The sequence below is a fragment of the Mixophyes fleayi genome, chromosome 9 (genome assembly GCF_038048845.1).
Source record: "Mixophyes fleayi isolate aMixFle1 chromosome 9, aMixFle1.hap1, whole genome shotgun sequence".
Lineage (NCBI taxonomy): Eukaryota > Metazoa > Chordata > Amphibia > Anura > Limnodynastidae > Mixophyes > Mixophyes fleayi.
In genome coordinates, this window is record NC_134410.1 from 22,602,755 (window position 1) to 22,674,843 (window position 72,089).

The 72,089-nt window shown below is 42.0% G+C and overlaps 1 protein-coding gene across 1 annotated transcript; it reads left to right on the top strand.

Moving 5' to 3' along the window:
* The first annotated feature begins 33,831 nt into the window (after positions 1 to 33,831).
* On the top strand, positions 33,832 to 57,215 carry TGFB1 (transforming growth factor beta 1). The gene is made up of 7 exons (XM_075186915.1): positions 33,832 to 34,623; positions 49,657 to 49,829; positions 51,007 to 51,124; positions 51,830 to 51,907; positions 53,339 to 53,492; positions 53,583 to 53,736; positions 54,398 to 57,215. Exons 1-7 carry the CDS (start codon positions 34,308 to 34,310, stop codon positions 54,554 to 54,556), a joined length of 1,152 nt encoding a protein of 383 aa, XP_075043016.1. The 5' UTR covers positions 33,832 to 34,307; the 3' UTR covers positions 54,557 to 57,215.
* The last annotated feature ends 14,874 nt before the right edge of the window (positions 57,216 to 72,089 follow it).

Consider the following 72,089-nt stretch of genomic DNA (forward strand, 5'->3'; position numbering starts at 1 on the left):
ATAGAGTGGCCACACAAGGGCATATTGCACTGTGCCTCAGTCAGTTGTGCATCGTAAATGAAGCCCACAATACAATTACATAGAGCAGTGTGATCATTATCAGTGTAATAGTTCTCAGTATTACTGTACACAGCCGTGTGACCACTATGAATGTATATATATATATATATATATATATATATATATATATATATATATATATATATGATCATTATCCGTTTATGAATACTTAAACTATTATATACACAGTAGTCTAATCATTATCAGAGGTAGATCAGTGATGAGCAACCTGATGCCCTCAGGGGCCGCAGCGGGGGCCCTCTAACCTATAAAAGGGCCGCACATTACGCTTAATCTCAGTAATAAGTTCAAACAATACACTTAATCAAATCGGTAGTATCAACAGGCAGCTTACTGTAAGATAAGCAAGTGTTACATGTAACAAATGGAAACAAATGTGACAATAAAGCAGGAAGAACTGGGGGCCAAACGTGAAGGTTAGGAGGGGTACATGTGGCCTATCAGTGCCGTCTGAGCATTAGTAGTGCACAAGTACATGTTATTATTTTACAACACAGTGTGATTATTATGAATTTCTAGATAGAGCAAATCATAAAGTGCAGACTGATTAAAACATACTTGCCCACTCTGCTGGGATGTCCGGGAGACTCCCGAATTCTGTGTAGGTCTCCCAGACTCCCGGGAGAGCAGGCCATTCTCCTGCCGTTTGCAGCTGTGTGTGTGTGTGTGTGTGGGGCGAAATAACGTAATGGTGTCACTCTTTGCAGCGGCCAGGGACAAAATGACGCGATTCACGGAGCCTCACCCCTCTGCACCTGCAATGCACCTCCCCTCCAGGATCTTCTGGATGGGAAACATTTTGAGTAGGCAAGTGTGGATCATTATCACTTTATACATAACAGTGATGTTTGATCATTATCAGTGTACAGGTACTCGGAATCATTAGATCACTGTGATCATTATCAGTGTACAGGTGCTCGGAATCATTAGATCACTGTGATCATTATCAGTGTACAGGTGCTCGGAATCATTAGATCACTGTGATCATTATCAGTGTACAGGTGCTCGGAATCATTAGATCACTGTGATCATTATCAGTGTACAGGTGCTCGGAATCATTAGATCACTGTGATCATTATCAGTGTACAGGTGCTCGGAATCATTAGATCACTGTGATCATTATTAGTGTACAGGTGCTCGGAATCATTAGATCACTGTGATCATTATCAGTGTACAGGTACTTGGAATCATTAGATCACTGTGATCATTATCAGTATACAGGTGCTCGGATTCATTAGATCACTGTGATCATTATTAGTGTACAGGTGCTCGGAATCATTAGATCACTGTGATCATTATCAGTATACAGGTGCTCGGAATCATTAGATCACTGTGATCATTATCAGTATACAGGTGCTCGGAATCATTAGATCACTGTGTTCATTATTAGTCTACAGGTGCTCGGAATCATTAGATCACTGTGATCATTATCAGTGTACAGGTGCTCGGAATCATTAGATCACTGTGATCATTATCAGTATACAGATACTCTGAATCATTAGATCACTGTGATCACTATCAGTGTACAGGTACTTGGAATCATTAGATCACTGTGATCATTATCAGTGTACAGGTGCTCGAAATCATGTGATCACTGTGATCACTATAAGTGCACAGGTACTCAGAATCATTAGATCACTGTGATCATTATCAGTGTACAGGCACGTGGAATCATTAGACACTGTGATCATTATCAGTGCACCGGTACTTGGAATCATTAGACAGGTCACTGTGATCATTATCAGTGCACTAGTACTCGGAATCATTAGACAGATCACTATGATCATTATCAGTGCACAGGTACTCGGAATCATTAGACAGATCAATGTGATCATTATCAGTGCACCGGTACTTGGAATCATTAGACAGATCACTGTGATCACTATCAGTGCACAGGTGCTCGGAATCATTAGACAGATCACTGTGATCATTATCAGTGTACAGGTGTTCGGAATCATGTGATCACTGTGATCATTATCAGTGTACAGGTACTCAGAATCATTAGATTATTGTGATCATTATCAGTGTACAGGCACTTGGAATCATTAGACACTGTGATCATTATCAGTGCACCGGTACTTGGAATCATTAGACAGGTCACTGTGATCATTATCAGTGCACTAGTACTCGGAATCATTAGACAGATCACTATGATCATTATCAGTGCACAGGTACTCGGAATCATTAGACAGATTACTGTGATCATTATCAGTGCACCGGTACTTGGAATCATTAGACAGATCACTGTGATCACTATCAGTGCACAGGTGCTCGGAATCATTAGACAGATCACTGTGATCATTATCAGTGTACAGGTGCTCGGAATCATGTGATCACTGTGATCATTATCAGTGTACAGGTACTCAGAATCATTAGATTATTGTGATCATTATCAGTGTACAGGCACTTGGAATCATTAGACACTGTGATCATTATCAGTGCACCGGTACTTGGAATCATTAGACAGGTCACTGTGATCATTATCAGTGCACTAGTACTCGGAATCATTAGACAGATCACTATGATCATTATCAGTGCACAGGTACTCGGAATCATTAGACAGATTACTGTGATCATTATCAGTGCACCGGTACTTGGAATCATTAGACAGATCACTGTGATCACTATCAGTGCACAGGTGCTCGGAATCATTAGACAGATCACTGTGATCATTATCAGTGCACCGGTACTTGGAATCATTAGACAGATCACTGTGATCACTATCAGTGCACAGGTGCTCGGAATCATTAGACAGATCACTGTGATCATTATCAGTGCACCGGTACTCGGAATCATTAGACAGATCACTATGATCATTATCAGTGCACAGGTACTCGGCATCATTAGACAGATCACTGTGATCATTATCAGTGCACCGGTACTCGGAATCATTAGACAGATCACTGTGATCATTATCAGTGCACAGGTACTCGGAATCATTAGATCACTGTGATCATTATCAGTGTACAGGTACTCGGAATCATTAGACAGATCACTGTGATCATTATCAGTGCACCGGTACTCGGAATCATTAGACAAATTACTGTGATCATTATCAGTGCACCGGTACTTGGAATCATTAGACAGATCACTGTGATCATTATCAGTGTACAGGTACTCGGAATCATTAAACAGGTCACTGTGACCACTATCAGTGTACTTGATACTAATATCCCATAATACAGTGCAGCAGATGGCTATAGCCGAGTATTCATCAGGAACCGTTGAGTCCTGTCTGGCTGGGAAAGGAAGTGTCTGGATCCCTCCTCTGCAGCAGGACAAACATTTCCGTCTGTCTGAGCTACAACCTGTTATTATGTTGTTGCCGCAGTTAATCATTTTTATACTGACCACTTGTCAGACACGGGGTCCGTCCTTCCATCACACGGTTACTCAGGGAGGGGGATTAGTGATAGGAGAGATCCAGTCATATGTGGTCAGTGTAAGGCAGTGCATTCATCCACTCCATATGCTGTGTGTCATTGTTTCATCCACTTGTACTTCTCTATCCCCAGACTTTCAATCATAATTCCTGACAGTCATATAAGTATAGACATAGTAATATTATACTTGTTTAGTAAAAACGAAATCATAATTGCTAACTGTCCCAGACTTCCAGGGTCAGTTCCAGGTTCAAACATTTGTCCCTGAAAATGAATGTCGCTCGAAATGTCCCTATTTTTCTCTCTAAGCTTTTTTGATAAAAATATAACTGCATTTTTACTATTCCCATAACATTTTGTTGAAGTCGTTTAAGGGACTTGGCCACATTTTTGGACAAGCTTGCATTAGTATTATTATCTTTTATTTATAAGGCACCACAAGGGTTATGCAGCACTGTACATAGGGCTTAGAACATACCACGAAATGACAATAAAATAAATACAAAAGTGAAAAAATTAAGTAGAAAGAACAAATATCCATAATGACATAATTACAACCCACAGAATCACATAATTATGTAAAGAAAACACAAGGAGAGAGGTCCCTGCTTGCCTGGTAGGCTTGAATGAAGAGATGAGCTTTAAAGGCATGTGTGAATGCTTGGGGACTGGTGGATAGTCAAATAGAGCGGAGTGGGTTGTAGGGGGTGTGCATGGAAAGGAGGTTGTATATGTAATGGAGAGTGGAGTGTTTGAGGGATTGTAGATGAGAGTAATGAGTTTGAATTACATTCTGAAGCGAGTCAGGCAACAGCGTTGAGGACAGATTGAAGTAGGAAGAGACAGGAGAAAGGAAGGCCAGAGAGAAGAAGGTTATAGTACATACTTCAAGAGATAATGAGTAAGTGGATGATAGTTTTAGTTGCATCAGATGTGAGAACTGGCCTGATCCCTGAGATATTATAAGGGTGGAAGTGGCAGAATTGGGGGAGGCACTGAATGTGTGGGGTTGAAGAAGAAGGAAGAGTCGAGGTAGACACCCAAGCAGCGAACTTGAAGGATGAGGAAAGGGTGGTATTGTCAATAGACAGGAAGAGGGGGGAGGTGAGAGGACCTTGGAGTGGTGGAAAACAATGATTTGTTTCTTAGACATGTTCAGCTTAAAAAAGTGCTGAGGTATTCAAAAGGAGATGTCCGATATACAACTAGAGACATGAGAGAAGAGGGTCAGGGAGAAATCAGTGGATTAGAGGTAGGTTTGAGTGTCATTGGCATAGAGATGATATTGGAGGCCAAAAGAGCTGATCATAGAGGGAATAAGTGTAGAGGGAGGAGAGCAGGAGGCCAAGATCTGACCCTTGGTATACACTGAAAGGAAGAGGCAGAGGAGGGGAGGTAGATGCGGGAGTAGATACAGAGAAGGAGCTGTTGGTGAAGTAGGAGATGAGCCATGGGAGGGTGGTGTTGCGGATGCCGACAGAGTTGAGGGCTTTCAAGAGGAGAAGGTGATCAATGTTGCAGGAAGGACTAGAAGGATGAGTTGGGAGAAATGACCCTTACATTTGGCAATGAGAAGGTCATTAGTGACCTTGGTGAGGAAACGGCTCTTTAACCAGAACACCCTAACCAAAAAGTCTTTATATAATAGAAGTGCAGATAACAGATATTGGCAGCTATAGTCTAATTACCTGTACATTATTATCATCTGCTGGAAAGTGATTCTGATGCATTTCTCAACCTTCCACCCAAGTAGAATGTTTATATCTTACACAACTTACCTCAATGCAGACCATCTTCCTCAGCTTTTCATTTATAGCATTGAGTTGAATATTTAAGATAAGGAAATTTCTGGAGTAAGTGAGAACAGAGTAGAGATGCTCACTGACCCTGTGAACTGGTTTTGGTTTTGGATCTGGATTAGCTTAGTGTTTTGGTTTTGGTTTTGTTTTTTTTAGAAAAAAATCCTAAAATATGCTAAATTCACATAATTTTGCTCTTTTCTTGTTCCTACATTCTTATTAACCTCAATAACACTAATTTGAGGTCATTTGCAGTCATTTTTGACAACCTCACAGGTCACAATATTATTTTCATACACTTTCGGACAAATACTGCAGCGACCTGGCTGGATGCTAAGCGACAGAGCAATGACACAAACACACGGCAGTTCCTAGCACATCTAGGACACATTGGCACACAGCAGTGGCAGAAAAGAAAAATGGGGGTCTGCCCTCCCTCCATTATGTTGGAGCTTAAAAAGGAATCCAAAACTCGCGAGATCTGAGATCCGACGACGTCACAATGACGTTTTGCCTCGCTTTCAAATCCGAAAAAGCGCGAAGGTACCGAGCCGGCTTGGCTCCCCTAAGTTCGGGTATATTCGGTTCTCGGGAAACCGAGCCTGAGCATCTCTAGAACAGAGGGATATGTTATGTTAAAGGGAATGAATTTGAGTCTCCAAATTGAGGATATTTTCCTCTTTTCTAAGGGCTAATGTGATACAATCAACCCCTGATGGTAGCCTTATGGGCATCCTATAACAGTGGTAGTGAGATCGCCTCAGGTGAGAAGAAGATATTCTTTTACGGAGTCAGTAATCTCAGCAGACATTGATGTATTATGAACCAGTGAGTTGTCGAGAAGCCAGGAGTTTCTGGGGGAGATTTGTAAATTCTAGGTGGTTTTTAGTATTTTATTTCAAGTTAATTATAATTTATTTCTCTGTGCTTTTTAGCATTGTATTTTAAGTTACGCCATTTCATTTGAAGGTTAATGACATGTTTGACTTTTTGTTCAAACAGATTAGTTTCAACTTAGCCACGCTGATTATTACACTTTAACAGTGTTTAAAAAATTGTATTTAGTACCAGTTTCTTTTCTTTCTTATATCTACTATTTAATAACATGTTAATTATTTTAATGAAATGAATTGATCTTAACCGTTTACAATTAATTTGAATGTCTCTCTTCTTTCTTAACATATTATTGGTTATTTTGGGCTTAATTACTTAGTTTTATCAAGGTTGATTGATTTGGTCTGTCATCAATCACAGGTTAACCGACAAAGCTGTTTGCGGTGCCAGTAATTTGAGTAGATATTCAATATAAGTACGATCAGAGAGTAATTTCTCTTTTCATATATCTCTCTGATTAAGTTCCTGTATGTAATGAAACGCGTAAGTAAAGATTATTTGCAGCTCACCCTGACTATATAGAAGAAATATTGGCTGTGTAAATATCAGAATGGGACAGTTTACTTCCTCATTGTTTAACATTATGTAGGATAACCTGAGAGAGCTTAACTTGCGAAGGAAACAGTGAATCACATTGAAGCTTGTCAGCTAATTTTCCCACATACACTTGTACTAATCAGCTGAGGCTTGGTCCAGCCGAACACCAGTGGACTTATGCGCTAAAGGATACCTATGGGCATCCCCGCACGTATCTGTACATTCACAGTGTATATCCCACATATATATAACACACATCCATGTACTGTCTTTAGTTGGATGTCCTATGTGTCACACTGTTGAAAATTTGCACTGCAGTTAGCAGGGCTGTGTTTGTTTCATCGGGACATTAGTTCTGGAGTCAGCACTAACAACTGTGAATTGTTGAGAACTCCTCAGTGGTTATAGCTGGATTATTGGATTGTGAGAAGGTTGTTGTTAAGTTTATGACTTGTATTTCAATAAACGTATTTAGAAACCATGACACAGTGGCTTATGCATGCTTCTTTACTGTAGAATTGCAGAAAGCACATTACACAGAGTGATAGAGTCATACACCAAATATACACAACACAAAAACAAGATACAGTGTATCTATCTCCCTCTGCCAGATACATAAAGTAAGATAGTAACTACATATACCACATTCCTCCCAACATACATAAATGCAAACATAAGAAAATGTTAACTCATTCCCTCCGGGACTTGCCCTAACTCCTAGAGTGGACACGACTCAACATTAGGTTCCTCAATGATTTAGACCGATGTGAACGAGTTCTCTGTACAGCACTGTGGAATCAGTGGCGCTATATAAATAAATGGTGATGATGATGATGATGATCTCCCACTCAACTTTTTCAGACAATTGCTGAACTTTAGACGAGACTCAGTGAGGGAATCCTCACCTTGTTTCTACCAATACCTACCAATCTGTCATCTGTATGACACTGTTCTCTGCTCCCACCCTGACATTCACCAATCCTCCTCATGGTAGTCCTATTTTCTACTTTCTACTGCCTCATATTGCACGACCAAAGACCCCCGAAGGACCAACACAAACTTAAATGGGAGGAGGATATGGGAGAGACACTTGGCCCTAAGGACCAGGATAATTTCAAAGTTCACCTCTATAAAACCTCAATTTGTGCTAAGATTACGGAGAACGCTCATAAGATTTACTGCTGCTGGTACCTTGACCCACATAAGCCCACATTCTTATATTTCAGAACTCCTCTCCTCTTTGTTGGTGTTTCTGTGGTGGCTTCGGCACTCTGTATCATATTTGGTGGCACTGCCTGAAATTAGCCCCCCTCTAGAGTGAAATACACCGCTTGATCACCAATATTACTGATGTTATCATTCCCGATTTTTTATCCTATTCCTTACTACCCCGCCATATCCCAGACATCTGTAAACATACACAGAAATTGATCACTCATATTATCAGCACCGTAATATGTCAGATTGCCCTATGCTGGAGGTACCTGGAACCACCTTCCAATCTCTCCATAATTATTCTGCCCTGGCAGGTTTATGGTATGGAATCTATTGCCAGCATCCTTCATCATACTCCTAATAAATTTAATATTACCTGGAGCCCTTGGAGTACTTTCAATACACCTCTCCCCTATATTTCCATTTTTGTTTTCCGAAATTTCTCCTATATTGTAATTTGCTATGTTGAAAACGCTTTTTGTTATACATATATTACGGAGCCGATATGTGCTCTCGTTTGTTCTTTTTTGTTTTCTTCATTCCCCCATATGTCCTCTTTCTTATTTCTCTATCCACTGCTTATTTTCTTTACCTGTTTATAATTCTTTTGAAAACGAAATAAAAAGTTCCTTCAAAAAAAAAAAAGAAAATGTAAAAAAATAAATAAATGTTAACTCCAGACTCAACAGCCTTACTTACCATGGATTGGCGCGGCCAGTTTACTCAAAACAAGATATGTTACCCCAGAAGGCTACAAATGTCTGTTCTCAAGCTTCCGAATAAAACAAGAAATGACAGCTTGGCTATATACGTAGAGCAGTATCTGTGCTGGTGTCATGGAGTGATTGTCTTACAAGTAGGGGCAAGAAGACACAAACCAGGATCACTGATGGCTCCAGCTCTCCCTCATGTCCTCAGACACTCCCTGCCTTCTTACCTCCAGATTGGCTGGTCGGATTTGGGAACAACTCACAAGCAAAAATAATGCAGAGCACAAGAAAAGAAAATATTTTGTGGTTGTGATATTATGAGACTAATAGGGTCATTTAAGGATAACAAGACTTACACAGAGCTGGGCATCTATATATGTTCTATTGCGGCTACTTCTACAGGTCAGCACATACATATGCTCATGGTCTGTCTGCAGCAGCGATTTCCTCTCTTATTGTTGTCATTTATAATGTGGGACTCCGCAGCCATATCTTGCACATCCACTAAACATGACGTACTGTCACATTTTGCCACCACTGCATTCATTGAACTGTTTCAATTATTTTGTTAGTACATAAAGCGAACAGTTTATCAATAGGCCCCTTTCTCCATCGATTAGGCTGTTTCTTATCGCCTCTTATTGCAACAGAAAAAAAATCCATTATCGTTGCAGGTTAGCCAAATAATATCTGGCTGCACTAGGGCAGTCTGTGCAGATATGCGCATGGGTGAGCCGGCACGGGGAGTCTATTACCAATGGTAACGCTTTGTTGTATCTGGCGTAAGAAAGATAAAGCCCTATCTCGGGTGAAAACACCCCAGTTTGCTGGCAATAAGGCTTTTTGCCCTTTGATAAAATCAGCCCAATAATGTCAGAAAGTAAGGGACATCGGGCCTGATTCATTAAGAAAAGTTAAGCAAAAAATTGAGTACGTTTTCTTACTCAAACCTTCTGGACAAAACCATGTTGCAATGCAAGGGGTGCAAATTAGTTTATTACTTTGCACATAAGGTAAATACTGCCTGCTTTTTCATGTAGCACACAAACACTTGATAGCTTATTTGTACACTGAAATTTAAAGTTGATCTAGGACATGCCCTACCCAAAAATAAATCTGCCATCACATTTTAAATTTACCTTCCCCTCCAATGCAATATGGTTTTGCCTTACCTACTTACTTTTGCTTAACTTTCCTTAATGAATCAGGCCCATCATGTCTGTCTTTATATTTCAAGTGACAAGTATTACATACAGATACATTAGTGGATTGCCCCTTACATGAAGCCCACTACAATCTACGTCCGAGGTGGTGGGAAAGAGCCCTCAAATCGAGACTATGTTTGGGAGGTACGCCTTAAATGCCCTGCTGCATATCACAAAATTAGAAAGTCTTTATATGTGCGAAGGCTCCGCCCCTACTCAAGGACATGGCACTAGGGGAGGAAGGAGAGACAAGTTGGGTACCAGGAGGCTAGATAAAACCTCTGCCACCTCTAGGATTGAGGTCAGGTTAGAACAACCCTACTCCTGCCACCATATTGAAATATTTTGTCCTATTTAAACAAACAAAATGTCATTTTTGCATCTCTTGTGCAAAGATAGATGCATAACTGTCCCTATCTTGCAGCAATAATTAACACCAACAATGTATCCAATGTCCTTAACATAACATAATGGGTTCTCTACCCTCCCAGGGTGTAAAGTAAGAGGACACTTAGGTCTGTGTACAGTGTTTGCTTCTCATAGTCACTAGTAAAACAGATGTCTTCACATACTTTGTATGTCTCTTGTGAAGAATCAGGTTAGATTCAACTTGCTAAAACACGCCACCAGAACAAGCTGCATCACATTGCAATAAGTTACTGTAAATATTTACCACTCATAATTGTAACTCTCCCTAATGTTTTACAAGTGCATCACATGTTAATTACTCACCACGTCTAACCGATAATTACTTTCGCTGCCTAATACACCTTACTGCTGGAATTAAACAGATTACTATCATCTAGTTATTGCAGATACAATGTAATGATTCAGATTTAAAGGGGAAACGTACCATAATAAGACCTTGCTACCAAAACGTTGCAGACCGTTGACTCTGTTATTGAATTGCTTTAATGCAGTTATCTGTAGTTTAGTTCATATAATTCAGCCAGACCAGAACCTCCTCACATACTAACAATGACAAGTAGCATATGGGTGGAAATTCCCACTTCTCTCGTTGACATATGTTTCCATGGGTACCCTGGAAGAGAAATAGGTAACTATTTCCTAAACCGTTTAGCCCGTTTTCTTTTCTTTGCTGAGGTGTGTTACTCCAAATCATCCAGTGCAGTGTTTTGACTGTGCTGGGGGCTTGGGACTTTGAACCCTTCCCAAAAGGGAATAGGCCCCATACGTCCGCATCCCCCAGAAGGCCCAGAGAGGAACAAGGGTCTTCAGGCCCACCTTTGCCGAATCTTGGGAGGGCCTCTTGACATCCCCGTACCTCCAGACCCAAAAGGTCCCTTAGGAGGTAAGGGTCTTCAGGCCCACCTCTGCCACAAAGCTAAGTTGGCCCCCTTTCTTCCCCAGGTAGGCCAAAGCTTTCCCTAGGGGAAGTTATTCTTCATAACCCCCCATAAGGAGGGAGCCACCAACTACTGATATAATAACTCCTCCGCCACCTACATCCACACTCCACCCACACTCCACCAAATACTGCTATAATACCTCCCCCACCACCTACATCCACACTCCACCAAATACTGATATAATATCTCCTCCTCCACCTACATCCACACTCCACAAAATACTGATATAATACCTCCACTGCCACCTACATCTACCCTCCACCAACTACTGATATAATACCTCCCCTGCCATCTACATCTACACTCTACCCACACTCCACCAAATACTGATATAATACCTCCCCCACCACCTACATCCACACTCCACCCACACTCCACCAAATACTGCTATAATACCTCCCCCACCACCTACATCCACACTCCACCAAATACTGATATAATATCTCCTCCTCCACCTACATCCACACTCCACAAAATACTGATATAATACCTCCACTGCCACCTACATCTACCCTCCACCAACTACTGATATAATACCTCCCCTGCCACCTACATCTACACTCCACCAACTACTGATATAATACCTCCCCCGCCTCCTACATCCACACTTCACCACCTGCTGAAAAGATATCTCCCATCATCTACATCCACAATCAACCACCTGCTGATATAATACCTCCCTCGCCAAATACATCCACACTCCACCAGCTACTGATATAATACCTCCCCTGCCACCTACATCCACACACCACCACCTGCTGACAAAATACCTCCTCCACCACCTACATCCACACTCCACCACCTGCTGACATAATTCCTCCTCCACCACCTACATCCACACTCCACCACCTGCTTACATAATACTCTCCCGTCACCTAGATCCACACTCCACCACCTGCTGACATAATACCTCTTCCGCCATCTACATCCACACTCCACCAACCACTTATATAATACCTCCCCAGCCACTTACATCCACACTCCACCACCTGCTGACATAAAACCTCTTCCCGCCACCTACATCCATACTCCATCTGCTGAAAAGGTACCTCCTGTCACCTACATTCCTAGCCCCACCAGCTGCTGAAATTTCTTTCCTGTCAACTACATTCCTCACCTTACCACCTGCTGATATAATACCTCTGCTGTCTCTTCACTCCTTATCTCACCTCTGTACCTCACCTCCAGCCCTAAAACCCTCTCTCTACTTATCTAGTTTCATTGAAGTTACTTATGCCACACACCACATGCGAAAACAAAGCACAAGTTCCTCAGGCAGCTCCATGTATTTATATTGATGTTAAAGGTTAGAACCAGACACTATCATAGAACTGTAGAAAGTGTGCCATGTGTATATACCTTGATGGACTGTCATTTTCTCCTTTCAGTGTCAGCAGCAATATGTGGGATAGAGTGCTGAAGAATTGGGTTGGTGAAGAAATACATTTTGGGCTGTATGACATTCAGTGATACAGAAACTCTTAGAGCTTTACCATCAGCTTAGTTATTTACTGGTTATGCTGTCTATTGCTTGAGTGTCCCTGCCTGTACAGGTCAGGAATGGCCAGGTACCAGGTGTTTCTGATAACGAGCACCTCAGGGCGAAGCAAAATATTTTCATGTGACACTGGTTTAAGGGAGATTTGGCATTGCTGGATTATTGAAAGACACCTGGTTACTGTACATGCCAACTTAATTGGCTTCATGAGGGAGGCATTGGTTTGATCCTGTTTCTCAGTTGAATTACCCTGGCTTGAATTAATGGATATCAAAGGATTTTTTTGACATCATTTATAACTAAGCCATCAGAAAATTACTGGAAAATATGTGAGCAAGCCTCTCATGTTAGTTAAGTCATGTTGGTATGTCAGTTGATGACTGAATCCAATCTAATCCAGGTTCCATCATACACATCACTGGATGATGATCCCTGATTTTGGTTGAGTCGCTTCATTTATCGTCTACTGGTCACCCCTAGCTAGTATTCTGAAACAAACAAGTTTTTTTGAACACTTGTCAATAACCCCAAGAACACACCTGAATTTGTTGAATAGGGTCAGGTTCCCAAGGAGTCACAAGGGTGCTACATAACAAAGTCTAACCATATTGGCGTTCACTTACCGGAGGGGCTGTCGCCGATTCCTTGTCTTCCCTCACGTAGTCAGCAGTGCTGCTGGGCTCCAGCAGGTCTGCTTGACAGTGATGTTATACAATAGAGTCCCACTTTTCTGTACAAACGAACATGTCCACCACCAGCATCTAGAGCAACATCCTGATTTAACACTTTCCTGTCTTTTTTCATTAAAATGATGCTCTGGACCCACTGGCACTTCCAGCCAGGCATGGCTGACCACTAGCGGAGGAAGTGTCCCAAAGTGTTGTGCCAGCGGTCACTAGATAGTCTGTGTAATGCCAGTCAGCTGGGTACCCCATTGAACCCAAGTAAAGGTAGCTTTTTTGGTGGCATGTTACATAATACAAAGATGCCTAGTAAACCTACCTGGTAACATTTAAGAACAGTGCATGGTATAACATACAATATATACAACCAATATAGCAATAATAATAAGTATTAATGAGAGGGTATGCCAAACGGACTTACACTTTTTTTCCCCTAGTCTGGCGTCTTGTTATCTCCACTTTATGATTCTCGATGAGAATGTATTTTTCCTGGGTCAGGAACCGTATCCATGACCACCCACCATGAACTATATCTTCTTCAGAACTCGTTTTCATCCTGAGGCTTACAAAGAAGGCAGTATAGCCGGAAAGCTGAGGACCTGGGATTGAACCTTACCACAATAAATTAAATAATCATTACACAGCATATTGTTTAATAATGCACTGAATGCTGTATTGTTGCCTCACAATACTGGTGCCACGGGTTTGAAGGCAATCAGCACTATCTATGTGGAGTTTGTATGTGCTCCCTGTGTTTAGAAGGGCTTCCTGTGTGTTTAGGGTTCCTCCCACAATCCAAAAATATACTGGTACCCTAACTGGGTTTGGACATAATTAACCTTAGTGTGTGCTTGTGTATAGAGAATAGACCGTGAGATAGAGTGGGGGAAAGAAAGTGTTTAGCATTGCTGTCCCGCAGCTGGGGTCATGAGTATAATTCTAGCTAGGGCCCTATCTGTCTGACATTTGTATGCTCTCCCTGTATTTGTGTGGGTTTCCTCTGGGTGCTCTAGTTTCCTTCCACACTCCAAAAATAAATTGGCTGCTGACTAAAATGAACACTAAAGTTTGTGTGTTAGGGAATTTAGACTGATATGAGTGATAAATATTCTCTGTAATGTGCTGCATAATATGGTAGTGCTATATAAACAATAATAAATAATACTTCGGAAGGTGCAGTAATGATTTATTCTGCTCTGTAGCATTACAAACTGACCACTGGGGGCACTGTGTCACATATTTTCTGACACTCCTGCCAGCCTCTTGTCTGTCCAAACAGCTCATGACCCTAGCTCTACCACCTCTCTAAAGCCCAAGTACCTGTGTACTATCATCGTTTACAGTCATAGACAAAAGGGCTCTTTAAATGCCTCAAAAGGTAGTTTACTCTATTAGACCTGCAGTAAAGTAAATATATTTAGAACTAGCAGAAGTACCCGGCGTTGCCCAGGTTTAAATCTTCAGGTTATTAAGTTATCAATAAGCTGGATGTAACTGGCAACAGTTTAAACATAATTAGCAGCTAAGATGTCATCCAAATCCATCCAATGGAAGGCCCAAAACAGGCTCCCTGGGTTAACGTTCTGCCCAATGTACACCAACGGGAGGTCCAAACGGGACCATAACAACCTAAAACCTGGCCAGGATCCAACTGGACCATCTCACATTGGTTTCATCCCAATCAGTGCAGACAACAGACCAATGGTTTTTATGTATAAGGTTGAAAAGCAGCCGTGCTTTTAACTATGAACAATTTAAAGTAAATCCCAATATAAGTAAATTTTCCGACATAAGCACACCATGATAAAATTCACTATACTTATACACAAACACACACACACACTGCAAAAACAGAAAAAACAACTTAGACATATGAACTTTGTTTCATATAGAGGTACATGACCCATATGTATTATGCACCATACGTGGAGAACACTGGGGGGTTGTAGTGGCGGCCGATGTTCTGAGTTAGGAGATATAGATTTGAGCACTTCGAGAACTCCTGCTCAGCTCATGTGGTTTTGTGTCTGCTTTTCATTTAATTTATTGAGCAGGACTATATTCATTGAACAAATTCTGTTGAACACATGAAAAACACATCCTTATTGCAGATGTAAAGTTCAAAAGTGAGAGCATATGACATCACTTATATAATGAGTTAGAATTCTCTGCTCTCTCGGTGGTGGGTGTGAGCGGATCCTGGGCTATGTCGGCTTGTGGAGATATTGCAGAGTAAGTGGCCTACTTATGAAAGCTTACATAGCCTTTAAATGTTAATGTTGTGGCTATTTATTAACTGGTCTTCACTAAAGTTTCAATCACTACCAATGTTCCCATAGTTGTCTATGGGGATGGCGAAATGGGGCAATTTAACAAGCTCTGAAAACTTTTTGGAGCTTGTCTCCAATAACTAAATTTGAGGATGACGTTAGCAGCTGTTATCTATGTACAGAGATAGGGGGATATAGAGGGGTCTCTTCTGACCCTTCCCCTTCTTCTTGTCCAGTGTGGACACATATGCTGACCTATGGCTGTGCATGCCCAGTGAATTCCACCGGTACAGAACTCGGAAGCATAGTGTTTGACCACTGCAGTAAAAGATGTCTCATTGCAAATCAGTGTTTGCCGGGACAGCCAGTAATCAATGATATAATATTTTACAGTCAATTTATGCAATTCATTATATTTTCTAAAAAGTAAGGGATCCTCTATTCCTGACACCCCGGGACCATATGGTGCCTTAGGGGAGCCAGAATCTTCAGACACCCCTTTACTGAAAGGCTAAGGGTGGGTCCCTTTTGTTCTGGATTCTGCAGAAGCTTCTCTCAGGGTACGGGAAACTCCCGCCCCCCCAAAGGAGATTCAAGGGGTGAGGTGCAGGACCAGGGCCGTAACTAGGGCAGTGCAAGAGGGGCAGCCGCTCAGGACGCAATACAGAAGAGGGGCGCAGGATAAGAAATATTTTAGGTTGTTTTCATCATAATTTAAGGTTAGGGGGCGTCACTGTTCCTTTCTTGCCCCAGGCGCTAAAATTTCTAGCAACGGTACTGTACAGGTGTCTCCCAAAATCTTGACCTATGCTAAGTTGTAGAAGAATGAATCTTAGAACCCTTGGTCTAGCCTGTGTTTAACTTACATTGCTATAATAATTCTCATGTTAGGAGTAAGGGACTCTTAGGAGCAGAGGTGTAACTAGGGTTGGGAGAACGGGGTAAAAGCAAAGCATACAGGTCCCATCTTCCTCTCTCCAGGAGCGCTACCAAGTCCCGACTGCGACTTCTACAAATACCTTTGGGTACGTCATTGGATCCAGTTGCAGCAATCCTGTCATTATCCACAACAGCCCCCTGCGTCACTTGTGAAGCTGTTGATATACTCACGTCCCCACACTGAGGGCATATCCGCTTGGTACCAATGTCTCTTGACAGCTCCTGAGTACTGTAAATTTCAAGTGGAATGGGAAACTGATCTTGGTCAGCCCCTGACAGATGAGGACTGGGACCATGTTTTCAAAAATGGTTACTCCATGTCGAAATGTATCAATCACCCGGAAATTATTATTAAAATGATCCACAGATTTTACTACATCCCTGTTAAATTACATAAAATTTGGCCCTCGGTTTCTCAGCTCTGTTGGAGAGATTGCGGGGAAGTTGGATCCCTCTTTCATATTTTCAGGTCCTGCCCCAAAATTAGAGCTCTATGGGCCGAAGCTTTTGGATTAATACGACAAGTAACTTCATTGTCTATTACCCCGCATCCATCTCTGGCCCTTCTCTAACTTTACCCGTCAGACTTCCCGGCTCACCACCGTTATATGTCATGGGACACATATTAATTGCTGCTAGAGCGGCCATCGCTCAAGATTGGATGAGCCCGGCTCTCCCGTCAGTCTCCACAATTATAGCAAAAACTCAGCATAACTATGTGATGGAAACTATAGGGTTAAAATGTTCCACTTCAGCCTCTTCCCCACTGATGAATTGGTTCACTTGGTCTGATTACTATGCTGCCAATAGGACTGCACTCTCGTCTTCTAGGTCCAAGCTAGGGTCATACTATCTTTTCTTGACCCCCTTCTGTAGGGGCCTATTGCATACCCCATCTGACTACCTACTTATAGCATCTCCAGGAGTTGACTCCATCCCTTATACCCCGCCCCCACACCCTCCCCACTTTTATCCTTTAGCTTGTACTATACCCCTGTCTCTGTTCTTCTGGTTTGATATGTTTTAGTATGTGTTAACCCTACCTGATGCTTTTAAATGCCACTTGACCTTTTATTGTTCATACATAGGTATATTTACTCTGTCATACCTCATTTGTGTTATTTTTTGTGCTTTTTCTTTGGAAAATCTAATAGAAAACCTTTTTGAGTTAAAAAAAAGAAGCAAAGGATACAGAGAAGACAAGTTAGAAAGAGCGTCTGCAGTATCACATTGGGTAAAAAAAAAATAGGGCAGGGGGCATAATTAAAAAATAAATAAATATATAATTAAAAATGTAAATGGGGTCTTTGCATTGTTTCTGTGGTTGTAGAATGAAGGTGTTATTCTCAGTATCTGCTTTTGCTGTTCATATGGACAGCTTCCTATCAATATTTATGCAAATTTTAAATCGTACCATGGTTGTCATACCCTTTGGGTTTGTTTTTTTTGAGGTTACGCCCCCTTCTCAACATACTGTTCCGTACCTGGTGAAAGGCGGTCATGGAACAGTGTCGGGAGAAGGGGCATGGCCTAATATTTTGCTAAGGGACGGGGGCGTAAGTTAAAAAAAACTCTGTGCACATGATGTATATAATCTTAGATATACCTCTGTATGGGATAAATCAGCTTGCAGAGACATTATAGGTTTACTCCTGGGATATGCTAATCATTATGCAAAAACATTATAGGGTTAATAATATCTGCTACTATTACATTGTTGGCTCCTGAGATTTTGCAGCCTGAGTAGATATATATTCTCTCATTGTTGTGTGCGAGAGACATGGATGTTTCAGTTGTAGTGGATATTAAGGGATATTAAAGGGTTCGTAATTTATACTATAGCGTTGTTTAGGAGAGACTCAGAATATTGCAGCCTTTAGGTACAGAAATTAATTAACAATGTCTGTTCTGGCGTTGATTATCCCAGACTCCTGGGATATTCCAGCTTGTGGGAACCATAAAGGGTTAATATTGTTTGTTCTTTCATTGTAGCTCCAGGGCTATTTCAACCTACAGAGACATTCGAGAGTTAATAATCTTTGCTATTTCCTTGCTGGATGAGAGAAGCTCATTGGCTATTCCAACCGGCAGAGACATTATAGAGTTAACAATCCCTGATCTTTTATTGCTGAGTGTGGCAGGCTCCTGTCACATTCCAATTTTCAGAGACATTACAGGGTTAACAATCTCTGCGCTTTAATTTGCTGGGTGTGAGTGAGGCTCTTGGGATATTCCAGCCTGCGGGGAACTTTTGTATAGTTGTAATAAAATCTGTTATAGACACATGATCTAACATGTGTTGGTTTGTGCCCAGCCCAGGAGAGCTGATCCCGCTTATTTAGAGACCCATCTCTAAAGAGGCCTCTTTGCCCTCTGTGCGAAAGGAACAGGACAACGTGTTGTGCAAGAGACTGGAGGTGTCAGCTCAGACCACATCACTAATTCATTTTTGACAATCTACACCTCATAAGCAGTTTAAATTAGATTGATGGAAAGAGACACTTGGTCATTAAACATGATTACTACACCATCTCAGTTTTTTTCTGCATGTGCAGGCGATACATATTCATTCCTGCAGAATGTATAGTATTACAAGGGCTGCAAAGGACAAATGCCTGAGCATTGGTTGTGACGTAGCTGGAATTAGCTTGGAGTGCAGTTAAAACAATTTACTTATAGTTCATTTAGGCGCAGAATTTGTAGGAATGATCTGTGCAGTACACGTTAGACAATCTAAGCAAGTATCTGATTAGTTGCTATGTTTATATATTGTTAGTAATGAGCCCTGCTGACTTACTGAGAACAATGGTTTCTAATACAATAAACATCACATTGAACAAGCTTCTGAAAATTGTATGCAGTATGGGCACCACTGACCTATAAGTAGTGTCTGATTATCCAATAGGCTGACAAGGCTTTTGGCAGGGCGCAACATTGGCGGTGTGAAAAATTGTGACACATTGTTGGGAAGGGGGGATTAATGTGAAGGAAGCCGTAATTTATATTAAGGCATTGTTTGTGTTTACCTACCGTGTATTAGTCATGCGTGGAAGGTGAAGTGGCGGTACGAGCGTATTAGCCTAGAGTGGATTGAACTCTTAATCGGGCCCTGCCTTTAAGTTTAGGATGTACCACATATAGAACTCGTACTCCACTTTTGAGGGGTTCCTTGTACATAGCTGACTGCTTCCATTTTGTACACTCTGTCCTAGTGATGGTCTTGGAGACCGCAGCAAGAGGTGACTAAGCTTGGGCCGTGTACTACAGAACGGGAAGAATCCATGGAGAGGTCTTCGAAAGCTCCACAAACCAATATTTTGTCTCACAGTAGTAAGTCTTTCTTCCCAACACTTCAAGGGCGCCTCCTCTCCACTGAACCAAACTTCAAGAATCTTGATGAAGTCTGACTTGATTGTGAAGGGGAATGCAGCGGGGGATGACAGATGCTACTTCACGAAGAGCATTGTCTCTGACTTCCCGCAGTTGATCTTTGCCCCTGAAGCTTGGCCAATGTTCTCGCAAGTCTGGAGGAGTGCTGTCAACGAACGCTAGTTAGCGCAGAAGACAGTGACGTTATCTATGTAGAGTGAGCACTTGACCTCTTGTCTGTCTGGACCTGGTACAGTAATGCCTCTTATCTCTGTATTTTGTCTGACGCACATCACAAAGAGCTCTATACAACAAACAAAAAAGGAGAGGTGAAAGAGGGCAGCCTTGTCTGACCCCTGGCATGACAGAAAATGGGTCACTCTTCCAGCCGTTCACCAACACCGAACTGTAAATGTCAAGGTACATCAGGTTAATGTATAAACAAAACATTTCTCCCAAACCAAATCTGTGCAAAGCCCTACGCATAAACTCATGAGAAACATAATTAATGGCCTTCTTCTGATCAAGTCTGACCAGGACCACATGCGCAGAGCGATCTTTGATGTAACGGACCGTGTCACTTAGCAGCACTATCTGCAATCTTGCAAAAAGGAATGCCACAAGTCTGATTCGGATGAACAATTAGCCCGGTGACAACCTTTAGCCTGTTGGCTAGTACCTTGGCGAGGATCTTGTAGTCCACGTTCAGTAGAGGGATGGGACGCCAATTTTGAAGGTCACATCTCTCCCCCTTGCGCTTATACAGGATCGTAATCAGTCCCTCCCTCAGAGTAAGAGGCATTCTGCCCTCCACCACCATCTCCTCGTACAACTCTATCAGGTCCGGGTCAATGAGGTCCTACAGTGCTACATAGTATCCTTGGGAGACCATCACTGCCCGGGGTTCTACCTGGCCAAATGCAGCAGAGAACAGTTCCCTCCAATGGCGTCCATGGCTTCTTTACCTACAGGATAAATAGTATTAGTGATACCTGACAGAAATGAATCAGCCGCTTCAGTGTCAATAGTCTTAGGGGACTTGCCGGTCTCATCTCGCAGCTCAGTCAGAGGTATGTGGCTGGAGTGGAGTTTTTTGAAAAAAGAGTTACATTTCTCACCCTTGGAACAGAAGACAATGCGTCTGGATTCTTCCTTGAAGTGTCTTTTCAGGTCCTCCTTGGTCTCCACCAGATCATCTTTCACATCCCAGCCGCAATATTGGATATCCAGCAGAGACTGCAGGTGTAATCCCTGTTTGCATAGTTGAGTGATGTGGTAGTGTGTCAAGCTGACATATACCTGACGATGCCTGGCTATAGTTTAGTCTCTTTCTTCCATCCCAGGATGTATGGGCCAATGTGGGTAAACTGAGGTCTCCGAATATACAGGTGTGATTGAAAATAAAACACAGATGAGGCAAGTGACATGGTCATCTGCTTGATCAAACAGAGTTTGTATATTTATTTACAGTCTCTACACACAGTCTGTTTACTTCACATTTCACAAGAACCGGAGCTGGAACTTGAGCATAAATCCCTTATTCAATTTGCATTTGGGGCAGGACGGTGGCTCAGTGGTTATTAGTTCTGCCTCACAGCACTGGAGTCATGAGGTCAATTCCTGACCATGGCCTTATCTGTGTGGAGTTTGTTCTCCCCGTGTTTGCGTGGGTTTCCTCTGGGTGCTCCGGTTTCCTCCCACACTCCAAAAACATACTGGTAGGTTAATTGGCTGCTAGAAAAAATGACCCTAGTCTGTATATCTGTCTGTGTGTGTGTGTGTGTGTTAGGGGATTTAGACTGTAAGCTCCAATGGGGCAGGGACTGATGTGAGTGAGTTCTCTGTACAGCGCTGCGGAATTAGTGGCGCTATATAAATAAATGGTGATGATGATGATGATGACTGATGCAGCATAAATTAGGCTGGGTACACACTACAGGTTTTTCACCCGATTATTGTGCCAATCACACGATAAATGACTGTTAGGTCCGATATAGCGATCATGTTTTATCGTTTCAAAGTATATTGTATAATTTCAGTTGATTTTATAACTGGAGTAATAAACTCTATAAACGAAGTTGTGCAGATTCTGCCGTGTGTACGCACTCACGGCCAGCAGTATAGGCAGATCTACATAGAGTTTAGAGAGTCACAATCTTTTCAGCCAATGGTGATGACAGATGAAGAGCACAAATCTGAAGGTAAATCATGTAAAACGTGTATAGTGAATCGGCATGTTGATTGGGACTTTCAGTCGTTGGTGAAATCGCTAACTATATTGTATCAGGAGAAATTTTCTGTAGTGTGTACTCAGCCTAACTCTTTCAAAAGGGGTTCGCTTCGTCACATGAGCTGAAACACACTTGCTACAGGACAGTGACTAACTCTGCTTATCTCTCCATCAAAGTACTTTCTTCCAAACTCTCAACTCAATCCACACACTTGGGACATCCTTTCTCTCTCGCTCTGCAACCAATCTCCTCCCTCTTCCCATGTTTTGTTGTCTATGACAACTATTCAGATAATTTAAAGCAGCTTAGACTGTTACATTTTGTCAGTATAACCACAAAACTAATTCCCATGATAGGCGCAGAGTATGTCAGTAAACACAGCAGCTGTTTTTTGAGCTTGCCAACCTCAAGAGAAAGAAACAAAAATGGAAAAAATATAACAGTGCTTGTTTATTACTGCAAAACGATTCTGCCGAAACTTGTGGATACAAGCAATAAAAATACACTATTAAAATCTACAATCAAGTCCATTTGTTAGATAAAATATACACTTGCACAGTCCCAGGTCACTGGATACTTTAACGTTCGTCGAAATCATTTTGTTGCTTAGACTGTTTCATTTAGCTAACTTGAAAAGTAAAGTAGTGAGTTTAGACGGTCTATTGGATGAGAACTCTTGTGTTAGGGGAATACTTTGTTATAAAGGGAAAGAAAAGTGGAATTAGCCTTGAATGAAAGTCTGGTTGTTATGGCCACCAGTGCGGCATAAACTCATAGAACAGGTAGAAGAGGTCTTCGCCTTTAGCAGCCGTCTTTCCAGTAGAGACTGAATATGCTCACAGGTGCTCAGATGCCCCCAGGTCTTATGCTCAGAGTAGTATGAGTTTATGCTAACACGGCAGCGCACAGGTACAGGAGGTAGCACACAGAGTAGCGGCAGGCGAGAGATCAGCGGACTGGACAGAGCACCAGAGGGGATTTCAGGTACAATCAGAAGGGTCAAGGTCACAGGCACAGGTTCAGGATCCAGGGACAGGCGATAGGTCAGGGTCACTAGCAGAGGTTCAGAATCCAGGTTCAGGCAATAGACCAGGGTCAGAAGCACAGGTTCAGAATCCAGGAACAGGCCAGGGTCATACACGGGTAATCAATCACAGGTTTCAATACCAAAGACAGGAACAGGAGCAGGCAGCAGAACTGTTACAGAACGCTATATCCGGCAGTGAGGCTCAGTCCTCACTGCCTTAAATAGTACAAAGAGCCAATCAGAACAGAGCCCAGCATCCACAGGATTAGCCTAATTGATTAAATTTCTAATGGCCAATGAGGCTAAAGGGTGCCCAGCTAGGAGTAATCAGCCAGATGGCTGCATGATAAATTACTGGCATACAGTCAGTAAACAGTAACAGAGCCCCCTTAATCAGCCACTATTGGCTGAGTTCATATACCTGCTGTGCGCACACGCCTGGCTAGCTGACACCTGGCCAGGCACTGCGAGAGGTAACTACAGGCATCCCGGTTGTTACCTAGGCAATCGGGACAACGGGACCGGAAGTGACGTCCCGGTCGTCATAGCAATGGCCGGGACGCCAGGGACCAGGAGCAGAGAGTCGCGGCGGTGCCGGCGGCCTCCGCGGCTCCTGACACTGGTAAGTGATATTATATACTGCTCTTTCACACCATATGCTATCTTTTGCTAGGGTGGGGTACGACATATCGATGCTGAATACCCCAACAACAGTTACCACGACATGATTTCAAAGGGCTCCTTACCGAAGATCACCGAACAGCGATAATCCCGTCGCCATGGTGAATGACGTCATGAAGGGGAGCCTGCTTTTTACTTCTTCGTGATTGGTTCAAGTCGCTTTCAACAGTAGTCGTCATAGGTGATGACCGTTTTGCTATACTACACTGCATTGTGGTACTATATACTGTAGTTCTGTGGCAACACACTGCTCTGTACTTTTTATATATTAACTATAGTGTCCTGTGCTTCTCTTCTTTTTCTTCTTTTACAGTATTGTGTTGAAATGTTCTCCTAATACCTGATGCTGTTTTCAAGTGTTTCTCTGAGAGGAAAAATATAAATGAAGCAGAGTTTGTTACATGGAACAATGCACCATAGCTAATGTTTAAAACTATCCACACATAGGTAGATCTTCCCATCAGTGATCTGGCTGTTCAGTTCCTCATCACCTCTGGTATTACCAGAGCCTGTTAATGTGGTTGGGAAATGACCGCACACAGGCCGATAACGGTCATCTTCTTAAGCAATATGTCAAATTTTGTTTGGATTACTATCAGCAGTCGTCTTGGAGGCCACACAAGCTGTGATTACCCAATATTGCCTGCACTGTGTAGACAGCATAAGTGGAGAATCTGAGAAAGATCTGTGATTAGTTTGACTGTGATTAGCTTGGGATAGACAAGTGCAACAGTCACTGCAATAAAGTAACCTCCATTTGTATGTAATGATGGGCAATGCAGTCTGCATACTTTTATATTGAGCTGTTCTGTGGCTGTGTTCAATCGGTAACTCCCCTTTAAATCATCATTATTATTTCTTACACGTCTGATGGAAAGCTTCTTTGCAGTAATATGTGTGTGATTGGTCAGGATATCATAGTAAATGGACATATTTGGTAAATGGATATTCTGAGTCTTTGAAATTCAAACTAGTTTTGGCATTAATACAATTTCTTAGAAATATTGCCTGTGTTATAGTAAGAAATGTATTTTCTTACATAAGATAAGGGGTGTGACTTCTGGGCTCTATAGGAACATTTTAAAAGAATCCCCTTTATCTAGATGCTGCCCCCAACATAAAACTTTACTTTCATTGCTTGAATCACTGTGGATACAGCAGCTAGTTAGCGATTCTAGCTGGACAAAGCATACAGTATTTTTTCTTCTGTCCTCAAATTCTGACCCCACACTCCAATAAACAACTCCCGTACTACCATAGGCAAATGCAAGGGGGTTACAGCTGCCTAGAATCCCAGGGGCAAATGCAGGATTTGTAGAGGGGATTTTCCAAACCACTCCGCCAATGGGCGTGACCAGCATGCATAGGGGCATGGCTATAATTTTAGACAGTGCTTGGCTGCTCTCCAACTCTTCCTATCCCCATAATATACATGGGCAATGCTGCGTGCACTACTGTTAGGTGCACGCAGCTCTCAATTTTCAAGCAGAGCTGTGTGAAGCGGGAGCAGGGTCCAGTCACCTCAATTCTACAGTGCCCCAGGCTTGGAGGGGGGGTTCCAGGAACTAGGAACTCCCCCCCCCCTTGATTTGCCTATGAATCCCACCATACTTACTGTTTAGAACAGTAAGGAAAAGTTGCTGCACTGCTCTTTAATCTCTGCAAAACCACTTGCACTGTGTGTAGACTTTCCCAGGAAAGAATATAAATAGGTTTTAGGATATATACAGTTTAGAGTATGCATTTCTATGGAATATGAATATTTTTGTGAAAAGCCAAATTGAAACTCCACCCTCCTGTCAAAATCTTGCTCTTGCCTTTGTTTCAACCACCGCTGAATCACCTCATGAGTTTTAGACATACTTACAAACCTTTAATTTTACCCCTCTGGGATAAATGACAGTACGTAGGGGGGCGGAGCGCCAAGAATCGCATCATTTGACCACTCCCCTGCAACTAAATGAAGCAAACACATCATACCGTTGCCGGGCTGGGCAAATTTGAGACCCCCCCATCTCGCCTCACTTTACTATGAAGCTATGATTGTGTATGTTAGGAAATTTAGACTGTAAGCTCCAATGGGGCAGGGACTGATGTAAGTGAGTTCTTTGTACAGCGCTGCGGAATTAGTGGCGCTCTATAAATGATGATGATGATGATGATGAAGCGGGAAGGATGCAGGAGAATTTCCTACTCTCCCTGGGGGTCCAGGAGACCTACCCTGAATTTCAGAAGTATGGCTGTACATCACTCTCAATATTTTCAATGGCCGAATAGGGACACAAAAGGAATTATAATTAAATGTTTGTAGATTAATTATCCTTAAACGTGGCTTGCTACACAAGGGTCCAAAAAGAACAAAACACTAAAATGTCCAATATTATACAGGGTAGATGCTATTATAAGCTTAGGAGTCAAACACATATCTCACACTATCCCGATTCAGAAGGGACTGTCCCACAATCCCAACAGTTAGGACTTTTGTCCCAACTACTAGAATGTTGGAAGGTATGTCTTTCCCACCAACACTTTACGCAACAGACAATGCAATATTGTTTTTAGGGGAGGGGAAGAGGGTAGTGGCCATATCACACCCCATTTTTGGAGGTGCACATTGTGTTGCCCCACTTCAAACAACTGTAATGCTGGGAGGTATGCAAATATACTTTTTTGAAAACTATTTCATCTATATAGAACTAAACACCAGACCTATAAGATTGACAGTTGATAAAGTAAAGGATTGTGGAGAATTGTGTCGAAAGTACAGGGCTATGCTTTTCATTTCCTAAACACATACAATTATTTTAATACACCTTGTTTCCCTGCCAGTGTGTATGCACGCAGGACCGGCAGTGTCCATAGATCTCTATGGAGTGTGCAGAGTCACAATCTTTTCAGCCAATGGTTATGACAGATGAAGAGCACAGATCTTAAGGTAAATCATGTAAAACGAGTGTGGTGTGTACACATGAATCAGCATGCGGATTGGGAATGTTTTTTTTCTTTCAGTCGTTAGTAAAATCGCTAACGATGTCGCATTGAGAAACAATTTCTGTAGTGTGTACCCAGCCTCAATCACCTATTACATGCACCAAATCCCAAGAGAGTGATTCAATTTTGGGACCTGCAATACTCATCGTGTCAGGAGGTGCAAGCAAAAATGAGCGTAATAGAGCCTCAAATATGGACTTTCCCCCGTAAGTCCTGGAAATTGGGAGGTAAGGAGTAGTGGGGGAAAAAGATCAAAAGATTAAAAAGTTGAAAAATCAAATCCAAGTAAAAGATAAAACAAAGTATCAAACACAAAAGGTAACAGGTATCAAGAGTAAAAAGATCTGTGATCTGATGTACAAACTGTTTTACGTTCACTGGCAAAATCGGTTAAAGTGTCAGGATCAAATGCATGATGGAAAAGTATCTAAAATATAGAGGACAGTAAATATGAGGAGTCTGTAGGTCTGTAGGTCAGCCAGCCTCAAGGTGAGAGCATTAAGCACCCTTCCAGTTCTCCCAATCAGCCTGTAGAAGCTTAAACAACAATACATCCCCTGGGTATGTAGACAGAGCCAAATGGTTGGAATCATTTGAAAAAGTGGAGATGTTGCCGATAGCAACCAATCAGATTCTAGTTATCATTTATTTAGTACATTCTACAAAATGACAGCTAAAATCTGATTGGTTGATATAGGCAACATCTCCACTTTTTCAAACCCGCAGTTTAGTAAATATACCCCAAAATGTATTTACTAAAATAGAATATGATAAAACAGTCAGATATCTGGCCTTCCACTTGTAATAATGAAAAATGCTGAGAGATCATCTTCAGAATGTGGGACAGACGTACAGAAAACTGAGACTGGTTAGGTCATGGATCTCAAAACCACATTGTACCCTGAAACAGCATGGAAACTCAACCTAGTAATTAGTCATATGAATCAAAAGAAAACCATATCTAATTCAAGATTACTCTCTGGTGTCTTAAAACCAAAATATAATCTTCCCAGAAGTAAGAATATCCATTGGTCCAGAATCAGACATCCCAAATATCAGTTTTTAAGTTGGCACAAAATCTGAATATGTTCTGGCAAATTTCAAAGAACAAAGAATGACTACATCTGGAAAAAATAACTTGTTCAAATGACTAGTGACTATTATTTATTTCACTGAGCATAGCGGCATTACCAGGCATTCTCTATTGGCCAAAAAGATATTGCTATAGCGACAGTGAACTCCAGAATATATATGTGGATCAATAAGATATTTCACACAAAATCAAGATGTAAAGACCTTGTGGTGTGTTCTGTGTTCTCTTGGTGATTCAGTACTGTCCAAAAGACTCCCGTAAACAACGTGGAGGAAGCTGAGCTGGATGATAGGTTCAATCACTCATTAGATGAATTGCAGAGTAAGCAATTATATCGCTAAGGTCCTCTACCATGGCATGATGGAAACTTCTAACAGGAGATCGACAAAGAGAGAGGTAATCGGGAACAAACACAAAATTAATCCTGAGAATGCAACCAGGAGAAGGACTGTGCCAAAAGATCTGTACAGAGTTGTTTAGCTTCCTATTTCCCCCTGCTGAGGAACCTATGGTGATCAGTCCTGTAGATCTCAAGAGGGGCTCTCTTACAGAAGAAATCCCAATCTATTGTGAAACTAAGTGTCACCATCAGCCAATGTTTTGTGAAGCCGGAAAACTGGAATGAGAAGCTGGAGTCAGAGAGCCCATGCTAGGAAAGATTCATGTCCAATAAATAGAAATAATTCCTAGAATCTGCTTAGATCTGTGCCCACTGTTCCTCTGGGAAAACCACTAGTCCTCAGTGCCATTGACCAGAGTTTCACGTCTGTTGGTTTGATTAGTCTCTAAGCTGCTCCTCTCACTCTTAGGGCTAGATTTACTAAACTGCGGGTTTGAAAAAGTGGAGATGGTGCCTATAGCAACCAATCAGATTCTAGTTATCATTTATTTAGTGCATTCTACAAAATGACAGCTAGAATCTGATTGGTTGCTATAGGCAACATCTCCACTATTTGAAAGCTGCAGTTTAGTAAATATACCCCTTAGAGTTAGTTTTTTTCATACGGTACAAATGTCATTTTTTGGAATTACTAAAGACTTTAATCATATGTGCTACTTGGTTTGCCCTGGCTTCAGAAACACTCATGGTGGAATTAAATTCAAGACACATCTTTTCTTGTGGTCCTTTTTGCTTCAGTAATTGTCTGGCTAAATATTAATGGCCTATATGTAAAATGCATTTTGAGCAACCCCTACTATTATTTCGGCTGCAAGGTTACAAATGCACCGAAAAAAAGTTTTTAACTGGCTCCAACCTTTATGACTTAGAGCTACTGGAAGATCCCTCAGCTTTGACAACTACTGTTAGTTTTCTCAGAAATGTTTCCATCTTTGTAGCTCAGATCACAGTCTTTACCAAGATAGGTGCAAACTGCAACAACAGGCATTAAGATGCCATATCAGCAATTAAGCTTCAGAAAGCTATTTTCCACTGCTCTAGTCTTGCAACATCCTGACCACACTTGTTCTGTCTTTCTTGAACAGGTTATTTCCTCAGTGGGTATTGGAGCCATCCTTTCACAGCAGGTTAAATTGGTCAACAAACCATCCTTGAAGGTTCTTATCCAAAAGTTTCTGCAGGAGAAAAGAACTATTCAGTTTGTGATCATGGACATCTTGCCATCAACACACAAGAATAGAGACACTTGTTGGATCAGGCATTTAATGCTATCACAATCTATACGAACCACAAAAAATGACTGTACCTTAAGACTGTTCATAGCCTGCTGGGCACACATTTTCTCCTACTTTGACATATATTATTCTTGAATTCAGGCTGCGACTTCCATCTGTTCTTACATTATACCTTTGTCACAGATTGCGTTCAAGGGCCATTGACTTTTAAGTTTCAGAAGTCTGCAGGAGTTCAGAAAGTTATTAAAACAATATGCAGAAGCTTCTGGTGGCCTGGTCTTCTTAAGGATGTAGAGGAATTTGTTTCCCAACAAGTGGTGGACTTTATTCTTCATATTGCCTCTTTTCTGGCCATCTACAATACTATGCAAAAGTTTTAGGCAGATGTTGAAAAAAATGCAGCAAAGTAAGAATGCTTTCAAAAATAGAAGTGTTAATAGTTTTTTTATTTTATCAATTAACAAAATGCAAAGTGAATGAACAGGAGATAAATCTAAATCAAATCAATATTTGGTGTGACCAGCCTTGCCATGGTGTATGACCTGTGACATGAAACTATCTTCCACAACCTCACTTTTGCAGCAGAGTTTGGCTGTTCCTCACCCAGTTTTAAGCCTCCTACACAACTTTTTCTGTTTCAGTTGATGACTATGTTTCAACCTACATATGAAAATGATGATCATTATCACCTGTTTGGTATGATTGGTTAATCCTACAACTGACTATAATCCTACAAAAACCTTGACTTTGTGCAAGTGTACCTAGAAGAATTGATGCTGTTTTGAAGGCAAAGGGTGGTCACACCAAATATTGATTTGATTTCTCCTCTGTTCATTCATTTTGCATTTTGTTAATTGATAAAAATAAACTATTAACACTTCTATTTTTGAAAGCATTTTTACTTTGCAGCATTTTTCCACACCTGCCGAAAACTTTTGCACAGTATTATTTGACGTTTTTAGGTTACATAGCTTCATTGTGGTCTCTTTGATAGGGCATTCGTTCCTGACACTGCGTTTTTGGGGGCCCTATGAAATCCCATCAGATATATACAGGAAAAGGGGGAAATGACACAGACACATGGGAAAATGAGAGGGATGCAGAGACATAGAGACAGTGTCACAGACATATGGTGAAAACAAGAAAGCCAATGACACAGATCATGACTGGTGGGTTGGTCTAATATATGCATTATAGCATACCTATATTATGATTACAACAAGAAGCTATCAATATTTAAGCTGCATTAAAGTTTTAACCAGAATGATCTAACCTGTCATTTTTGCTTTTTTTAAAAAAGGGGGCTGCACCTCTCTAGGGACAGCTCTGTGTAGCTAAATTATGGAACTGTTGTTCAGCATACCATTTACAATCCAATGGACAAACAAAAACAGTCAATCAGATCCTTGAGCAACTGCTAAGAATGTATGTCTAATCACAATGACCGGGTGAGTTTACTCACAGTAGCCACATTCATGACTACACTGACAAAACTCCTTTCCTCATTGTCTATACCCTGTACACTCCTATCCGATATCATCCTCCTTTTCTGGTCTTCGGCAGTGAATGCTGATATTGCACATTTCAAAACGGTTTGGTTTGAAACTCAAACAGCTGTTCAAAAAGCTTATTCCCATCCAAAAAGGCTTCCAAATAAGCACCGTATGGCTTTCCATCAAGAACGTGAAATTGGTGCCTTCCTTAAAACATGACCCTGGGTTCATTGTGCCATATAATATTATTAGCTGAATCAATACAGTTTATTTCTGACTTATCTTGCTTGTTAACCTCCGAAATATATAAAATGTTTTCTATATTTTCCTTTTTAAAACACTATGTGATGGACCAAAGTTTCTACCTCCAACATGCTCCAAAGACTATTCTAGTAGAGGAATTGAAGAAAAAGTGTATTTTGACTCCTAATTTTCTTGTGACAAATATTAATTTAATCGACTTAAATCATCAGAAGGGCCATGATACCAAAAAATGTACCTAAATCCAAGTATCTGATGTTCATGTCCCCATCTGATAAAGGAAGTTCAATTTTGCACATCCTCACAAACCTAGCAAAATGAGTTGGGTGTCTGTTCTTAAGATGGGGGTACCAAACCTTAGCCTCAGACCAATTAAGTAGGTTGTACTCTGAGGTTAATAATGGTGAAAGTGTAGACCTTTAACTCTGGTTAAAAACAACATTAAGGCGCTCTAGTATGACTTCCAGCATAGCTTCAATAAACGCAGGAAATTAGTTAGAGTTACTCAGTCCCTGATCCCTTTTGAAGCCTGTTAAGAGTTTTTTAATAGAGATATAAACCTGGGGAAGAAGAAATACAAAATATAGTTGGAACAATGTTATGAGAAATTATTTAACAACGTCACAATAGTCACCAGTACTCTTCCTCATGGCAAAAATTTGGGCAATCTGAGGAACTGATGGCCATTGTATCAAACGCAGATTATAAAATCCCGGTGAACAAGATAGTGGCACATACGCCAGTCTGTGTAGTGTACCTCGCATGAAATCGCCCAGGGCCCATGCATTTTGTTTCTCCAACCCTTGACCTCAGCTAGTGATCTCAACTATTATTCTCTCTCTCCATGCCTACACTTGGTACAATGTTTTAATAGAACCCTGCAACACATGGAAAGAAAGGTGGCAGCACAGGAGAAAAGAGATTGGGATACGTTCCTGCCCTACCTAATGTTTGCAGAATGGGAGGTACCCCATGCTTCTACAGACTTTAGCTCTTCTGAATCGCTATATGGGAGACAGCCAAGAGGAGTGTTGGAAATAGAGCCCATTGACCTGGTAAACTATAAGTGCCATCATCCTGATAGGAGAAAAGTAGAGCAGATATACCATGTCAATCTCCTAAAACCCTGAAAAGAGAAAACCCAAGTACCGGCAATAGTTGGGACTAGAGTTGGAGAACCTGAGGTTTCTATAGGGTTGGATTTATCCCTAAGTCAAAGAGACTAGGTAGAGAAGATGGTGCCCTGAAACAGACATAAAAATGCAAATGCCCTGTCAACAAAGTATGCGCTCCCTGCAGAGTCCGCATCACCCGACTTGATCCATCTAGGGAGATGGAAGTGTGGCACAGTGAGTAACGAACCACATGTGTCTAGCAGTGGCAGGCTCCAGGGTGTAACAGTGATTAGGCCTTGCAGGCAGGCAAAACACTTCACCTGTCCAGTTTTATCTAGGGGAAGTGGGTGGCGTCAAACTCAGGGAGGGAAATGCATGGGTTTGACATTTGTCTATCAGGATATAGCTGGGAGGATGTTTCCTGTGGGTGGGTAGGGCGATCGATGCTGGCCAAAATAAGATGATCTATGTTAAATTAGTGCTAAAGATCACCAGGGGGAATTTTGAATGTGTATGCGACTGTTGTTTGCCATCCCGATAATAAAAAGAAGAATACTGTTAAACCACAATTGCTTTGTGAGCATCTATTTGTATATTTATATATATATAGATAGATAGATAGATAGATAGATAGATAGATAGATAGATAGATAGATAGATAGATAGGTTCCGGGTGAGGCGGCACTCAAGGAGTTAAGACGAATATTGTAGTTTGTATCAATAGGGTGTATGTAATCCATTCCAACCTTTCAGTACAATACTTTCCTCAGGGACATCACCCTTTTGATACAAACTACAATTTGTCTTAACTCCTTGAGTGCCGCCTCACCTGGAATATATATATATATATATATATATATATATATATATATATATATAATATATAGATATACGAAGTGTGTGTGTGTTCAACAGCAGTTACTGGGTACAGTCTGGCACATATATATATATATATATATATGTATACTTATATATATATATATATACACACACATACACATATATTTTTATAGAGAGAGAGAGACAGAGAAAGAGAGAGAGAGACGCACATATGTTTCTTTCTTTTTTGTTCGTTCTTATATTATAGTCTTTACCGTTAAGATACTTTTTACTCTGGAAAATGCTTCCCTACGTTACAGAATGCAGTGGTTATGCAGAATTGTATATTCCATGTGTGAGCACATTCTGCTGTGGCTGTTTTCTAATAAAACATTATCAGGTTTCAGCTTTAGCCCTCACCACCACCCCCAGGACTTAGCAGCAGTTCCTTAAACTACTCTGTCTGTGTGTCAAACTTATCATATCCTGGGTGGAGCCTTAAGTTACAGAAAAAGCATTAAAAAAAAACCCTGCCAGTTACAGCACACAAGAGGAAGGAGAGAGGGGGGACGGGAGATGCATGTTCTAGCAAGCTGAGAGACAAGGCCATCAAATTGCATAGAGAGAGTGGGAGCAAACTACAAGCAAGGCAGATATTTTATAAATTCTCCAACAGGACGTCTCGCAGACCTTTACCCCACTGTCTCATGAGTATAGGACATCTCTGCTTACAAGCTCTTCTCCTTCCTTAGTCAAGTGTGGTGCTGGTCACTGTTGTTATAAATATTTTGCCTTGTTTTTATCTAGTTATGTTTTCGCAGAACATCATCTCAACTCATGGAGGTGGATTATTGAGATTATTTAGGCAATGATCTCAAGACAGTTGAACCAACCCTAATTTAAGTTGGCCAAAGGGGACCAAGTTGGAGTGACGCGTCTGTAGAAGCGAGGAAATCCTGTAAGTTTGAAGTCAACAAGTCCTTTTTGTTGTATTGTGAAATTTAGACCATGGGAATCCAATGGATGTGGATGATGTTCATGTTAGTGGACCTTCTCCACGTAGCCATGACAATGTCTACATGCAAGGCGGTGGATATGGAAGAGTTGAAGAAGAGGAGGATTGAGGCTATTAGAGGACAAATTCTTAGTAAACTGAGGCTCACCGAACCTCCAAAAGTAGAAAGCGAGATGTCTGTTCCACCAGAGATCTTCTCCATTTACAATAGCACTTTGGACACCATCACTGAAAAAATAGAGAGAGAAAAGCCTACCGTGGAGGAATATTATTCCAAACAGGTGGAAAGGATTACGATGAACGATATAGGTAAGAGAGGACTAACTAATATCTCCTGACAACCCTGGTGGGTGCCAATAACTCATGTCATAGAAAGCAATTCAGTGTGCAATGTTACCAATTCTGATGAATACATCATCATAGTACAAAATTGCATTTTAACATGATATATTTTGTTTCTACAAATAAAATATTTGCAAGGTTTAGCTTCATATTTGAGAATGAATGTTTTAGCTGATATAGCTCAGATCTATTGCTGGTGAGAGATTCCCAAAACTATGTAAAATTAAATTAACATTTAATCTGGCAAAGACCTCAATCCAGCACTTTGGTCTATCATGTATGCTTCTGTCCTTGTGAGTGAATACTCATCCTGTGACGGTCGGTCCTTTTTAGTTCTGCCTTTTGGAACAGAATCAGTGAAGTTAGGATATCACTAAAGACAGAACAGAGGATTTGAAATAAGGATTGTTTTAGAGTCATCAGAAAGAAAGTTGAAACAGTTTTAACCCGAGACATAGTACTTTCATCCAGTTTCACAAAATTCCGATGAAATAAAAGGGTTAATGAAACCATATTGTCACAAAATGCAGATGAAATGAAAGGGTTAATGAAACCACATTGTATCTCTTCCTGTATGTCCTCTTAGCTCTTCCTTATCCAACTTTCCTGCTCCCCTTCCTCTTAGTAAAGTTTGCTTATTATCCCTTCTTTTTCACAGTCCACCCTGACTTCGCATTCTCCTTCTTACTGGGCTACATTACCCCCTTTCTCTTTCCCTTCTCCTTCTCACCAGGCACTGGCACCCATCCTTGTTACCTCACTGTGCATCCTTTTCCTAATTCTCTCTTCATCGTGTGCACCTATCTGCATTTCCCTTCACTCTCTCTCTGTCGTCTCCATTCGTAATCTCTTGTCTACCTTCTTCTTATTTTGGGTGTTGTTACACCCTGTTCTCATTCTCTTTTTACAGACCCCTCTCCTTATTTTAACACTCTCCATTCTCTCATTGCCCCCATTCCTCTAATTCTCTGTCACTGTTCCCCTTCTCCTCATTCTCACTCTCTCACTCTAAAATCTCATTTTATTACTCTGTTCCTTTCACTCCTTCAATGGTCAGTCCCCTTATTTTATATTTGCTGTCCCCTTCTCATTATGCTCTTTGCCACTGTCAACATTCTCCTCATTCACTTACTCTCCGCTCCTGTTACTTATTCTCTCTCTGTGTTACTGCCCCCCTCTCTGTCACTATCCCTCCTGTCCTTATTCTAACTTGTTGCTGTCCCCCACTCCTAGTTCTCTAATTTTCACTGACTCTTCACTCAGTGGAGATGTCTCCCCTTCATTCTCTGTCAATATCCTACTATCCTGATTCTTTGTTGTTGTCCACTGTTTTCATTCCTTCTTTGCCATTGCTCCCTTTCCACATCCCTGGTCTCTCATCATTCCCTCTCTACTCACTCTATCCATGGTACTATGCTCTGTTTTCATTATCTCACAGTTGCCTTGCTACCTTTCCTCATTCCTTCTCTGTTTCCTCTCTTGTTATTTTTCCTTTCTTCATTCTCTCTCATTGTCTTTTGTTGCTTCCCTTCTCTCTTTGTTAATAAACCTCCTCTCCTCTGTCTCTCACAGAACTTCCTCTACTCGCTTTCTGTGTCACTGACCCTCCTGTACACTCTCTCTCTCTCTCTCTTTCTGCCACTCAACCTGCTCTCCTCTCTCTCTCTGTCAGTGCACCTCCTGTACTCTCTCTCTCTCTCTGTCACTGAAGCTCCTGTGCTCTCTCTCTCTTCTGTCACTGAACCTCCTGTACTCTCTCTCTGTCACTGACCCTCCTGTACACTCTCTCTCTCTCTCTCTCTTTCTGCCACTCAACCTGCTCTCCTCTCTCTCTGTGTCACTGAACCTCCTGTACTTCTCTCCTCTCTCTCTCTGTCAGTGCACCTCCTGTACTCTCTCTCTATCTGTCACTGAACCTCCTGTACTCTCTCTCTCTGTTACTGAACCTCCTGTACTCTCTCTCTCTCTGTCAGTGCACCTCCTGTACTCTCTCTCTCTCTCTCTCTCTCTTTCTGCTACTCAACCTGCTCTCCTCTCTCTCTGTGTCACTGAACCTCCTGTACTTCTCTCCTCTCTCTCTCTCTGTCAGTGCACCTCCTGTACTCTCTCTCTCTCTGTCACTGAACCTCCTGTACTCTCTCTCTCTCTGTTACTGAACCTCCTGTACTCTCTCTCTCTCTCTGTCAGTGCACCTCCTGTACTCTCTCTCTCTCTTTCTGCCACTCAACCTGCTCTCCTCTCTCTCTGTGTCACTGAACCTCCTGTACTTCTCTCCTCTCTCTCTCTGTCAGTGCACCTCCTGTACTCTCTCTCTCTCTCTGTCACTGAAGCTCCTGTGCTCTCTCTCTCTCTTCTGTCACTGAACCTCCTGTACTCTCTCTCTCTGTTACTGAACCTCCTGTACTCTCTCTCTCTGTTACTGAACCTCCTGTGCTCTCTCTCTGTCACTGAAGCTCCTGTGTTCTCTCTCACTATCTCTCTCTGTCACTGAACCTCCTGTACTCTTTCTCTGTGAACTTCCTGTACTCTCTCTCTGTCACTAAACCTCCTCTTCTCTCTCTCTCTCTCTCTCTCTCTCTCTGTCACTGAACCTCCTGTACTCTCTCTCTGTCACTGAACTTCCTATACTCTCTCTGTCATTAAATCTCATCTTCTCTCTCTCTCTCTCTCTCTCTGTCACTGAACCTCCTGTACTCTCTCTCTCTGTCACTGAACTTTCTGTACTCTCTCTGTCACTAAACCTCCTCTTCTTTCTCTCTCTGTCACTGAACCTCCTGTACTCTCTCTCTGTCACTGAACCTCCTGTACTCTCTCTCTGTCACTGAACCTCCTGTACTCTCTCTCTGTCACTAAACCTCCTCTTCTCTCTCTCTCTGTCACTGAACCTCCTGTACTCTCTCTCTCTGTCACTGAACCTCCTGTGCTCTCTCTCTGTCACTAAACCTCCTCTTCTCTCTCTCTCTCTCTCTCTGTCACTGAACCTCCTGTACTCTCTCTCTGTCACTGAACCTCCTGTACTCTCTCTCTCGGTCACTGAACCTCCTGTACTCTCTCTGTCACTAAACCTCCTCTTCTCTCTCTCTCCCTCTCTCTCTGTCACTGAACCTCCTGTACTCTCTCTCTCTCTCTCTGTAACTGAACCTCTTGTACTCCCTCTCTGTCACTGAACCTACTCTCCTCTCTCTCTGTCACTGAACATCCTGTACTCTCTCTCTGTCACTGAACCTAATCTCCTCTCTCTTTCTGTCATAGAGCCACACTCTCTTTCTGCCACTCAACCTCCTCTCATCACTCTCTGTGTCACTGAACATCCTCTCCTCACTCTCTGTGTCACTGAAAGTCCTCTCCTCACTCTCTGTGTCACTGAACATCCTCTCCTCACTCTCTGTGTCACTGAACCTCCTCTCCTCACTCTCTGTGTCACTGAACCTCCTCTCCTCTCCTCACTCTCTCTGTCACGGAACCTCCTCTCCTCACTCTCTGTGTCACTGAACCTCCTCTCCTCACTCTCTGTGTCACTGAACCTCCTCTCCTCACTCGCTGTGTCACTGAACCTCCTCTCCTCACTCTCTGTGTCACTAAACCTCCTCTTCTTTCTCTCTCTGTCACTGAACCTCCTGTACTCTCTCTCTGTCACTGAACCTCCTGTACTCTCTCTCTGTCACTGAACCTCCTGTACTCTCTCTCTGTCACTAAACCTCCTCTTCTCTCTCTCTCTGTCACTGAACCTCCTGTACTCTCTCTCTCTGTCACTGAACCTCCTGTGCTCTCTCTCTGTCACTAAACCTCCTCTTCTCTCTCTCTCTCTCTCTCTCTCTCTCTCTCTGTCACTGAACCTCCTGTACTCTCTCTCTGTCACTGAACCTCCTGTACTCTCTCTCTCGGTCACTGAACCTCCTGTACTCTCTCTGTCACTAAACCTCCTCTTCTCTCTCTCTCTCTCTCTCTCTGTCACTGAACCTCCTGTACTCTCACTCTCTCTCTCTCTCTCTCTCTCTCTCTCTCTCTCTGTCACTGAACCTCTTGTACTCCCTCTCTGTCACTGAACCTACTCTCCTCTCTCTCTGTCACTGAACCTCCTGTACTCTCTCTCTGTCACTGAACCTAATCTCCTCTCTCTTTCTGTCATAGAGCCACACTCTCTTTCTGCCACTCAACCTCCTCTCATCACTCTCTGTGTCACTGAACATCCTCTCCTCACTCTCTGTGTCACTGAAAGTCCTCTCCTCACTCTCTGTGTCACTGAACATCCTCTCCTCACTCTCTGTGTCACTGAACCTCCTCTCCTCACTCTCTGTGTCACTGAACCTCCTCTCCTCTCCTCACTCTCTCTGTCACGGAACCTCCTCTCCTCACTCTCTGTGTCACTGAACCTCCTCTCCTCACTCTCTGTGTCACTGAACCTCCTCTCCTCACTCTCTGTGTCACTGAACCTCCTCTCCTCACTCTCTGTGTCACTGAACCTCCTCTCCTCACTCTCTGTGTCACTGAATCTCTGTGTCACTGAACCTCCTCTCCTCACTCTCTGTGTCACTGAACCTCCTCTCCTCACTCTCTGTGTCACTGAACCTCCTCTCCTCACTCTCTGTGTCACTGAACCTCCTCTCCTCACTCTCTGTGTCACTGAACCTACTCTCCTCTCCTCACTCTCTGTGACACTGAACCTCCTCTCCTCACTCTCTATGTCACTGAACCTCCGCTCCTCACTCTCTGTGTCACTGAACCTCCTCTCCTCACTCTCTGTGTCACTGAACCTCCTCTCCTCACTCTCTGTGTCACTGAACCTCCTCTCCTTACTCTCTGTGTCACTGAACCTCCTCTCCTCACTCTCTGTGTCACTGAACCTCCTCTCCTCACTCTCTGTGTCACTGAACCTCCTCTCCTCACTCTCTGTGTCACTGAACCTCCTCTCCTCACTCTCTGTGTCACTGAACCTCCTCTCCTCACTCTCTGTGTCACTGAACCTCCTCTCCTCACTCTCTGTGTCACTGAACCTCCTCTCCTCTCCTCACTCTCTGTGTCACTGAACCTCCTCTCCTCTCCTCACTCTCTGTGACACTGAACCTCCTCTCCTCACTCTCTGTGTCACTGAACCTCCTCTCCTCACTCTCTGTGTCACTGAACCTCCTCTCCTCTCCTCACTCTCTGTGTCACTGAACCTCCTCTCCTCACTCTCTGTGACACTGAACCTCCTCTCCTCACTCTCTGTGTCACTGAACCTCCTCTCCTCACTCTCTGTGTCACTGAACCTCCTCTTACTCTCTGTGTCACTGAACCTCCTCTCCTCACTCTCTATGTCACTGAACCTCCTCTCCTCTCCTCACTCTCTGTGTCACTGAACCTCCTCTCCTCACTCTCTGTGACACTGAACCTCCTCTCCTCACTCTCTGTGTCACTGAACCTCCTCTCCTCACTCTCTGTGTCACTGAACCTCCTCTTACTCTCTGTGTCACTGAACCTCCTCTCCTCACTCTCTGTGTCACTGAACCTCCTCTCCTCTCCTCACTCTCTGTGACACTGAACCTCCTCTCCTCACTCTCTGTGTCACTGAACCTCCTCTCCTCACTCTCTGTGTCACTGAACCTCCTCTCCTCACTCTCTGTGTCACTGAACCTCCTCTCCTCACTCTCTGTGTCACTGAACCTCCTCTCCTCACTCTCTGTGTCACTGAACCTCCTCTCCTCTCCTCACTCGCTGTGACACTGAACCTCCTCTCCTCACTCTCTGTGTCACTGAACCTCCTCTCCTCACTCTCTGTGTCACTGAACCTCCTCTCCTCACTCTCTGTGTCACTGAACCTCCTCTCCTCTCCTCACTCTCTGTGACACTGAACCTCCTCTCCTCACTCTCTGTGTCACTGAACCTCCTCTCCTCTCCTCACTCTCTGTCACTGCACCTCCTCTCCTCACTCTCTGTGACACTGAACCTCCTCTCCTCACTCTCTGTGTCACTGAACCTCCTCTCCTCACTCTCTGTGTCACTGAACCTCCTCTCCTCACTCTGTGCTTTTCGCCACAGTATCTCCTCATTCTCTCGTCCTCTCCATTTATTTTATGACGAGCTGCCAGGACAAATTTCCTAGCAAGCAAATGGCACATGACCAGGAAATGCACAGTTGATGTCCCCGATATTATACAATGTTACATGTTACATCGTGAGTGAGGAATATTACTAGCCCTCAGTCAGACTTTTAATGTGAGTCATAGTGTGATAAACAAGTAATACATTCTGCAATATTTCAATACTCTTCACCTTAGCAACAAAACAACCCATGTTCACAATTAATATTTAAAAACTGAAAGTATCAAAAATTACTTTTCAAACTTATATCACAGATTAATAATATGTACTGTGCCCTTTAAACCATATTGCACCCTCATAGTACCACTCACCCATAGTGACAACCTTAAAGTGCCACTAAGCCTGTTGATGTGTCCTCACAGTACCACTGATCCCTAATTATATCCAATCAGAGCCACTAATGTGTTACTACACCCCCTCATATTTACACAACTGATGTTATAGTTGCACTCTGGCAATATCACCGATCAATATTCACATCCACAAAATACTACTGACCTGTATGTACACCCTCAAGGTATCTTTCACCCATATTTGCACATAACTATTCCACCAAGTCCCATTTCGCTAATTATAGGGCAAGTTTTAAGTACATGCTAGCCAATAATTAGAAGTATACTTTGATTAACTAAGAGAGGTCATAAAGTTATTAAAATAACCTTGTGGTAGAAGGAATGAATATCCTGATTGGCCGTTACCTGAATACTCTGCTTCCCCATCTGGTTGAGAAATCGTTCATTAGCTTCACTTAATTAGCATTAAAGACCTGGGTGCACCTCATTTCAGTGTGGAATTTAAATAAAACAAATAAATGGTATTTCTTATGTAGGTAACACTCAGTGCATTGACATAAAGGTCATGTGTCATTCGATCTGTGCATAGGGGATCACCTTCGACCCCTTTGTCTTATTCACTCTAACCTTACACTGGCTGTCTAATTCTCTGCTTAATACGTTCCTCTCCTTTATATTTCAATACTAACAAGGGGCGATGCCCATGCTTTTTTTATTGCCGCTTAATCGCATCAATAAAATATCTGTTATCGCCTCAATTTATGATTAAAGGAATACAATAAAATAGTAGCTTAGCCTGTCTGACAGATTTATGGTAGTGAATAGAGAAGGTGGGGTTGTGAGATTAGACCAGTCTCATATGAGACATAACTGACGCATGTTGTGTAGCTATATAGATGAAAAATAAAAAGTTCAAGTGATATTTTTCCACCAGAAAGCAGAAGAGGGAATAATATCAAGGAAATACACATCGAGTTATTATGAATCGAGTATAAGTTAAAAATACCGGCGTTCCTTTTTTAAGCCGGTAACGAGGTTCCAGTAGCAGATGGGACATCCCAGGGCATATGCTACAGCAATGAGTCAACTGGTGATGGGATTATTTTTAAACTACTGGTTCTAAGCCAGGGCCCTCTATAATCTGTGAAACCTGATTTAGAGGAAAATCAGTCAGCCAGGCAGTTGGGTAGTTAAGTGCTTTCAATGGCTTACTCAAGGAGGGGAGCTGGGAATAGTAAACTATTTATTTGACTGTCTGTCTGAGCCCCCATGCCCCTGTTTTCCATAGGGCTTCAAACTATGAAGCGATTGTTACAGAGGCTTCCCAACCTGCCCTCACTATAAACACACAGGAGCTGCCGTCTGACCCACACCTACGGCATAGAGCCCATCTGGAGCACATGTGTATAGCAGACCACAATACTGACATTTTTCTGCAGTTTTTAACTTGACGTAGCCCTGGAAAGATCATACACAGCTCGCTGAATGAAAAGCTCTCGCCTGGGTTCTGGGGGAACCACTTTTTTTTGCTTATTGCATAATGCACTAGACATTATTTAACAAAGCTAAAAAAAAAAAATGTAACACTGGACGACCTGGTGACAGGTCCACCTTAAGTACCCAAATCACAGGTACCCTCACAGCCTGCAGTGCATATTTTTGCTAAATGTACCTAGCACACACATATAGGTGAACACTCACCTTCCACTTTTGGGGCATGTCTCCATACAGATGCATTGTACAACCATTTGTTGGATTATGGTCTGAGAGGGAAAAGAGTATGCTGAAAAAAGTTATGTTCAAGTCCTGCTTACTCCTGATCACTTTTGGGCAACCCCCTAATTACAACTTTTTTTTTATATTCTCCTGAAATACTGCTTGTTAGAGCCTCATTTATGCCTTTACATAGTGATGACAGTCCATACCCAGCACGGAATGCCTGATTTGCCCAGTGCCTCCCATCAGAAACAGCTACACTTTGCACGCCAACAAAGTCATGTTGATCTGTTAAATCATGTGCTTACCCGTTTAAACAGCTGCAGTTGTAAGACATACAGAGAACATTGCAATTTACAGTGGAGCCTTGATCACAGCTTTGTAAATGGCCCTTACTGAGGGTGGGTGTTTGGGCAGGGAAGAGAGGGTAATTGCCCCAAGCCCCAAGTCCAGGACCAGATGCCAGCTGGGCTGGTGCCATGATGGGCTGGCTGGAGCTTCACTGCTAACTGGCACTGCCAAAGTCAACCCAGATCTATAGCGGAGCTGATAGCCCAGATGGAATCCAATCGCCTGCTGCTTTAGCCAGTTATGAAAAGGGTTCAAAGGCCAATTGCACAATATGTACAGCCCAGAAAATTAATTATGGAAGAAAGTGGGTCATGTGACTGTCACACATTGATGGAATGAAGCTGCTCAACAGTGTGCACTCAGAAGCCAATCCGTGGTAACTGACCCAAGCCTCGATTTCTCTCTATAGTTCCCATTGTCTGTCCTCCCTACAATGCTATAAAATTACACATATATATATATATATATATATATATATATATATATATATAGCATGAGCTGGTTAGATATGTGCAACTAACATTCGCTATTTTTGATACAAAAAAAGTAGATAGGACAGGATGAATTGTATTACCATATATATATATATATATATATATATATATATATATATATATATATAATTGTTTATTAGAGCTTGTAGCCTGTTGATATGTTATTACAGATAGGGGTTTCTTTCTTTGATTAAATGTGATACTTTAACTTATTACTCAATTAAGGGGAATGTACGGACCTTTAGAAGACATGCTGCCCCTGAAGTGAATAAGTGTATCAGATTGCCTATCACGGCCATAGTGTCTGTAAATACTTTATAATTTACTAATTACCAAATAGGTCTTTATATGATTACCAATTTCCCCTTAATGTTTAGAAATGGTTGATAAGTACCCCTTATGTCTTTTCTTGTTTACCCCATAAACCAATGTCTTTAATTGTGGAAATGCTTTTTGTGTCTTTAAATGATTCCTAAGTACCCCCAACGGTTTATGTTATATGCATTAGACACCCCCTTATCAGAGGCGAACGCAGGATTTAGAAGGGGGGGTTTCCGTCCCCCCGGGGAAAAAAAAAATAGAGCGAGAGAGAGAGAGCTGCTGTGAATCCATTTTCAGCAAGTCTGAATTCTACAGCAGCCGTGGCGCTGTCAAGCAGCATCCGCGGCAGTGCTGTATTATACTACAATACAGCACTGCCGCGGACGCTTCTTTGACAGCGCCGCGGCTACTCTGGAGTACCGTTGGTTCCCGGAGGGGAGGGGTTTTTGGGGAACCAGAAACCCCCCCTGCGTGCGCCACTGCTTATTATGTAAGTAGTTACCAATTCCCCATTAACTCCTTTAAATGTTTACCAAGCACCTATTGTGTAATGCGTGTTGTCCATGAATCTGTCTATGGTAGATGTGGGCCAACTATCACAATATTCGTTATAGGGCTTTTCAACCCTCTGATTTAGGATGGACAGTCCAAATTTGGAACAAAGCAAAACCAAAACAAACTGGCTGCAATAAAGCGGCAACAGACCTTTTTTTGTAGTAAAAATGTTGGACTGTAATTAAGAAGTTTGGTTCAGTTAGAGAGTGTAAGACATAATCTAACAATACCTGGTGCAGAAGCAGCTACTGAGAGGTGTTTGTTTCACTGTTTCCAATTTGCAGTTTTATTTTCAGGAACTTTGACCCTGTCAGGAAATTTTCATGAAACCCCGGTAATTCTAACTTATTTTACTATTTTAAGGGTAATTTAAGTTTTTGGGGTTTTTTTCAAAAACAAGGCCACCGCCGGCCTTTCCAGATTTTTGGTGGTGCATGGGCAGGAGAGGTTTTCCCAAAAGTACAGGATGAGAATGACATAAAGTGAAGTGGTAATGAGCAACGTCCATATGTACAGCATAAAAATTGCAAAAAGAGAAGTGGTACTATGCAGTGTATATATGTATAGTATGGAAATGACATAAAGAGAAGTGGTATTGTGCAGGGTCTACACATTCAGAATGGCAAAACAATGCAGAATTGCATGCAAAACAGAAAGTAGGCAGTAGTGCTGTATTCAGATATGAAAACTAGAATTAGAATAGTAAAATGTACATAAATGTAATCAAATGTTACATTAAAAAAATGAGGCATAAAGTAAGCTGCACATTAATGTCAACACTGCTTTACATAAATCTGACTATCTAACCAAATTAATATTACTGTACAATACTAATGTTAGTCTTCACTCACACAATAAAAACTATTAACATTAGTGTTATATTTACCCAGTGCTGCACACTAGACTGCAGATGATAACAGTTCTACAATCTACTTTCTGTATTTTCTATGTCAGACAAACACTAGAGCACTAGATGCAAAACTGTAAAATAATACACTAGAGACAAAAGCGATAGTGGCCATTTTGTTGAGGCCAGTGTTCATAAAATCATATGTAGATGCTCATGGAAATGTGTCCTAGGCTGCAGACAATGTGTTACTCATTTAACATACCTAATAACTGGGAGGTTCCATGATTAGAGAAAGGGGGGGTTTCTGGGTAACTAACTGTGCTCTGCATGGCACAGGGGAGCGGAGGAGAGAAAGGGGCAGCCTAGCAGTTCAAAAGCATTAGGCATGCCCCTGGGGTGTGGGCACGACCCATCACGATGTGGCCAAGTCTCCCTGTCCAGAAGACACCTACCCAAATATTGGTAGGTTGGTATGCACATGTTCAGTATCAAACTGGTGATATAGAAACCAATATTTATATACTACTGCACCATAGCTATTCTCTTGTTCTGTATTTAGGGTGTAGTTTTTATGTTGGTACCTAAAATAAATCCTGCCCTTTTTGTTTCCTCTGGGAAATTAATAATAATAATGATAATCACTTTCCAGATTAAAGAAATAATATCATCAAGATCAGATGTAGGGAACATATGACTCTCCAGCAATTGTAGAACTAGAAGTCCCAGCAGATAGTTCTGTGACTGGGTAAGCCCAGGGTTGCCAAAGCGTGAACAAGCTACAACGTTAAATGTGTTTTGTTGAATGAAAAATAATAGACACTGCTTTGAAATAATGCTTCTTCTCTATAGTATTCTGGTAAGGCTATGTCTGTAATTCTCTATGGATGCCACTGGCAACGCTCATAGGGGTATATTCAATTAGCCACGGAGTTCCTCCGGAGCGGTCTCGAAGGCACTCCATGGAAATGCTACATTGGGGATTTCTCTTCACCCACAAAGGGGTGCGAATAAAAATCCACGATGTTGATGTACTGGAAAACATGTGCAGCCGCATTGTTCGGAGGAACACGACTAATAAAATGTGCCCCATAGAGCATAAGAGCGCTCATAAGCCAAGAACACGGCATTAACACTGCCTGATATGTGCGTGCAGATAGTATGAGGAAACAATGGATCGCCATGGGACAGATAGCCTGGTTTTGAAACTTGTCCTGGTTTCCACTGATACCCTTGTAGTAAATACAGAGGGTCAAAGTAAAACACTTAATAGCATCAGAAATAATTTAATTAGGAAATGTAATACATAATATATATATATTTCATTAATATTCAATATCAATATATAGCACTCATTAAAATATTCAGATGAAGCTATACTAAAGTGTTCACCTTTCCACAACTTTGTAGATATGAATCCACAGTCTTTTAAAAAGGTGAGGACAAAACGGTTCAGAAATGCCCCTTAACACTACACAAGTTCACCATGTGTACAAGGGCATTGAAAAGTCATGTTTTACTTTGTGACCTCTCTTACTCAAGTCACTGATTTACTCAGCTATTTGCGGCCAGTTAGGTCTGTGGCCACAAATTGCTGCATGTATGGGCACAAAACATACCTCCCAACATTTGGAAATTCTGCGTCAGGAGCGGGGGCACGGTCACATTGATATGGTGGGGGGCGGGCCATGTCACAATGGGGTTGTGCCTATGTGATAGCCTGCCCCGTACTCTTCTCTTATCCCCTCCAAACACCTTCATTGCTGTGCGCACAAGTGGCACAGATCTTTTCCCATTCATTCCAATAGTCCATTCATTTCAATGGGATTTCCAATGTGTGCACTATATGGAGATACTCCATTGAAATGAATGGACCATTGAAATTATTTAAGATGCTCCATAGATTATATAAATAAAATTGGGTAGTGTGTAAATCCCCCCCCTCCCCCATTCCTCAACCAGCCACAGCGTTAGAAAGCCTGGGCTGGTGCCGATAAAATTATTATTGTAGGTACCTCGTGCTATATTGAAACCCGCCTCAAGCTAGACAGCCACTTAACAGGGAAACCCACAGCCTGGTGTCTCCATATCATAGAGTGACAGGAGGCTCTATGGTTGAGAGGGCTCTGGAAGTACAAAAAAAAGCAAGGTCCAGACCACCAGCCCTACTGTGAAGGGTGCCCCTGATAGCCTTATTTAATTACATGTGGTCCTTTTTGCCCAGACTAGCGGGTGGGTATGGGCAAACAATACTAGAGGACCCCCTCCCCCCACCGAATACATGGGTGTTTTAATACAGTCACATATGGACAGAATCTAGTGCAGTGGTGCGGTGCAATGCAAATGAAATTGGATGCAAAGCCATCTCAGTTCCAAAACAAAGGGTAAACTTAATTTCAACTCCCCTTTCCACCAGCACAGAAAAGTGAAATGGTTGCAAGAATATTCACTTTTTTAAACGCCTTCTCCTTCTGCTCAATGCTTCAGCAGATATTAATGTTTTCTCTTTACTCCAACTCACTCCTGCACAGTACTTACAAACTCACAGCATGTTACATACCAGCTGCTCACACAGACTCTTCAATCATTGTTCATCTGACCCGCAGGCATGCAGATGGACAATTATAGATCCTCAAGACCTCATCCCAATCTCCAAGGACTCCTCTGCCATGCAGTCTCCAACCTCCATAGGTTGGAGCCGCACTTCCCAATTAGCAGCGCAGTATGGGAGTCTTTGGGGTACCTATAGAAGAAGTGCTCAGACTCTAACTGCCTTTCACAGTGCCAACCTCTGTCTGCTGTGGTAGTGTTGTTTCTGGGGTACCCCTGAAGGTGGGGATCCCTCTGCCGGTATCTTGTGGTTTCCCTTTACTCTGGCCCATATAACGTCTGGGAGGTATATTTACTAAACTGCGAGTTTGAAAAAGTGGAGATGTTGCCTATAACAACCAATCAGATTCTAGCTGTCATTTATTTAGTACATACTACAAAATGATAATGGCATTTTCTTTCGATATATCAATAAACCCCCAGGCTATGGGGATCCCCCTCTGGTGCCTCCAAGTAATGCAGGGTCTGAACAACTCCTTGATGAGGTCAAAAACAGGCCTTCCACGGCTTCCAAGTGCCAGTAGAACCCGGGACCTCCTCCTCACTTGTCCTGGTTCCCCGGTAATATGGCTGCCCGTGCCTCCGCGTGGAAAGCATGAATCTTTTCCACATCACTGGCCAGCAGCAGTGCTCGGTGCTTTTGCACCACACAGCTGGGCCACGCTCCCTCGCAATGATGTGGATCTCCGCATCATTGCGTCCAGTATCACGTGGCCTCGTCTGCCTCACCGTGGGGCAGGACCTAATTCATATAACGCTATATGCGTTACACCCAACTGATTTTTTTTTAGGCATGCCAGCCCTGTATGTGTGTCCCTGTTATCTTTACTGCATAATGTTAGTGGCTCTAGTCTGCAAATAAGAGCTGAGCGTTCGACAGAAAAATGGCCTCTGCAACAGTAATTACAACAGCTCTTTTTTTGCTTAGAAAGGATATGTATACCTTTGTGAAAATAATCGTATTTTTAATTTTTTTGTCAATTAAAACAAGTACCATGTCATCAGTGAATTACACCGCTCAAATAGATCTGCCAGTACACAAAAGTATCCTTTAAGGCATAATCATCTCCTCAAATACTTATTAGATGTTTTAAAGGAGCCAATGTAGTTCTATGTGGGGTTACCGTGTACATTTTAAGAATTTGGTATCGTGATTTGACTGTGTTTTGTTGTTTGTTTTGTTTTTGTTTTAGAATTACAGCAATTAACATTTTTTTTCTCTATAGAATAAAGTAGGACAGTAACCTGTTTTTCAAATTAAGACATACATGATGCATTTGCGGAATACATTTTCTGATAGGGATAAAATATCTATACATTTGCTGCATGGCAATGCTGACATGTATTAAAATATCACAACATGTAAAATGTTCCATGTTATTATTCTGCGGAATAATCCTTTTATTGCAGAAAACATCCAATGAAAAAGTACATCGCAATATGTGCAGTGGTCTGTGAAAAGGCTATATCAAATTATGTATTGCTTTTCTCCACTAAAAGTATTAAACAAAACGTATGTCACAAGTTGTCAACGAATGTGCTTACAGAACATTCTATAGAAAACAATTGTAAAAAGTAATATTTGGAGGCTAATAAATGGTACTGCTCTCCCTTTAAAAATCAACAATAAAAATTGATGTAATGAAATACATAGCAATGTAAGATTATATTTAAATATGTATGTATTATATACTTTATTAATCTGTAGGCATTGTTATGATTATCCCTCCAGAATCTACAGATGATGCACAAAAAACCAATGAATATGTATTTACATTCAAGGCATCACGTGTGAGGGAGATTGTGGCCAGTGAAGATTTCCTGCACCAAGCTGAACTGCGCATATACCGGAAACAGTTATCTAGTTTAACAAACGACCCAGAGATCAGAGTGGAGCTGTACAGGGTGAGCTGTTGGTGTTAGATGTGGGATTATCAGTACCTCAACAAGAAATCTGTCATTCATACATTTATCAAGATGTCCATCAGTAGCATTGCACAGTTAGCAATCCAGCAGTACATGTGAAATCATCCTGCACATATATACATCCATCTAGATTTGAACACGCATTTGCACACTCATTGTATGTAGGAAAAGACACATGCAAAAAAAATAAAAAAAAACGCACATCACGCGTATAAGTGTACAAATATACGTACCGCAATAATGTAGAGATGTGGCTTAACAGTATCAGTGGTAAATGTTAAGTAACATTACCTTATATGCACACAATATAATAATGTAATGAAGTATCATGAGAGAGAATAGTGTTTTGACAGTTGTTAATAAATTCAGAATTTGCTGCTGGTGTCCATATGATTAGTATCACTCGACCTAAGAGCAGCACTACTCAATCCATTCTCTAGGTGATTGGAGGATTTTGCAGGTAAACAGACCATTGGCAGGTTATCAAGACACTGCTGATTGGATGAGTACCATCGTTCCACTCTTTGTCCAATCAGCAGCATCTTGACAACTTGCACAAACTCATATTCACCAGGTGCAGCAGCCTGAAGACTAGATGGAAGTTGTTCATCCTGAGCTAAGGATGAACAACTTGATAACTATTAGCTACATAAATTCTTTTACTAGTTAAGGGGAGAGCAGTAGTAGCAATAATTGTCAGAAGACAAATCTTTGAGGAAATGGTATAGCTTCAGATAATTTCTAAATGGAACTCTGTTCTCGTTAAGTTACATCAAATGTATTACATGTAGGTCAGGATTGTGGACTAGTTTAATGGCCACATATGCAGCAATATTGGCAAAATAGCCCAAAATTGATGCATGTATTATCCCAAAAATTAATAGTATGCCAAGAGTGAGCCTGAAAACATAATTCCCCTCCAGCAGAGGGGAGAACAGAAGAGGGAGTAGATGAAAGGTTCATAAAAAATGGTGGAAGATATATCAAGAAAAGAAAAGGTTTAAGTTCCCAGGCTGCTAATAAACATATATGGGTATCTCATAAATTGGGAAATAAGTTGAAAGGATTTGTATCGAGTCATCACCATGGAAAGGCTATAAGTGTGATGGATGTTGGATTTTTAACTGAGTAGTCACGTCTTTCATTCTTCACACAGGTAGATAGTAACGTATCCTTACGATATCTGGACAGTATGTTTGTCTGGCCAGCAAGGTCACCAGAGTGGCTGACATTTGACGTGACAGATTCCGTGAAAAGATGGCTGACCGTGGAAGGTAAGAGGGATCTGGCCATTTTAAAATTTGTGAATGAAAGTAGACAGTGGCTGTAAATGTACCTTTAGTATAAGTTCTCAGAGATCTTTTATGCATTATTATCTGCTTTTTAACCCTAAAAAGACACATTCCATTGACTAAATGAGGCAGTTGCTCTCTGTGCTTCTGTTGTGTTTCTACAGAGAACTAAAGACCAAACAATGCTTTTTTATTTTCTATAGTTTTTGCATGATGTCTAATGATTGATCCCAAAATATTTTTAGATTTTAATCCAGCCATGCTGCATCCCATCTATGCACTGGTAGGTTGAGAACATGCAGGTGTGTCACTGGTAAACTAGGAATCATTGATCCCTATTAGAAACAGCACCACCCATGTTATATAGGCATTTTCACATCATCATCATCATCATCAACATTTAATTATATATCGCCAACAAATTCAGTAGCGCTTTACAATTGCACAGTACTGATGTGGATAGATAAAAATAGGACTATGGCATTATGTGAATATGTCCAATGTGTATAGGTAGTGCTGTTTCTCCTAGGGATCAATGAACGCTGGGTCACTGGCATCTTTCTTCCATAAAAGAAAAAGCCTGCAAGCCGCATGGCCAGTTAAAACTGGCTGTGTACCTGAGGCATTAAGCAGTTATGGTGCCTCTAATACTGTATTAACTGCAGACTATGTTTGCTCTGTTCATAGATGAAAATAAGGCCTTCAAGCTGCAACAAGCCTGTTCATGTGGGAGCAACATGGATAATCCGACGCTGAAAATAAGCGGTAAGACAGGAAAGAATGGCTAGATAAATGTCACTTTCTTTTTCAATGGCATCAACTGACATAGATCAAATGTGCATCAGTTCAAATCAATCAAATGTTATTGGAGCAGGAAGTTCGATTGACCTAGGAAGTCCCTGCCATCTCACTACACTGTTCAGACACCTTACTTGTATGAGGACAGTTTCAAAAACTGGTGTTAACATCACTACATTAAACCACATTGTTATATTTTAAAACATTTAAAAATAGAAAGCTGTTATGAACTTTTCTGTCCTCTCTCCAAAGTTACTGTACTCACTGTCTTCCACTCCGGTGTCTAGCCAGTGTCAGGTTGGGGCATGGAAGGCTAATCTGGAAGGACAATGATAGAGGCCGACATGGTTTGCTGTTTGTGGGGGAGCAGCCAGCCCATGCAGGCAGCGCCGGTGCTAGGGTTCTCGGCGCCCTAGGGCAAAATTTCGTAAAAAAATTATGTAAACAATGTAAAATATATATATACAGTATATTTGAAAATCATTTTTTTTTTTATAAATTATTATACTATTAATAGTTGTTAATTTGAGTTATGATGCATTAAAGTTCATTTTTTGTACATGTCCATGTGCGTATAATGCAGTCTGTTATGTGTGTCTACGTAAGGCAAGTGCTGTTTAGACAGAACTTAGCATAAGTTGAATGTTTTTTTTAAGCACGGAACTTACGTTCAAGTTGCATTCGTTCACGAATCAGGCCCTGCGTGTAGTGTGCACTCTACAGGCTCAACGCTCAGATTATCAGCCGTTAGGGGTGGAGGAGGTCCATCATCTCTGCTATTTGTAGGGGAGCAGGGTCTAACAGGCTTGCTGTGGGGCCTGATCAGGAGCGGATCTAGAAAAATGCTGTACCCGGGAAGAGATGGGTGGGGGGGGGCCACGCCCCTTTCTAACATCTTAGGCTGCTGACGGCTGCACACTATGTGCAGGTCCGTCCAGCCGTGACAGGCAGGGACAGTGTGCTGCCCGGCTGCTCTGAACACAGTCAGAGCAGCCGGGCAGCACACCGGTCCTGCCTGTCACGGCTGGACGGACCTGCACATACTGTGCAGCCGTCGGCAGCAAGTGTCTGCTAGGGGGGGCGATCGCCCCGATCGTCCCCCTCCTGGATCCGCCACTGGGCCTGATGGGTATTTCCCCGGTATCCTAGTGAGCCATGCTATCCCTAGCTCCCAACCCTCTCTCCCCCACCATTGATCACGACTTCCCTCTCTCTCCTCCTTTGCCAGCCCTCATAGCTCGCCTCCTTCTTAGTTTCTGCCTCCCATCTCGCTTTATTAGTTACCTTTTCAGACTACAGCTCATGGTTCTCTCCATCACACAGCTCTGTCTTTTCTTTTATCCCTTCAACACCCCAGGATGCGAAAATGCATAGAACTTCTGGTTTTTTTTTTTACAGGGTTTTCACCCAAACGGGGAGACATGAAATATATCAGTAAAGAACCTCATCTCGATCCCTACCTCCTAATTACATACATCCCAAAGGGGCGCATGGAGGAGGAGGGCAGAAGCAAACGCAGCAAGAGAGGGGTGGATGAAGAATTCTGCCGCACGTCAGTATACATTGTACTATTGCCTGTATAGCAATGGAATATGTAGGATGCAATCAAACCACCTCTCATAATAATTTCTATCCTTTACAGGAGTCCTGGAAAAAATTGCTGTGTAAAACCCTTATACATTAACTTCCGTAAAGATCTTGGCTGGAAATGGATTCACGAACCTAAAGGATATGAAGCCAATTATTGTTTGGGGAACTGTCCATTTATCTGGAGCATGGACAAACAGTACAGCAAGGTAAGTCTATGGAGAGACTAACCTACCTCTCCAACTGCAAAGTGGCACAGACAATAAGGAGCTATGAGTATGTCCTCCCCACTGAACGGTGACACAGATAGAAGGAAGTTATGAGACAATTCCATTATTCCTCTCCTGATTCAATTGCCTGACTTTTCTCTATTGCATGGGAGAAAAATAGGTTGTTCGCATTTTAATTTAATTACCTCTGGAGAGGAAGGGGGTGGTGGCAGTGATGTGACAGGGCTGAATGTATAGGACAGGAACAAGTGCAGTGCCTGGCGAGATGGCATTTGCCCTGGATAACAGCCCGGGCCATTCCATCTTGCATAAAACCACTGACATCCAGTAGCTACCCATCTGATGCCATCCTGGCAGGATGGCATCAGATGGGTAGCATCCTGCCAAGGAAACTCGCTACCACCAATGATTTAATACGTACCCTGTGGGATGGTGCCTGCTGGGAGGGTGCCGTCCCACCTGGTATTTGACTGGCCCCAATGAATAAACAAGTGGGCTTTGAGGGTGGCACCGATGACCACTAGGAAGAGAGGCGTTGGCACTTGGCAGGCAGAGAGGAGACACAAGATGCAGACAATCTGTGTGACATGGATAATAATCCTACGCTACTCTTTATATTGATACTGGATATCTGTTTCAGGTCCTGTCCCTCTACAATCAGAACAATCCTGAAGCCTCTATCTCCCCATGCTGTGCACCAGAAGTCTTGGATCCCCTCCCCATTATCTACTATGTTGGTCGAACAGCGAAGGTGGAGAAACTGTCAAACATGGTGGTCCGATCTTGTCAGTGCAGCTGAGTCCTAATTCTGGAGGTCAAAAGCTAAGGAAACAACATGGTACTGGACTCTCTCACCACCAACTTTAGTCAGAGTGACCTTTGTTCAACATTTGCTCTCGCTCCCTTTATTTAAGCCATCCATGTTTAAGGCTTTAGGTCAACAGAAACTTTCCTCTTTTGTGCATTCAGAGCAGGGGTCAAAGGTCAGCAGAGACTATTCCTGCAATGTACACAGTGCTATACACCAATGTTTTCAGAACTGCTGCAATTCCCCACTACCTTCCCCCACAGGAGAGGGAACATTGAACCGTCTCCTGAAAGCCCATCGAAATATAATAACCCCCACGCTCGAAGAACAGACCTAATTGTACTCCCCTGTGTGAGTTAAACTAAGTAGTCTCTTTGGAAGTATTTCTAAAACATTGTAGAGTACATCACTGGGCAGTACAGCTGGTTATACTCTATAAAGATTTGTTAATGAGCAACCACCGATACTTCCCATTAGGAGAGTCTCCAATTGGTCACAACGATGTTAACGTTTCACTGTGCTTACTGTCTTGGTATTGTCTCATCTAAAGACAATTCACTTTCTACTTAAGCTCTGGAATGCTGCTGGCCCTGTAGTGACTACTATATGTACTGTCTCATCCTACCAATATGTCACAGTTACAAAGGTATATAGGTATCACCTTGTACAAATTAAAGCATAGTCTTGAAGTCTGGAAAACATAAGAACAAGGCACTGGATACTTTTATTGCCTGGAACACAGAGGGAAGAGTTGCAGGTCTGGATCTCCTTCCTTTGTTCCCTGAAGCTGGATTTCCTAACTTACCCAACTAAAGAAGTAAATAATCTCTCTCGTCTGTGCTGCCGAGTGAAACCACATTCTTTGATAAAAGTGTGAGTTCTGGTATCCAGTACATGTAGCTACACAATATCATAAGCTTCATATAACACTGACCAGGTCCAATAGCTTTGAAACACGGAGCAGAATCCATCATGCTCCTCTAGCTATGACCATGTCAGACTTCCGCTCCCCTCCCCCCAAAAAAATATCTGGCACTTATAAGGAAGTGTTTTAGTGCAAAATACTGGACACTGAAAATCATATCACCTTTAGTAGGTCTAAGAGTGGAGTCAAGGCCAGAAGAAGCTTCATCATCATCATCATCATCATATATTTATATAGCACCACTAATACCGCAGCGCTGTACAGAGAACTCACTCACATCAGTCCCTGCCCCATTGGAGCTTACAGTCTAAATTCCCTAACATACACACACACAGACAGAGAGACTAGGGTCAATTTGATAGCAGCCAATTAACCTACCAGTATGTTTTAGGAGTGTGGGAGGAAACCGGAGCACCCAGAGGAAATCCACGCAAACACAGGGAGAACATACAAACTCCACACAGATAAGGCCATGGTCAGGAATTGAACTCCTGACCCCAGTGCTGTGAGGCAGAAGTGCTAACCACTTAGCCACCATGTTAGCACTTAGCACTTTGTTCCTCACGGTGACTTAAGAATTATTTTTATCTAATATTACATCTAGTTAATTTATCCCTGGCAGCTTCAATGCAGAGTTGCGCAGAGGACTCCAAACAAGCCTCCTCAATGGCCACTTACATACATATATTAACATATGTATGATGAGAAGGCAGCCTACAATGCAAGATGCCTCCTATAACAGATCTGCTATAACTTTCCGAAATATCTAAACAAAAGTTTCACGAAGGCCAGCAGTATTCCTGCCTGTCCTAATTAGTGTGGATGTTTGCATATGTATTTGAGAATGTTTTGCGATCCCTTTTCATATTGGACCAAGCTGTTTATTAGATGAAACGGTTCTTTAAGAATAAGACTAAGTGACTGAGCAGCTGCGTAGATGAAGATGGGTGATAGACCATGTATGTTCTTGTTCCGTCATTCCGTTTCAAATATGTCTGCATGACTAAAAGAACATGTAATCATAGCGACTGCGTTTACATCTGCTCATGCTCCCCCAAGAACGCAACGGTGTGAGAAGGTGTCTACAAGGACTAAAGTCAGTCTTCTGTTAAAGGGCTATTTTTCGACCAGATAGAGTTATTAATTTTTGATGCTCTAGTATACCACACAAAGCTTCTCCCTACAACTGAATCCAATGCACAGTTCTAAAATAAACACTCCACCTGTATAATATAAATACACTGCTAAAGTTTAAAAAGAAAGCTAATAAGAGTCAAAGAGTAATTAGCCATAACTGAAGTTAGGGGTGGCATGGAGGTTTATATGTTAAAGTCATACAAAAGGTGGAGAATCCTTCCAAGAAACCAGGGCTCGATTCAATTCCACTCAATCTTTTAGGGCTATAAATCTCTCCCAGTAAAAACAACAGTTACAAAAATAGTGCGGCCCTTTTTGTCCCAAGTTTGGATTGAGTGATGGACGGAAAGGAAATGAAAATGGTGTCTACTCAGGGAAAAGAACGAAATGAACACAATACATTTAGAGGTGGACAATTGTCGGGGTGGACTCAAACACCTGTCAGAAGTTTGCATATTGCAATGGAAAGGAAGGCAAATCATTTCTCTTTCTATTGTTGTCTTTTTAAAGTGTTTTTTTATATAGTTTGTCTTTCTTATTTAAAAAAAAAAATATGAAAAGTTCAGAAATAAAAGAGGTACTTAGAAATAGTGTGTGTTTATTTAATATATGTTGCTCTGCTTTTTATTATTTTCATAATTTTTAACACATGAAACAGACGGCACATTTATAGGATACATACAATGATTGAGACACATTAATAAGTTATACTAGCTGTACTTACTATATGCGATACATGATTTTACTACACAGTACTATAGACACTACTACACCATAACATGTACAACTACTTCCCATCTCCAGTACATACACTTCAGTGTAACACATACTTGCCAGCTCTCCCGGAATGTCAGGGAGACTCCCGAAATTCGGGTTGGTCTCACGGACTCCCGGGAGAACTGGCAAATCTCCTGCATCCCGCAATTGCGGGGCTAAAATGACACGATTCGCTGTGAATCGCGTCATTTTGGCCCCGCCCCCCGGACAAACCGTCATATTTTAACACGGGCGCGGGGCCAAAATGCGGCAATTCCCCGTGCCCCACCCCTTCCTGCCCTCTAGACACGCCCCTCTCCGGATACAGCTTGCCAAAGGTAGGCAAGTATGGTGTAACATATACACACACACACAGCCCAGTACAGACACTACTACACCATGACATGTATACACACAGCCCAGTACAGACACTACTACACCATGACATGTACACACACAGCCCAGTACAGACACTACTACACCATGACATGTATACACACAGCCCAGTACAGACACTACTACACCATGACATGTATACACACAGCCCAGTACAGACACTACTACACCATGACATGTATACACACAGCCCAGTACAGACACTACTACAACATGACATGTACACACACAGCCCAGCACAGACACTACTACACCATGACATGTGTACACACAGCCTAGGTCCAGTACAGACACTACTACACCATGACATGTATACACACAGCCCAGTACAGACACTACTACACCATGACATGTATACACACAGCCCAGTACAGACACTACTACACCATGACATGTATACACACAGCCCAGTACAGACACTACTACAACATGACATGTATACACACAGACCAGTACCAGTACAGACACTACTACACCATGACATGTATACACACAGACCAGTACCAGTACAGACACTACTTTACAATAATATGTATGGTATGTACATTCACAGCCCAGTAGTACCACAATATATATTACTATACCAGGTCCAACACCAACACTTCCACACCTTGACATGTGTGATCAGGATCACTGCTGCCATTAAAGTTACCAGAGCACCTTTATTAGGCCTAAAACTAAAGTGAGCATTCGTACAAGGAAAACAGTGGAAAAGTCACCATTTTATCCAAAGCCCCCCCAAAGCCTTGTACAGTAATTTATATTTCTTTTTTTTTGTATGGTTTTCTAAACTTACAATCAGAGCAAAATATTTGTGTTACCAATTCCTGTATGTAATACTAACTTTGTACGTTGATGCTTTATAAATATAGCAATACTATTATTATTTTATTTGAAATTAGCGGTAGGCCACTAGAACACAGTTTGATTGTGGACCCTTATGTTCTAGAACACCACTACTACTGCAGGACAGGCATGAACTGGTAGAGTGCAGCCCTTAGATTAATTATAATCATTTGCTTCCTGCTGGTGACATCATCATTGAGAAAGTCCCAGGTAAAGAATGACTGCACAATGAGGATGTGCACACACACACACTTTATTTAACAATTATGGTGAAATCATTTTGCGTGGGGTATTCAGAATGTGTAAATCCAACCTTATTGCCTGGGATTGAGACTATCATTCTCTCACAAGAGGAGGGCTGGCAAATGGCCTGGGCTTCATTCACTGCTACATCTCACCATAGTGACTGTGAGGCCTCTGCACTTTCTACTAACAACCTGTTATTGTAACTGCATTTTGGTGGTATTGCCAGGGATTAATTTAGAAATTGGAGCACATGTGCAGGCAATTTTGAGGCATTGGTGGCACTGGCTAAATACTACATTAATGGAAGTGACAAACTTATTGCACTACTTGCCCGGGTTCAATACGAAGCGGTAATGCTCTGGGTCAGATCTATAGGGCTCCTCCTCATCTCCTAACATATATTCAACATTAAAAGCCAACGTGTGTTGGGTAATTAGACAATGGCTGGTTTCCTACAAGACAAATTGGTCAATCACTTCTATCCAAAGGTCACAAGGGCCGTGGATCTTACAGTTAAGTAATAGTAATAGTAATAGTAATTCAGCTGGTTGCTAGGCAAATAGTTACAAGCTTCATTCAGCTCTCAGTCTGGCAACCTCAGGTGTGCAATCACCTAACATACTGATGCAGCTAATCATCCTGCAGTTCTGATTGGTGCTGCTGCCTTTATAAACCTCTTCCTGGCAGCATACTAATGCTGTTGATAATTGCTGCTTGACCTAGTGTCTTGTATCTGCACTTCTTCTGCTGTCAGTGTTTGCACTGGATAGTTTATAGGAATTGCTGTCTTTTCCACTCCTGACTCTTGGCTTTATTAAATGGATTTGCTCTTATATCTCTACCTGCCCTGACCCCTGGCTTATTATAGTATTTTGCTGTCTTCTCTACTAATGATCCTTGCCCGTCTGATTCAATTCTGCCAAATACATTCTGGTTGCTTGCTGCCTGTTACCGTGAGCTGTCCATTTCATCAGACACGTGCCAGACTACGCCACATTAACCCTTGCCTGTCTGGTTCAGAGGTCTGCTAATGTATCCTGGTTGCTCATTACCTCCTTCTGTGTTCTGTCCCCTCCACCAGGCAGGTGCTAGATCAACAACTGCTACTACCCGAGCCTAAGTCCTGGGGGCAACCAAGTACTGTGGAACATAGCAAGTGCCTTACAAAGGGGGCTGCTAAAGGTGAACATCTCGCAAAGTGTTTTTAGCAGTTGAGGATCTCACGCTACTCTGCCCTTTACACTTACGTTCCATCTTCTCCTAAGACTCCGTTTTAGCCACTCATTTCCCCAGAATGTAGACTCCAGTCCTGCTGTACCAGAATTATCAGGACTTTATTGACTAGTTTGTGTAACAATGCTATTTTATTTGGCATCCAAAACTTAGTAACTTGTGGCTTTTGTACAATGAGGTCACATGGTATTGGAGCACTATATTTTTCGCCAAAAACCTGGCGAATATCTTTCTCGGCGGGAGATACTGCCAGCGATAGCACGGCGGTAGTCTTTGATACATAGGGAGAAGGGTGTTTTCGCTAGAGATAGAGCTTGTCTCAGTAAATAGAGCTATTGAGTATGTCCTAATCCCCTGCTGGGTGACAGACAGAATGGAGGTATTAGACACTGTAACTGAGACCTGGCAAACTTACAGCTTTGGATATGTCTGTCATTGCAACATTATGACTCATCATGTTCTCCCCGTTGGATGTGCTACAATCCACACATGATGAACAAGAATCGCCAGCTATTCATTTTCCTGGGTTCTGGATTGTTCACATTTCCTGAGTGAACATTACAAAGCGATCCAGCCCTGAGCTCATTCCAGCACGACGCTATACCCCTGCATAGCTGATATATATCGCTCTTCAAAGGACAGTAAAGCAGCTGCATGTTCTAAATATAACCCTAGAAGGGATATGATGGCCTTTATCTGCCCCCGCATTAAGGAGCATCCCGTCCCTCCCTTATCACCCTGCACCATGTTCCCCCTGACAACAGGATTTCATCTGCTGATGCATCCATCATATTCTAATGACCCCACAGTCCATCCCTGTCAGTGTAATTCAGGAAACTGTGCTACTCTGTAGAATACTGATATTCTGACTGCAAACCACATACTGCTCCTCTGCACTTTTATCTGTGTCACCCTGCAGGGGGAGGGACAGACTCCATCAGGTCTATTTATTATTCAGCAGCGGTAACTATCATTATATTTCACTGCAAATTGCAGCCGTACATAATGCGGTACTGCTGCTTTTTACTATGTCGGTGCTACTCTTAGAGCCCCAGTGAATACTCCCCTATACAACAACGTATTTTTACTCTTCACCGGCATCCTAGCGCTGCCGTCGACTGCTGGAAGTGAAATGAGCGGCTAACGTATAACGACCTGACCCGGCAGGGAACCAATGGAAATGTTTCTGGCTTCACTGGACATATGAAGACGTAGCAATGCTTTTCTCTGCTGCAAAAATTACTAACATTGTAGTCCCCATGGTGACTGCAGTAACCAATAAAAAGTAGGTTAATGCCGGAGAAATCTCCGATTTCCCCTGCGTCCCCTTCATAAATTAAGTGAAGTCTGGCGATAGCCATTCTCTGGAGGCAACAGCTCTTTCCTTTGGATTTTAAGATAGTTTGATAAGGAAGGAAAAAGCCCCTGGAAATTATGTTGTTAAAGTGTTGCACTTAAGATTTTAAAAGATTTTACCAACTTTTGGATTAAAATGATCATAATCCTCAGCATTCGATACACAACTATAAACATCTTAAAGCACGTAATACTATACAGGAAATAACAGGCCATTCCCACCAGGACGCAAAAGGAGAACCTTGTATCTGTTGCCCCTGCCTGAGACAAGGTTCTCCCTGTACCTCCCAACTTCACCCACATACCCTTCTGGTTCACCCACCAGTCACTGTGCTCCTAAATCACTGATTGTAGGAGGAAGTCCATATCTCTCAAATGTCTCAATTCTTAGACCCCAGCAGTGGTGTTGCCTATTAGAAAGTGGATGGGGGGGGGATGTGACCGTGGTGTTTTATGGATCCGGGGAGGAGGGAGGCCTATTCTGACCCAATTTTGCTTTATCAAATATTGTGAGGTATGGTGACACTAATCACCTGCACTTACTTACGTTACTGTGTTAATCTGCACTACTAATGCAGAAGGAAGTGTAGGTGATTGCAGGAGGAAGTGCAGTATAACACCATCAGGGATTCATGGACGCAGATGGAGAGGGCATTCTTGTGGAGTAGGATGGCAGTGCTACAAAACGCCAACAAATGTGGCACAGAGATGAGAAACTGTCCTGAGATAGACATTATTCAGCCATCTGAACTTTATCCCTACAGATCTAGGAAAGCAAGATAGCAGAATATGGGTGGATATCAAATATTTAGATAATTTCGGTTATCTCTGTTTTGCATTTTATAAATGTATTTGACTACATGTAGGAAATCCACACATATTCTGCCTGAATTCTAGCACCGTAGCTTATTTTATTGTGGAGAGCATGCCTCCTCCTTACACACTGTCCTATATACACTAGTACACTGTGTAGTGAGATGTTGGATTGGGAGAGGTCAGGCCCTCTGGGTCTGTAGAGAAGAAACAGCTGTTTTTAGCTACAATAACAGAAACATCACATGGTGAACTTCCTGCCGCTGGCTACAGAGTTGCTAGTGGAGTGGAGGAGGTAATGTTACTCTGTGTTACTGAATCTGCACAGAACCTTGGACCTGGTATAGTAATATATATTGTGGTACTACTGGGCTGTGAATGTACATACCATACATATTATTGTAAAGTAGTGTCTGTACTGGTACTGGGCTGTGTGTATACATGTCATGGTGTAGTAGTGTCTGTACTGGGCTGTGTGTGTACATGTCATGGTGTAGTAGTGTCTGTACCGGGCTGTGTGTATACATGTCATGGTGTAGTAGTGTCTGTACTGGGCCTGGGCTGTGTGTATACATGTCATGGTGTAGTAGTGTCTGTACTGGGCTGTGTGTATACATGTCATGGTGTAGTAGTGTCTGTACTGGGCTGTGTGTATACATGTCATGGTGTAGTAGTGTCTGTACTGGGCTGTGTGTATACATGTCATGGTGTAGTAGTGTCTGTACTGGGCTGTGTGTATACATGTCATGGTGTAGTAGTGTCTGTACTGGGCTGTATGTATACATGTCATGGTGTAGTAGTGTCTGTGCTGGGCTGTGTGTATACATGTCATGGTGTAGTAGTGTCTGTGCTGGGCTGTGTATGTACATGTCATGGTGTAGTAGTGTCTATTCTGGACCTGGGCTGTGTGTATACATGTTATGGTGTAGTAGTGTCTGTACTGGGCTGTGTGTGTACATGTCATGGTGTAGTGGTTTTTCACTGTTACTGTGCTGTCATAGTGTAGTAGTTTACTGGGTGGGGGTTGGCACTGTTAAACGCCATCATTCATGACTATGCACTTTCCGTTATAAGGAAAAGTTTTCCTCTAACATCTGTTTTCTATCTGGTAAAGCAGTGAGCTATAATTACAGGAAGGGGCGATGTGACAGGGGGATGTGGGGGAAAGTGAGCTGAGCACCTCGAATGATCACCTTGCGCTTTGCCTCAGTGAGATGAGAATTGAGTAAACTTGTCATGTTCTTGTACAGGGTACTGTGGGTCAGTTACTTTGAATAAAATGATTAACTGCTGACATGTGGTTATAATTTAACAGTCATGAGAGAATTGAACGATGCTGTAAGTTTGGAGTTATTAAAGTACAGACCAGGGAAAACCAAGGGTCTTATCTTCTGCGTTTCCTAAACAAAGGTCTAGGCTGTACCACTGTGAGAAATATTTCAAAGTATTACCCCCACTCCTGTGTTCCAAGCCTTTCCTCTCTCCTACACCCTGGAGATGATGTACCATCCTCTGTGATCACATAGAAACGACTCACCAGTTCCAAAAAGATCTGAGTCACTGACCACCCCAGGAACTCCCAAGTGTACTTTTACTCCAGGGTTAAGTGGATCAATATGCTCCTCAAATGTTCCATTGTCACATATTATTCAACAGCTCCTTTATGACCAGCCATCGCTTATATTATACACACTGTCTCACAACCCAATACACCTCACTCTTCTCCCTTCTGTATCAATCGCTGTGCCTTACCCAATGCTCCTTCCTCCTCTGTACTATACCTTATCCACTGCTCCATTCACCACTGTACTAATAAAAACCCTGCTCCTTGCAATCAATTGCTCCATCAACCACTGTACTATATCTTACCATCAATCAAAAACTCTAATGCAATTTACCCACTGCACTATACCTTCTCCACTTGTCCATCAGTCACTGTACTATACCTTATTCATGACTCCATGAACCACTACTAACCCACAGAGCTGTCTTAAGGCATAGGCACGCTGGTCAGTTGTCCAGGGGCCCCACGAGCATAGGGGGGCCGCATTGGCTTCCCAACTTTTCAGTATATTATTCCGAGAGATTTATTCAGAACCTTCAAACCCTCTTTATTAAAATGTTTAGGTGGACTAATCTCAGTATCAGCTGTTATCTGTACATGCGACCTTGCTGTTGCCAATGCATATCTCGACCTTGATGAAAACAACGTACGCGTACTAATTATACACAAGCAAGACAAAATCAACACACATAATTTTTTGAAGCAATTCTCTAAGGAAATTTTGCAAATTTTTGTGTTGAACACTTGATTTATACTAAATAATGCATAGTAATTTCTTTCTGTGCCATCTCTTCCTGTATGATTTACCAGTACCATTTTTATGTTCAATTTCTTGTTTTTAAACCTCAAGGCTCATGTTATATTGTCCAAACGTTTGTGTGAGTTAATTTCAGCTGTACAGCATCTTTTTTAATGTTTAAACACTGATTTTGTTGGAGGTACCAATAAATATGAGCTTAATTTTTTTGATAATTTACATTTTTATTCCTGTGAGTGGTTGTGTAGGTAGGGCCCCAGTGCACTACTTTGCCCAGGGGACTATAATGCTGTAAGACGGCCCTGCTTACCCATAGCCACTGCTCCCTCACCCATTGTTCTATACCATACTCACTGCCTCATGAACCATATCACCATGCCCTTCCCATTGACCCATCCACCAACATTATACCATACCCACTGCTTGATCGGCACAAGGAACAACACAAAGAAAAGGGCAGGGCTTCTGCAGGTGCTATAAATAGTGCAATCAGAAGAGTGGTCACTGTAAACACAACCTGTCTTTTCTTATAAAAGCAGTCACAGGGCAGAGTTTCCTGCAAGACATCACTGGATATAGTCATAACTATTATTGCTGTGAAAAGGACGTGGCAGCTAGCTTATACGTTGCTACCTCTGCTCTCTTGCACAGTGCACTCTGCTAATATAAACACGCTGCTGACCACCGCTTGTCACACGCACCTACAGTTGCCAGGGTTCCGTGTATGCATTGCCAATCTCTTAACAATATTTTAATATCCCTAATGGTAGTTTTATCTACATGCTGGCAGAATCTTGCTAGGATGCATGCCAGCTGGCCGTAGGATGGTCTATAGTTACATTTTGCGGGTGCCACAAATTACAAGATGATCATTCAATCCGAGTATTTTTTATTTTTTTAATCAAATTTTGAAAGAATTAGACTGTATATCCAAATACAGTTAGATTTACTGGGTCAAACCTAGTGATAATCCAGTTGTTTTCATTTGCGGGAAATTGTTCAATGGAAAGGATCATAATGGATCTAAATTGAATGATGTGTATTGTAATTGTACTGAAAATTACCTTCTAGTCTGTTAAGTCAAAACTGTAATGTGTGTGAAGCAATCGCTGGATTTTTGATTACAAATATCTCTGATTGTAATCTAGACGTTTGTATGTGTAGGTATTACTCATTAACTTTCTAACTTTGTATCAAAAGCACAACTTGCCTTTTTTATATTTGAAATATCATTTTGACCTGTAATATATGTCTGCTGTTACAAATAAAAGGGTTAAAAAAAATCTGATTCTCTTAACTTGTCTTCCTGATTGGTATATTGATGTGATTGCACAGAGAGGCTATGACTCTTCTGAAACCGGAAAATCTGATACATGTGAGGCCAGGTTTACACACAAAGCATTTGTAACTTTACTTATTTACTGTTCCCCCCTTTGCACACAAGCTATTTTGAAACTCATAGGCATGTTCCTTTCAAACACCGCTGCCTTTTATCCAGGGAAATAAACCCACATAAAGGGAAGGACACCTGTGATAGTTAGGGGTCCTAGACGTTGTTTGATCACAGAAAAAAAGACTTCAAAAGGGGTCTAAATTACGTGACGTACTGTCAGACCCCCAGCAGTTTTGTCTGCATCTGTGTGTAATTATCAAACAGAATGAGGAACAGAGCAGCTCCATATGTAACCATGGAAACAGGGATAACAGCATTGGTTCATTTAGTACGATCCTACATGTCAGATTTTGGAGAGCATGCTCAGTACCACCTCGTCGTACCGTTATTCTATTCATACAGAAGAAGGATGGAGGATATCAGAGCATGCTCACTATGTTGGGCTGAATCCATACTCAGCCATTAATAATCTGTGAAGTCACTGTGGACTTTTGTTTCAGTTCTCTAACATGATTGTATCATATTTATTAGTATTATTAGTATTTCCTGTATACAATGGCCACAAAAGCTTGCTATGCTATGTGCTCAGCTAACAAAGACATTCTTCCTTCTACTATAAAAATTCTATCTGTTACTATTATATGCAAAATCTTTATTCCGGCAGAATGAGAAACAGAGGAGGTGAACTGAGGTACAATGAGAGCACAGGAGAGGGGGTCTGGGATGGAATGCAAGACTGGGGATGAACTCGGTAAATTGAGAGAGGTGAAGTAGATTAAGGTAAAACAAGAGAATTGAGAATAAAAATGAGAGAGATGGACACTGACATAGAATCATTATCATCATTTATTTCTATAGCGCCAGCAAATTCAGTAGCCCTTTACAACTGGGGACAAACACAGTAATATACAATACTGGGTAATACAGACAAAGAGGTACTAAGGCCCTGCTTGCAAGTTTACAATCGATGGTATAAAGGGAGTTAGATACATGAGGTTAAGCCAGATTGCAAAGGTAAAAGCGATTAGTATGCTATATGATCCAGTCACACAGCAATGTTGGTCAGGGGATCAGAAGGTTGTTGTCTTGTGAGAATTGTGTAAAGGGTGGTAATAGGGTAAGCTAGTGAGGTTAAGAGGGTGGTTGAGGAATTTTATAAGCTTACCTGAAGAGGTGGGATTTCAGAGAACACCTGACGGTTTGTAGATCAGAGCAAAGTCTTATTGTGTGAGGATAGGCATTCTACAAATTGAGTGCAGCTTTAAAATAGTCCTGTAAAGGGGAATGGGAGCAAGTAATGAGAGTGGATGAGAGATGCAGATCTTTTACACAACTATGGTGTCAAGTTAGTAAAAGTATTTTATATTGGATTCGGTAAAAACACATGTAACCAATGTAGAGAATGACAGAGTGGCTCAGAGGAAGAACGATTTGCAAGGAAAATCAATTTAGGCGCGGTGTGCAGAATAGATCGTAGGGGCGAGAGTTTGTTTTGGGGAGGACCAGTAAAGAGAGAATTCCAATAGTCAATGCGGAAGATAAGTACATGAATTGATTTAGTTTTCACAGTGTGTTCTGTGAGATATGTACATATTCTGTATATATTTTTTAGATGTATGTAACATGATTTAGATATAGAGTTGATGTGTGGCACAAAGGATAGTTGCGAGTCAAGGATCACACCTAGGCAGCGAGCTTGCGGGGTGGGATTTATGGTCATGTTATCAACAGGAATATAAATGTCAGGTGTCTAACTTCTGTTGGTGGGTGGGAATATTATTAACTCTGTGTTTGAAAGCTAGACTTTGAGGTGACCGTAGTAAAATTATGATAATCGAAAAGGAGACTGGAGGAAATTGAGTGATGGATGACAAGGTAAATAGAGTAAAATGGGCGACTGACAACAAGGTGACTAGAGAAAAATGAGCGATGGACGGCAAGGTGACCAGAGTACAATGAGTGATGGACAGGAAGGAACCTGGAGTATAATAATGCAATGGACGACAAGGTGACCGGAGTTAAATGAATGATGGACTATACGGTGAATGGAGTAAAATGGCCGATGGACAATAAAGTGACCAGAGAAAAATGAGCAATGGATGGTAAGGTGGTGGGGAAAATGAGCGATGGGCGATATGGTGACTGGAGTAAAATAAGGGAAGGAAGGCAAAGAGAAAGGACTAAAATGAGCGATGGACAATAAGGTGACTGGAGTAAAATGAGCGATGGACAATAAGGTGACTGGAGTAAAATAAGCGATGGATGATAAGGTGACTGGAGTAAAGTGAGCGATGGACGATAAGGTGACTGCAGTAAAATGAGCGATGGACGATATGGTGACTGGAGTAAAATAAGCGATGGATGATAAGGTGACTGGAGTAAAGTGAGCGATGGACGATAAGGTGACTGCAGTAAAATGAGCGATGGACAATAAGGTGACTGGAGTAAAATAAGCGATGGATGATAAGGTGACTGGAGTAAAGTGAGCGATGGACGATAAGGTGACTGCAGTAAAATGAGCGATGGACGATATGGTGACTGGAGTAAAGTGAGCAATGGACGATAAGGTGACTGGAGTATGAGTGATAGATGATAAGGTGACTGGAGCAAAATGAGCGATGGACGATAAGGTGGATTGAGTGAGGACAACGTAGACATGGGTGAAAAAAAGAAAAGAGCTCTGATTTAGAATTAGAATAATAAATAGGGTAAGGTGAAACTGAGGAAAAAGACAGAAAGATGCAAATGAAGAGTTTGAGAGAGTGTTACAAAGTGAGGGGTACTTAAATAGTCATTTTGAACATTGAGCCAATATTTGAAGTGTCAAACAGCCAAAGTAAGACAGATACTAAGACTGATTACATTCTCCTGTTTGTCTTTCCAACTTGCAGTCCTAGGAATGTGACTGGGAGAAATGGGGTGAAGACTATATGTTTGGAGAGAGGGGAAGAGCGATTTATCAAGGAGGGAATATGAGATGACAGAGTGGAAATGACACACAGAATTTGATGAGATAAGGGGGAAGCCTTATTGAAAGGTGGAAGGGCAAGTTAGAGAGGACGTTGGTGAAAGAGGGGTGACAGATAATGGAGCCGGAAAGGACAGACTCGGCATTTATCAGCAGAACATATATCTGTAAAGAATATGCATGTGTGAGACTGTGATACTCTCCAGAGAACATATCCAGGCTGTGTTTGAGCAGTCAATGTTCCAGATCATGTCAGGATATAGGAATGTTTTACTCTAACTCTCCCCCACATCCTTCTTATCAGACCACCAAATGAAATCTAATCACCTCTGGAGTGTACCCCTCCTCCCTGTAATCTCTCCCTGCTCTACAACATGACAGAAGCCAAGCACAACCACTGGAACTTTGCAGTGCAACATTTGCAGGCTCTGTATACAAAACGCTGTTTGGGAACCAGTTCAAAAGTTTATCTTGTTTTCAACTCATCTGACCTCTACATGAGCTGGATACAGATAACATTTAAGCTGGGTACACACTGAAGAATTGTGCAGACCACATGCTATCTCAAACGATTGTACCTACAACTGAAGGTCCGATCAGTCTGATGATTCATGCATACACACTGACACGGCTTACCTTCAGATCTGTGCTCTTCATCTGGTCCTTTATCTGGTCCTCTAGTCTTCAGAGAATGACAGCACAATATTCATTCATTCACTACTGTCACATTGTCACACTGATTAAAACCGCCTTGTTATAGCTATCCACATGTCCTAACGAATTTCGTTAGCTTCTGTGACTCTGAAACAAAATATTCTGTCTCAGAACGAACAAATGAATTATTCCTTCTACAGCACTCTCTACATTTATTCACTCTGACATTCAGTGCTAACATCGGCTGAAAAGAGCCCGACTCTGTAAACTATATGGAGATCGTCAGCATGAGTGCATACACACTACATGATCGTTAGGTGATTGATTGGAAAAAAATTGAACGGTACGACCAACCAAATGAGGCGATAATCGTCTATTTGGGCAGACTTTGGACCATCGTGTCACTACACACACTGACCCGACTTTCGAACGAGCGGTCGTATGTCGGCTGGTTGAGCCGATTATTGTACAAAAACCCTGTAGTGTGTACCCACTTTCAAGCTGCCCTCCAATCCCAAGTCCATGATCAGATGAGACCCTGGTTAAATCTTTAGGTAAATTGTAGTTTAGGGGATTGTTGGGCTGACATCTATCTGCATTTTCTTTGTACTTTGTGCAAACAAAAAAACAAATGACAAGCTCATTAAAAATAGCAAAAATAAATAGACTTTATGTTACCCCTCGCTGATTACACCAGATGTGGTCTCTTCAACCGAAAATGTGTTGGTGGCAGTGTAATGGGACAAGAATCATATTATACTTGCCCAGTGATTCACCCTAGTGGCAGACTGATTTCACCCTGATAAATAAGGTGTTTAATATTAACGTGGAGCCTTCACCAGAGGTAGCACTCCTACATGTCTACTCTGATTAAATCCCCAAGCATGCTAGACACGTGATGGGTCACATCCTCATTGCAACCAGAGCAGCTGTTGCCCAAAATTGGAAAAATCCTTTACCTCCCACTCTAAATAAAATATCTAAAATTAATTTTAGTTTCCATATGAAGACTTTACGAAGACCCTACTGAAGCTCAACTTCCTCTCCTACACTCAAATGGTTCTCTTGGCATGAATATGTGACCGATGGTGAATGCTCACTGTCACCTGATCCTTTACTCTTTAGCCTAAACGATCCACCGCATGCCTACTAATACATACGCTTTGTTCAATTGTCAACCATGTGAAATTGTACTTAATTTGTTCCATTGTAAAACTATATTTATAGTTATTATTATTAATTTTTATTTATAGGGTGCCACAAAATGTACAAGGTAGAACAGCATGGTACAATAAACAAATAACACTATAACTCAGGTAGCTGAAAGCACAGCTAATAAGAAAGGCTAAAAGGGTGAGGGGTACTCAGCACAAGCTGGAAACCTGTGCCCAAAAGTGTGGGCGCAGCTGACAGGTAAAGAGTCACTGAAATGGTGCAGAGAAAAGCAAGAGTGGAGTCAGTGGGTAGAGTAGTTGGAGAGCAAAGTTAAAAGTGGTGGAAGCAGGAGGAGAGAGGGCCCTGCTCAAAGGAGCGTTCAACCTAAAGGGAATGGCAGACATATCCAAGACAAAGGGTGAAAAGGGGACAGGGTCACACGGAGCACGGAGGATAAACGGGGAAGAAGGGAAGAGAGTTAGAGGTAACTGACAAGGTGGGTAGTTAAGCGAATGACAGATGGGCTTTTATGAAAAGGTGAGTTTCTAACACCCGTTTGAAGCTGCATAGATTGGGGGATGTTCTGATAGAGTGAGGGAGATTATTCCAATGGAGGGGGCAGCACTGGAAAATATATGAGTCAGCTTAGGTAATTAGAGGGGAGAAGATGTGACGATCGTCGGCCGATTTCAGTGGGGGGATGGAGCCTGAATAGAGATGAGGACGGCGATGTAGTGAGCAGTGGAGTTGGCACTCCTGTATGTAAGGGTGAGTAGCTTTAAAAGGATTCTGTAGGGGAATAATAATAATAAAAAAAAGCAATGAAATATTACATGGAAGGCTGGTATTTTTGCAACAGTCTCCCAGATCATTGACTAAAATTGTAAACACTTTATTGTTAGATAAACTGTTTCAAAAATGCCCAAAAAAATTCCACAAACCCGACGCTGAAACAGATTGGTCCTTATAACAGGTAAGAATAACATAAGCGTAGAAACATGAAGTCCGTCGGATGAAAATGACCGGATGCCAGTTAATGGTCCATGAGTCCTGGGACACAACAACCACCCTTATGTGTCCTCCTTTTCCAACGCGTTTCAAATGTTTCTCTCTTTCAAGGCTTTTGTGAGCTTACGATGTGTAGCTATTTAAATGATCCGCATCCAACTAGCGTTTTTTTTTCATGCGCATTAATCAGCCAGAGCATTGAAGGTTCATAGAATCCTCATTTCGAAATTGAAATATTTCTGAAGAAACGATTGGATAAGTGACCCCTGCAATGAAACCCTTCCAGTATAAAACCATGTTTCTATCATTACAAGCTC

Bases quoted from the DNA above. Each gene is read 5' to 3' on its own strand.
- TGFB1 (XM_075186915.1), top strand. From the start codon at position 34,308: ATGGGAATCCAATGGATGTGGATGATGTTCATGTTAGTGGACCTTCTC. The intron at 34,624-49,656 runs GTAAGAGAGGAC...TTATCCCTCCAG, and splicing joins GATTACGATGAACGATATAG to AATCTACAGATGATGCACAA. The intron at 51,908-53,338 runs GTAAGACAGGAA...TTTTTTTTACAG, and splicing joins TCCGACGCTGAAAATAAGCG to GGTTTTCACCCAAACGGGGA.